The 68067-nt window shown below is 53.9% G+C and overlaps 2 protein-coding genes across 2 annotated transcripts in view; one reads left to right on the top strand and one right to left on the bottom strand.

Moving 5' to 3' along the window:
* Positions 1-29351: 29351 nt before the first annotated feature.
* TLX1 (T cell leukemia homeobox 1) lies at positions 29352-35591 on the top strand (the record flags this gene model as incomplete). Its single annotated transcript, XM_084264822.1, has 3 exons — positions 29352-29820; positions 31475-31676; positions 35369-35591. The coding sequence occupies 3 exons, from the start codon at positions 29352-29354 to the stop codon at positions 35589-35591; spliced, it is 894 nt and encodes a 297-aa protein (XP_084120948.1).
* A 32266-nt stretch (positions 35592-67857) lies between these two features.
* The window catches only part of LBX1 (ladybird homeobox 1), a gene marked incomplete at both ends in the record, with an annotated part of 1158 nt that continues 948 nt past the window's right edge, over positions 67858-68067 (bottom strand). Inside the window, one exon of the mRNA XM_084265187.1 lies at positions 67858-68067. This exon is cut by the window's right edge and continues 293 nt beyond it. Coding sequence (XP_084121313.1) covers positions 67858-68067 — 210 coding nt within the window.

Below are 68067 nucleotides of genomic sequence, written 5' to 3'. Positions count from 1 at the left end.
TGGGGCTTGGCTCTACCTGTACCGGGGGTGCAGATGGAAGGGGGCAGGACTGTCCAAGCAGCCCAGGTTGGGGATGGGGGTCACTCAGTGAGGGCTGCAATGTGGTCAAGGTGCCAGGGCATCTCTGGCAGCGTGGTGAGCCCTGCTGACATGATGCAGGCTTGGATGGGCTGTTTAATTAAATGTGAAGGGCTCTAGCACTTCACAAGCTGCAGCCCTCACTGCAGCCTGAGCGACTTTGGGAAAGAGGCCTTTTATTAAAAGAGAGAGAGATGCTGGCTCTGCCATGCAGCCGTCAAATGGCACATTTAATTGTCTCAGCTCATTTAGCTGTCGCGTAGGGAGGGATGTGCTCTGAGCTTTTCAGCTTTCCTATACATCCTCCTTGGCAGGCACACATGCTTGCCTGCACCTTGGGTACTCCCACTGCCCTCCAGGAAGGCTGGTGAGGAGAAGGTGGGAGATAAGCCTCCATCTAAGGGCAGCACTGGGGGTTTGCCAGGTGCTGGGCAGAGCCCTGGCTGGCTCAATGCACTGATGGTCCAGCCTGCCTGGGACTGAGCACTGGGGTGGGGTTCAAAAGGGCTTGGGAAAGCAGCTGGGGACATCAGAGTCTCCTGGGGTCGTGGGAGCTGTCTGGAAGGCACAGGGTAGCTAAATGGCAGCTTTAAAGTGTCTTCTCATTTATTCCCATGGTATAAATGAGACAGAACGTTTCTGGCTCTGGAGAGGCCATTCCATGCTGGCTGCAGTGTGATAACCTCAGTGTATAACCGATGGAGGGCAGGCTGGCAGCGGGTGAGGGTAACTCTTCTGCTCCTCTCCTCTAGGAACTTAAGTCCAAGGAAATAGCTTCTGGGCTCTGCACCCTGCCTGTTTTGGGACCTGGACTGTTCAGGGTATACAAGGACGAAGAAAGAACCCCTGATCAGTTTTGCTTTAAATCTGCTGTGCTGGCGCTGGGTCATACAGAGGGATTGAACCTGGGTTCAGCTGCTGGTACTGAGCCCATGATCCTGGGGATGAGGCTGTTTGGCTGAGTGAGGGGAGATGCCTGGTGGAGGGAGGGAGTTGCTGTGTGGGAGCAGCCATGCCAAAGCTCACCATTTGGAGAGGGGGAAGGAAATACAGGCTTTTATCAAGACCTCCTACTTCAAAGTTGTCCAGCTGAAGTGCTCCCCTTTGGTTTAATTTGAAGTGATGTTTCCTTCAGCAACTGCAGCTAAATGGCATCAAATGAGGCTGACAACAGCCGGAAAGCCTGGAAAGGAAAGGTACCATTTGGGAATGGCTGGAGGCAGATCTTCCTATTGGGGTCATCTGTGAAAGCCTTTCCACGGGGATGAAAACTGCTGATGCTGGTATTTCTCATCCCTCAGTTCATGGCATGGGATGAAATACAAACCATTTTGGGAAGTGGCAACAGAGGTAACTTCTCAGAGGGGTACCCCAGACACCCAGGATGAAATGGCGGTAGTGTCAGCACTCATAAAGGAAGAGGAAGGCTGAAGATGGAGACCTGGGTGCTGCTTGGCCCAGAGGAACCAGTGCATCTCCAAGTTCCTGTCCTGCAGCCTCCTAAAGCCAGGTGCTGAACACTTTTGGCAGCCCCTCCACACTGGTAAGAGCTAAACCAGATTGCAGGGAGTGTCAGAGGAAGGGGTGCAAATCCATCTTCCTGATGAACCCCTCCAAACCCTGCTGGAGTGGAAAAGGCCAGCCCTTGCTCCTGCTGCCCGGGGAATTCCTGCGTGGGGGAAAACCAGCACGTGTCCCCCTGTCACAGCATCCCTTAACTACCAAAAAACTGCCTGGGAGGCAAAGCAGCTGGCTTTTCCTGGGAAAGCCTGATGCACTCCTGCCTGCTGCGTAGGAACTGATTTTCTCCATCTGGCTGGAAAATGGGCAGAAGCTACTTTGAAGGCAGCGGTGTCCTGTCCTCACTGGGGTCAGTGGGGCTGGGTGCCTCCTGGGCAGTGGGTCTGGTCACTGGGAGGACAGAGCTGATCAGAACAGGCCAGTAAATCTGAAAGCTTCTCTGGAGAAAGGGGCATGTGTCCTGGGAAACAGAAAGAAAGGTCATGGTTACTTCTGTGACCTCCTGTGGTCAAATAACTGTTTTAATTACAATAATTATGCTAGTGTTAAACCACTGGACAGGAGTGAAAGCAAAAGACAAGTCATTTGGCACTGCACATGGAGGAGGGACTCCTGGGGACTGCTCATAACAGCACCTCCAAGCCTCCTTCTACCCAAACCTCTTGAGTGTTCCAGCCAGCAGCTGCTTTACTGAGCGGGACTTGAGAGACCTGTGATGGTGACAGAGCTGGGACTGTGATCCCAGGTTTTCCTGTGTTGAATCTCAAGGGGCAGATGTTTGAATACGTGTTTTGTGTTTGCAGCTATGGGAGCCCCATAGAGCATGGGGCTCTTTCTCGTGCTCAACCGAAGTACTTGATGGCTGGGGAAAGGTCTCTGCCGGTATGATGTGAAGCTATGAAGCTGCATGAAGAAGCAAGCAGGAAGAGAAAGATCCCTCTCCTGTAACAGTGAGGTGGAAGGAGCTGTAATTTCTCTTCTCCCAGCCCCACAACCCCACGTCCCCCACAGTATATCTGTTCCAGTGCTGGTAGGGTTGCTGCTTTCTCAACTCTCCCCCCGCCTCCTCTGCCTCCCCCCAGCTCCGCTCCACACGCTCCCAGCTGCTCTAGGATGATACAGGCGGGCGCAGAGTTCATGGGAGCCGTACCTGTGCTTTGTCTTCATCTGTCACCCCTCCTGACAGTCAGATCCATCTTAAACTGGGAGCGAGAGGGGAAGAGAGGGAAGCAATAATTAACCTCTGCGCAGGCGGCTCCCGAAATGCTGCAGTCTGGTGATGCACGAGGAGACATCCCTGACACTTTTATTGCTACTCCAGCACCGTGCTGCATCTGTAGGAGGTGATTTGGCCAGGCTGGGATACCTGAGACTTTCATTATGGTTGAAGAGCTGCTGGCACCCGCAGCCCTTCCCTGCTGGGTGCATGAGGAAGGGCTCCCCACCACCCTTGCTGGCGCAGCTAGGGGGGCAAAGCTCATTTGGGGTGTCTGCAGGCAGGCTGGGTTGGGGGGTTGTGGTACAGTCCCCAGGAGGAGGGGGTTTAGATTTAGGGGTTCAGGTTGTCGCTGATGGGGGTAGAATAGAGGTGTATGGGAACAGAGCTGATAACTTATCTATGGTGGGCAGTCCCAGCCCCAGGGTGAGCTGCAGGAGTGTGCCTGAGGTCTAGGGCAGGAACCTTGGTGTTATGGAGCTTGAGCTCCCATTACCTGTGGCAGATCCTTGGTGACAACCTCATCCTGTGCTGGACATGAAGCGGGTAGACGGGCTTTGGGGCTCTGTGCAGGACCATAATGCCATCTTGTCAAGGGTTGGTGCTGGACTTCCCCTTGGGTCCATGCAGACACCAGCCCTGCATGCCTGTTGGTCCTTGGCCCCACAGCCACCTCCCAGCAAGGCTGGCACAGCAATGACACTCCACAGCTGACAAACGCAGCCACATGCCCACCTGCTCAAGAACTAGTAGCAAAGGAGCCCGGCAATTAAAGAAGCATTAGTGGCCAAGCTCCATGAGGTGCTAAGACAGCAGTTGTTCTTCTGAACCCAGTGGAGCCCAGGGACCTGACCCAGCATGGAAACTGGGGGAAATCTGTCCAGAGGATGATGTCTGGATTAGTTGTCTGCTCCTTGGTTCTTCTGCAGGATTGCTGAGCTGTCAATCAGAGCAGCAACTGCATTTCATTACATGCCGATGCCCATTCAGCAGATGCTGCAGGTTTATCTCATACAAACGGGAGAGAAAATCAATGCCAGAAACACTTGGCAGCCAAACCCTGGGTTGTTCTGATCCATGGTAAAAGCAGCTCGTGGTAAGGCTGGTGATGTTTCAAATCCTGGACCTCTGTGTGTGTGTGTAGACTGGCGAAAGATGGAGCAGCACTGGCCAGAGCTGGGGACTGGATATAGGGCTGGAACCTGTTGTGGGATGTTGTGCTGGTTTTGGCTGGGGTGGAGTTAATTTTCTTCATAGTAGCTGGTATGGACCTGTGTGTTGGACCTGTGCTGCAAACAGTATTGACAACACAGGGATGCTTTTGTTACTGCTGAGCAGTGCTTACACAGAGCCAAGGCCTCTGATGCTGCTCACACCACCCCCCAGCATGTAGGCTGGGGTGCACAGGGAGCTGGGAGGGGCCACAGCCAGGACAGCTGACCCTGACTGACCAAGGGGCTATCCCACACCATATGACACCATGCTCAGCATGTGAAGCTGGGGGAAGAAGTGGGGCACGTACAGAGAGATGGTGTCTGTCTTCCCAGGTACCCACTACACATGATGGAGCCCTGCTTTCCTGATGATGGCTGAACACCTGCCCACCCATGGGAAGTGAGGAATGAATTCCTGCTTTGGTTTGCTTGCACACACAACTTCTGCTTTACTTGTTAAACTGTCTTTACCCCAACACAGGAGTTTTCTCACTTTTACCCTTCTGGTTCCCTGCCCCCATCTCATGGGGGGGAGTGAGCAACTGGCTGTGTGGGGCTTAGTTGTTGTCTGGGGTTAAAACATGGCAGATGTGCTGTTGTGTCTTGCAGAGCCCTGGACATGGAAGGTGCTGCCTCTGGGATGGGAATGGGAAGGGGTCCTTGGGATGTGTCCTTAGGACAGCACTGGCATGTCATGTTTGTGGCAGCTGTTTCTCCCCAGAAGTGGTCCCAAGCAACTCTGCCCTGGCAGGTTTCTTACTGCATGTCCTGGCACCCTGTCAGCCCCATTGGTGTCCCCAGGCTGTTTAGAAGGGTCTAGAAAAAGCCAGCAAGAAAAGCAGAGGTGATCTCTGCACTGGCCAGAATTTTGGGCGAATTCCTAGTGGGAGACAGTCTCTGCTTTAAAGAAAATGGTCTCTTTGTGTAAGAAGCTGTGGCTCATATCAGTTGGAGATGGAGAAACCGAGGCATGGCAGATTACACTGATTTTTTTCCCAGCTGAGGCAAGGATGTGGTAGCAAGTCTAGTGATGACTTAAAGTCCCATACAACTTTCCCACTTCTAGCTGCACAAGCATCTGCTGGGAAAAGCAGACTGAGGAAAACTGACCCCAAACTTTCCAGTTCAACCTTGAAGGGGTAGTTTGCTTGGGGATTGGGGTGGGACCAAAGCTCCTGCACACCTGAAATGTCCGAGCAGGCTGCAGATGAGGCTGCGTGTAAGTGCTGCCAGCTCCCTGGCTTTTGAGCAGCGAGGAAACTTGGCCTTTCCCTGCACAGATGGGGGTTTAATCAGGCACAGTTTAAGCACATGGGTGTTCAGCACTAATCCAATTTCCCTCCATTCATTAGGGTGGTTATTCATCACTCGGGAATGATGAAAGGCTGTGAATCAACGTGGATGCTGGAGAGAGGCAGCGCTGCTCCATGCCGGCTCTTCCCTGGCCACAGTGCCAGGCTGCTGGGGAGGATGGCAAGTGAGATGCTGGATGATCCCAAGCCCTTCACAGCTCCCAGTCACATGCTAGGTTTGCATGTCATTTTAGGCTTATCCAGCAGTCAGATGGGAAACTGGCTGAGCTGCCAGGTAATGCATGCAGATGGAGAGATGCTGGGTTGGGAGAGGACCTGAAGGTATGCAAACCTGTGGCCCCACTCTGTTCCATCAGACTCTGGTGTTGCTCCTGAGGGTTTAATTATATGGTTCAGGTTAGTGGGCAAAGCCAATCTCCCACTGCTCCCTGAGTTCACAAAGCACTTTGTTCAACAGGGTAGGCACAACCCTAGTGAGAAAGGCCATGCTCTGTGGGAGCAGAGTTATGGGGAGGTGGGTGCAGGGATGGCTGGTGCCCCAGGCTGTGGCAGAACCTGGGTATAACATTGACTGGAACAGCCACGGGTGAGGCTGCATGGGGAAGGCAGCTGCTTTGGGTGCATGTTTGCTTCTTCCAAGGGTTTGGCAGATGCACTCCCAGTTCTGCCACCCAGTGCATGGGCAGGTAGGTCAGGAGGCTGCCAGAGCAGGTCGTGGCTGTACCCTGGGACCAGAAAAGATGAGTTATGCTTTCCTCTGTCCCTTTCACCCGTAGCTGGAGCTCAAGAGACCTCAGTTTTCCACCGAAGTGGGCACAAATGTCTACAATGCTCACTCCAAACTCCCATCTCCAGTGTAAATGCTCTGGCCATTAAAGGCAAAAAAAGTAACCTATCCTCCACAGGTGGTGTAAATTCTGATGTGAGATGAATAAAAGGGGCTGTGACCATGGAACAGGAGGAATTGCTGGCTGTTGAGTGGATGTGAGTGTGAGCATTTCCCTGCTGTATTTATTCCCCCGCCACAGGCGCTGGTGTGGCTCAGGGGGATGGGAATTACTGCCCTGCCCTGGGGAGCTAAAGGGTAACTACCAATTAGCAGCTGGAGGGTTATTGGATAATTCTGATCATCATGAGATGTCTGGGGACCTCCGGGTCATTGCCACGGGGTACCTGGGCTGGGAGTATGTATTTAACTATGGTCTGGAGTGAACCAAAGTGGTTTCCACATCTTGGGCAGGGCTGGTCCTGGAGACCCCACTTGGGGGCCCTGGCACAGAGCCTGGGGGAGGTGGGGGGTAGGAGCTGCTTACCCCCCATGGAGCTGAGCTCCTTCCCAGTCTGTCTGTCTGTCCTGTGCCCTCCTTGCCTGGAATGTTGGGTACTAATGCATCCAAGACGCCCTTTCTCTGGACCTGGAAGCTGAACACACCTTTGGGGCCCTGAAATTGCCCCCAAGGTGTCTGCTAGCATGGGATCTTCTTTCCCTCCCTACTTTCCCTTTCCTCTCCTCCGCAGGACTCCTCCTCCAAAGCATCAAGCCCTCAGTCTCACCACCTGAATCCCTCATTCAGTCAGACTCCAGCTCATGGCATCTTCCAATGCCCCTTGGCATCTTCCCAGCCCCCTGCCCTCCCTGAGCCCCTCTCCCCTCCCTGCCCAGCACCCTGCTTCCCAGACTCTGGCCAAGCAGCGAGATGCTAACGTCGGAACCCCTCTACCTTCTGACAGGGGCTGGTGGTTGTGTTTGATGGGAGCAATCCATCTCCATCATTGTAATGACCGTTCCCATTAATCGGCCATAAACTAATAAAGTAAGCACTTTCCCCTCCATCCCCACACTCCCCCCCCCCAAACTTCATTAAGTCTTTAGTACATTAATATGTCTTACTTAGTGTCTGCTTTGGCCTTCATTTGGTTTTTGGTTTGGGTTTTTTTTTCCCGGGTTTTTTTTGGGGGGGAGGGTAGGGGGGTGGTGTTTGTTTGGTGTTTTGTTTTGCTGTGAGTAGCATGGCTTTACCTGCCCATGTTATTCCCTGCAGCCCCGAGGAGCCTTTGACAGCCCAGGTCATCCCTGTGGCTGCAGGAGCCTCGCGCTTGCTGGTGAGCTGAGAAAAAAGGGACAGGGACGGGGAGGGCGGAGGGAGGAAGGAATAAAAGATCCCGTACACCTCCAAATTAAATTTGTGATGCCTGGCATCAGATGGGCCCGCAGCCAGAGATTAATTCGACTGATCAAGTTATAAAGAGCGCTGAGGCGGGTAATCAATCTTAGAGCTGTCAGGCGAATCGGCAGCGGTATTAACCTGGCAGGACTCGCGCACACATACACACGCAGAAGCCTTTTTAATTCCTTTCACATTGGCTATTATTTCCCAGGCCTGTTTATTTTGGAAGGGCTGGGGGAGGCGGGGGGCAGTGGCGTTTTTCTTTCTCCTCCTCCGTCCCCAGCAGCGATAGCCCTCACGTGCCCGTCACCTCCATGTGTGAAGGGGGCAGCCCTTGGCCACAAAGTTGGGGACCTTTTGGGTCAGTTTTCCAAGAGGGGATACTGGATTTTCTGCCTGGTACTGAGAAGACTCAGGCTGGGTTTCCTCCTCTTCCCTGACCTGTGGTGGGGGCTTTACTCTTCCCTGCCAGTCCTGGAGCTGAGACTGGCCTCAGGCTTGCGGTGCTCACTGCAGGGCACACCTCCAGGCAGGCACAGTCCCCATGTGTCCTCAGAGCCACTGAGACACTGAGACACTCCAGGTCAGCTGCAAACTGGAGCTTCTTCGAGCTGAGTCTGCACAGCCCATAGTGGATGGAAGCCTGGAGCTCTCTGTGGAGGTCTTCCTTGGGAATGGGGTGCAAATGAAGCAGCTTAGAAGTGGTGAGAGTTGGCCTGCTCTCTCTTTTCTCTGAGCCTTGAGAGTGACAACCCCACAGCAGCAGAGAATAGCTCTGCCTGCATGGCCAGGTGCTATGCAGAGACCTCAGAGGTGGACAGGACAGGTCCTTCAGGCTCAGTGTTGGGCCTTTAGAAGAGTGATCACCCCCAGAGAGAAAGGAGGCTTGCAGGCAAGTCCAGCTGGAGACCTGGAAATCTGCTGTTCCAGGAAGGAGCTAGCTTAGTGCCACCTGGAAGGTGATAGAAAGACCAGGATCTTAGGGTCCTCAGCCAGCAGCCTGCACTCCAGTGTGTCTGGGAGAGCCCCTGGTGCCCTGTGGAATTGTTGGCTATAAATGTGGACACAGGTGCTGGATGTTCATAGCAAATCACCCATAATATTAGGAGGCAGTGGGACCTCCTTATGTGAAAGTGTGGGATTCCATCCCTTGCTAACTCCTCTCTTGTTGGAGACATCTCAGAGGATGTAGTCTAGGAGCAATGTCTCCATGCAGAAGTCACCATGAGCAGCCACCAAAAGCTGTTGTTTCTTTTTGCTGGTGCCCCATCTGACATACTCCAGGAGGTCCCAGCTTTGAACCCAAGGGCTGAGCATGGATGAAATGCATGGGGACTGGTGGCTGACTCTGCAGGGTCCTACTCCTGGTGGCTGGTGGCTACTCAGACCCTATCCAAGTGTGAATGGTTGTTTAATGAAAAGGCTCAAGACCTCCCAGTACTGCAACCCTTCTGGCTGCCCTGCTGGCCATGGGGCTGAGAGCCCATCCTGAGCCCCTGGGCTGGTAGCCCCTTGGCTCAGAGCTGTGCTGCCCTGTGGCTTTGGCAAGCCAGAGTCCTCTCCAGTGCCAAAGCTGCAAGCTATGAGCATGACACCATCAGGACACGTGGCTTGGGCTGCTGGGAACACTGTGGCCTTTCAGGGATGCTCAAGTGGTTCCTTTTGGGCTGGAACAAACTGCGTGGGCTGCCAAGAGATCTCTGAGAAACACTCTGGGGTGGGAGCCGGCATCCTTGCAAGAGGACCTTTCCAAGCAAGGTCCCCTGGTCAAACATTTCAAAATCCTTTCATTCCCACTGTTTCCCTGCCCATCCCCTTCAGGGGCTGTCAGTCAGGCTGCAATGGCCCCGCTGTGAACCAGGCCATCCTGCATAACTTGCAGCCAGCTCCCATATCTGTGCATCCGGCACTTGTGTTCATGCAAGGGCTGTGCTGAGGGGGACACTTGCCTTTGGGGTGCTTGGGACGGGTCCCCAAAGAGGGAAGAGGTTGGGAAAGGGTTGCTGGATGATGTGCTCAGCACCGGCACTCCTTCTCTACATACCTCATTCTCCAAAGGGTGTGCAGGGCTCCCCAGAGCCTTCTTGTGGTGGCTGGTGTGGGTGTCCCTGGGGTGATCCTGTTTTTCCCCTCGTGCCTCCCATACAGTGGAGCTGGGGCTGCTCTCACCCCCATTCTGGGCAGGTGTCCTCTCCCCTCTGCTCAGAGCCTGTGGCTGCAGCCGTTCCCCCATCTCTTATCCCCATGGCCCCATCCCTGCTATCCTGCAAAGCTCTGATTGATGCTGTGGCTGCTTCCCCCAGACCCACCAACAAACACCTGTATCCTCTGCCGGCTGCGCCGACCCCACCAGCTCGCAGGGCTGCAGGCAAGAGGGCTGCATCCCAGTGCCAAGCCGCTCCCACTCAGCTCACACTGGCGGATTTTGGAGCTGTTCAGTGCCAAAGTCTTCTCCAATTAATCTTCACCCTCCCTGGCTCTCTTCCTGCCTTGCTGTGCCACGTCTTTGGGAGGATCCACCGATCTCGGCAGTGCCCAACAAAGCAGCTGGAACTCAGGCTAGGCTGCGTTTCCCAGCACCTTTTCCAGGTTGCTGGGTATTGGTGAGAATGCTGTCTTCATATTTGATGGGATTATTAGCACAGGGGGAGGAGGAGGAGGGAAAAGAAGCACTAATTGATCTGGTAATAAAGTTAATAGAAGCACTTATGAGCTTGCCCATTAAGAATAATTAAGGGTGAGTGAGGGGAGAAGAGTAAACAGAAGTCCCCAGAGGCTGGGTCAGGCTGGCTTGGTGAAGGTTTGCAGAAGCATTGTCACCCCACACCCTCTGCACTTGGCCTTCACCCTCAAGCTCTCTCCTGTATCTGCTCCCGAGGTCCCAGGCGGGTCTGACTGGTCCAGCTGTCAGGAGCACAGGTCACTGTGGAACTGGAAGGGATAAGGCTAGAACCCTCCCCATTGGTACCCAGGCAAGGCTGGGGTCCTGTAGGAACTCGTGGGGGACGAGCACCAGAGAAGATGGGAGTCTTCTTCCAAAATTCTTCCAGCAAAAGGTGAACACCAGATTTTGCCAGGCTTTTGAGGGACGCCAGGAATGTGCTGGCTCACTGGCTGGCTTGGCAGGAGCAGTGTCCTTGAGTTGGACTGTGGTCGCCAGGGATCCTCCAAGCTGGAAAAGGCCAGGAAGCATCCCAGGCTGGAGACAGGATGGCTGAGCTCTGGCATGGAGAAAAAAGCCAACCTCTGAGCACTTGGTAAACACAATTGTTGAAAGAAGAAAAGAGCAGCTCAGTGGGGTCAGAGGTTAATACAGACAGGGCTACTAGTACAAACCACAGGGAAAACAGGTGGGATTTCAGTGACTGATAACAGGAGGCGGCGGGGATGGCATGCAGCAAGGCTACAGGCTGGCACAGAGGCGTGTCGGTGGGGCAGGGCACCTGGGTGCAGAGTCAGGGGGCAGAATTCCTGGGGGCAGAGTAAGGGGACAGGGCACCTGTGGGCAGAGTGAGTCCCCTGCTCCTTCCCTGCCCACAGGCTGCAGCTGGCATGACACAGGCTGACCACAGTGTGTCCTCCTCAGACTCCCACAAACCACGTCCCATCTGCTGCTTTCCCCACCTTGTGGGGCTCATTGTAGGCATGTTCCTGGCTTGGTGGTGCTGCCAGCTACCAGCACTGTCTTGGATTTCAGGGAGCTGGGCGGCACATTCCAAACAAACCCAGGAATCTGGGGGAAGAGCACGATGCTGGCAGCCAGTGAGAGTACCAGGGGACCCTTGGCAGTGCTGGCCCCAGCCACTGCCCAGCTTTGAGACGGGGCTGGTGATGGAAAGTATGGACCTGCCTTCCCTTGCAGCTCTGCCCCCACAGTGCATGCAGGCAGCCTGGGCTTGCTCTGCCTGCCAGCTGCCCCAAAGAGGGGCAAAGCCCCCCTGGCAGGCAGTTCTGCCTGTTCCTGGCCAGCTCCCAGCCCATCCGTTTGCAACCAGCCAGGACATGCAGCGGGGGCCAGGCTGTGGGGGCAGATGAATGTCAGGTTGCTTTGAGTGGCAGGTGGGTTTTGCTGTGGGCTCTGAAATGCAGACACCCAACAGTGGGACTGGACCGGCTCTGCCCGATGCTCTTCCCAGCCTGGACCCCTCCTCATTCCCTGCCCTTGACTTTGCATCTCGTCCCTGATTTCCCCTGCCCATCCCTCAGGCACCCTGCAGACGCAGTGCCATGCTCACAGGTCTCTGGGCAGCCCTGCTAACCAAACCCACACATGACATGCGCTTCTGTCCTGTGTATATGACACAAAGTTCCATCATCTTGGGAGTGGCATGGCAGCTCTGAGACCCCCTGCCACGAGGAGAAGCATGTTGGCTTCTCCCACTAGTGGGATGCAAGGAGGAGCTGGTGTCTCATCTGAGGAGTGGGATGTGGTGGGTGCAGTGTGGAGCACCCAACCCAGCCCTAGGCCAGCTGCGTGCAGCAGCTCTGGGAGGATGAAGCCTGCCTGCCTGCACCAGTGCCCCTGCTGCTGACACAGTGGGTGATGCTGTCTGTGTTTGCTTTGAGAAAGGGAGTGAAACCAGATCCAGCCACACTGCTGTTTGCAGCAAGGTCCCAACCCAAACACAGGGTACATGGTAAACAGAGGGAGGAGGCCAGCACTCACCAGAGAGACAGTCCTTCCAGTGAGTGCCTTGGCCACAGGGAACTGTCTTCATGCCTCTTTCCAGGGCATCCATATTTCCCCCTCCTATTCCCACACACAGCCTTTCTGTGTCCTGCCTGGAGCAGAAAATCCCATTTTCTGGAGATTTTGTAGCATTACTATGTGATGTGCAAGGCACCAGCATGGGTATGGGGACCAGGCTGGTGGTGTGATCCAGGAGAGGTCTCTGGACTCTCCCCACTGCTTCAGCCTACGTGACTGGCAGAGGGTCCCCATGAGGAGGTCAGTGACATCTTAAAAGCTGCTGCAACACTAGCTGATGTCTTGGGAACACACCCATATGGTCCACTGAGCCCTGGGGAGGGTAGCCAGGGACAGCAGGCTCCAAATATTGATCACAGTTGGGATGCTCACGGGGCGTCTTCCAAGTCTGGTCGTCACAGAGAGCCATGGCCAGATGTCACCACTTTAAACACCCTGCAGGTGGAAAGAAGCAGCTCCTGCTCCTGGAAGCCCAAATAGCCCGAATCACCCCCCTGTGTCTATCATCACCCATTGCCACAGCAGACAGGGTATGTCCTGGGTGACCATGAATCACCTCTGTGCAGGGGTGACACCCTTTCTCCCCTGTGAATACAGGCTGACTGATGGGGTTTGGGATCCTTTGTGGTAATCCTGAGCAATGATTTACATTTAATTAGCCAAATGAATATGAAAATAGACTCTGCCCAAGAGCCTCCTAATAACTTTCTGTGTTAATGGCTTGGGCTAATGTAGCTCCTCCCTGGCAGATCGCTGTGCCTTGCTGTGAGGAGCAAGAGCCTGGCCTGGCTGCAGAGGGAACTGGAGCTGCACATGCTGGTAAGCAGGGCAGGGGGCTTTGTCACCACAGGGCTGTGACCACAGCCTTTCCCCTTCCTTTCAGTGGGTGCTGTGGGTCTGGTGTGATCAAGGCTCTAAAATACGTAGCTATAGGCTGACCACTCAGAGATATCTCAACGATGGCTTTCCTGGTCCTAAATTTGGTGTGGCATTGATTAGCAAGATCTAGATCCAAATAAACAGGCATTTTGTTACCAAAGCCAGCAATACAAGAGGAAGGAATCTGGTGTAACTACAGCAGAGAGATCAAACAACAAAAAACCAGTCACTATTCAGAGCCAGCCCAGGAGATGGATTCAACCCACATCATATCTGGCACCTGCGAGCTTGGTACAGGCTCAGCTACAAACCCCAGAGCTTCCTATCTTTGAGCCTTCCAGCAGATGCAGGAACATTTCTGTAAGGCTGCTGGTCATCAGAAATAAATCAGTTGGTACCTGTGGGGTGCAGGAAGGATCCTGCCCCAAAAACCCGAAGCTCCCAGGCTAGCCTGGAAACATGCACATCACAAGAGACAGCCCTAGACAGGGTGAAAAAGAGCACCCAGAGTCAGCTTTTACCAAGGAATTAAAATAACATTCAGTTTGTTAATTAATGCTAATGATTCATTAATTAATTCTAATGATTTGTTAATTAATTAATGTTAATCAAGCCAGGATGTTGCGGGGTTTATATTTTATTTTTAAAGCAGGCTCTGCACCCCAGGCTAGTCTTCTCCCAGGGCATCAGAGGGCTGGCCTGATAAACCTGCAGACTTGCATGATGGACGTGACCTAAGAACCAGCTTTGATGGCTTTGCACTAAATCACAAGCGCTGGGGGATGTCAGAGCGTGCCTGATTTCTCTGTGTGTTTGGTTTCTTAACCTGTCTGGATGCCATTAAACCTGATTGAGGCTAATACGGGGTGGATCCACTCGAAATCTCTTAGAGTGGGATCTCCCCAGTCAGTCTCGTCTCTGTTTGATTTCTTGCTGCCTGGGAGCCCCCCAGCATCTGTAATTGAATGTAAGGGCTTCTGTCCTGGGGAGCAGCGCTGCATTAATCACTGCAACCTGGCAGAGTCAGGACGATAGATCTTCCCAGCACGTAAAATAACTCATGTTAATCATTGCTTGTGATTTATCCTCTTCTCTGTCTCGTACATGAATTATTCAGGGTGGTTCTGGGGGAAAGCCATGAGGTGGAAGGTGCAAGGAAAGCCACAAGAAAGTCCTGTGGCTGGCACAAGCGGCCCTGCTCTCCCAGCTGGGAGGGCAGAGCAGGATGTGGTGGGGCTCTCTCTCCAGCCCTGGGCATGTCCAGGCTGCAGGAGATGCTTGGACAGGGTCTTTGCTCTCACAGGGGCTGCTGGAAATTAATTGCACGTTTGACAGCCATGTGTTGAGCTCTCTGAGCATCTCCACCTAGGCTACTCAGGACAGGCTCTCCTCCCATCTGTCTTCGTGCTGGCTGCAGGGCTGTGTCCATCATTGGCGCCGCATTTGTTTTGCTGTGGGTATTTTTCTTTAGCCCCAATTACACTCAGGCTTACACCAAAACAAACAAGCCCTGGGATGTGGAGGTACCTGGCTGGCTCAGACAGGCTGGTGCCGCCGCTGGCCCCAGGGCTGATAAAGGACCCACAGTGTCGCTGCGCTGGAGTCTGGGCTTGCAAAATGTGACATGGTTTCTCCTGGCAATTAATCACTTGGGAGTAAGTGGCATCAATTAATGGGTAATTGGCCTCAGTTTAGGTCAGGGTTTCCGGTCTGGGCTCCTCATGGTTCTCTCCACTGCAAGGATGGGCATCTCTGTTGCAGCACCTGGTTGCAAAGCCCGGAGGGAGCTGGTGGACAGCGGTGTGGGCTGATCCCCCAGTGATGGCAGCCAAGGGGGTTACTTCCCTGGATAAGCAGAGATGTTAGCAGCAAACCTCAAGGTGGGGAATATGGACCCAGACAGAGTAAGGGCATGACCAGCCCTGCACCCCCACTGCTGTCTCTGCCCAGCCAGAGCCATGGGGTGCTTTGGGTCTGGATGCTTTCAGGAGTTTAGGTCCCTGGATGGCCCCATGTGGGGACAGAAGCAAGGGCTGCTGGCTTTGGATTTAAGGGTGAATTGACGTGCTTGTCATGCCAAGAAATGCAACTTGGTCTGGTCCATGCCTACTTTAGGAAAGGCAGCAAGGAGGTGTCTGCTCACAACACTTAGTGGGGAAACTGAGGCACTCAAACAGCTTTCTTATGACTGAAGCCCCCCGGTGAAGTGAGGCTCTCCCAAGCACTCTGGGTGGGAGAAGGAGCAGCAGGCTCAAAGGATGGAGATGCAGGGTTGCCTGCCCTTGGTGAGAGCCCTTCCCCCGCCAGTCCAAGGACCTCATCCCACTGCAGCTCCAAAACAGTTCAGCAGAGGAGTACAGGATGGGAGGGTAATTCGATGCTCTGAGTGTCCAGAAGAGATCCTGCTCGATATACCCATCTGACACGCTGCTTGAGATAAAGCAGGGGAGGCGGCTCTACTTTAGCTTATCGGACATATTTCCTCCAGAGAGATCTCCATCAGCTCGGGGAGGAAACTACTGGATTTTTGTGTTTTGGTGGCTTTTTCCTTTTTTTAATTTTTCAAGAGGAACAAAAGGGAAAAAGAAATGTTTCACTTGGTCCTTGTTTTGTTTGTGAGAAAGTCTTAAGCTGGGAAGTTATTCTCTCTGGTTTAGTACCAGAAATAGAAGATTTTTTTTTTTCCTCACAATTGAGATGAAGTAAAAAAATGCTGCCTGGAGAACAAGGTGGAAGAGAAATTTTTAAGTTGAAGAAGAACAAGTGACACTCTTGGAAAGCTATATTTTTCATAATTACCCAATGGAGACAAAGCGAAGTGCAAGCGCAACGTTGGAATTTCCCCCTTCAAAGCTGATTTAATGAAATTCCATTTTTCAGGGAAAGAAGCAGCTCGTTGGAAAGCATCTGCAGACATCCCCATCCCTGGGACCCAACCCCAGCCCTGGGAGCTGACCCCCTGCCTCCTCCCTGGACTCTGCATGTGGTGTGGAGGTGCAAAAGGACATTACAGATGGGCTTCTCTGTGAAGACCCACGGGAGCTTTGCTTGGCCTCGCCTGCATCTGCTGTCACCAGTCTTTGCTGGGCAGGTTTGGGGGTTTCAATGCCCCCTGTTCCTCCAGTCCCATGGCTGCAGGAGATCTCTCTACCAGCCTGCTCCTCTTCCCCAGGGCCACATCTGGGCACTGGGACTCTCAGCAGGGACCTCCCCTCCAGGGTATCTCGTCCTGGGGAGGTGGGAACCCCCATCTCCCCCACCCTCTAGCACCCCTCTGCCAACCCCAGATGTTCACAGTGGGGCATGTGAGCAGGACACTGTGGTGCCAGGCAGGGTGGCTGCTTGCCTGGCACGAGCCCAGGGAGCTGTCGTCTCACCACTGCTACGCTGCTAAGCATCAGCTGAATGGCATCAGTGCCCCAAAAACCATCAGCAGCTTCTGGGGGTCCACCTTGCAAGCTGTAAGCATGAGCCAGTGTGGCACAAGACACCAGTGGCTTGTAAAATCCTCTGCAAGGCTGTGAGCACATGAAATACTGGTTATGCTATGGCAGCACAGGGGGATCAGACCCTGGGGAGTGGAGCCAGTCCTGGAGAGCTGGAACTGCCTTCATCCATTTGACCTTCCAGCTCCTTTTATCATGCTTTCTGAAACCTGTTACCACTTGCTAGCATTTTGCAAGTGCCCCTTTGCACCTCGGGCTGGGAAATGCAGCCCTGGGACGATGTTCTCCCCACTGATGTATCCTAAAACAACTCTCATTCATTTTCCTTATTTTTTTTCCCCCAAATACCATCTCTGTTTCAGTGAGGAGGTACTTCTCCTGCCTCCCTGGTTTTCTGCTCTGATTTTCAGCTCCGTGTTAACCTGCCCCAGCCATCGCTGAACATGAGGTTTGAGTCTGCCAGTAGTCACAGGGCATTTCCCCATGGTCCTGGGACCATCATGGCTTAGAGACTCCTGTGGGCAGCAGCCAGGGGCAGAGGTCAGAGGCAGCTGAGTACCAGCTCTTCAATGAGCAGGAGAACCAGCCCTTGCTGGCTAAGGTTTGCTGCGACATAGACAGGGCTGGAGATGTGCTGGACCACCGGTGAACTGAGCCTCTTGCCAGCTTGGCAGCAGCATGAAGTCCTTGGAAAGTGAAGTTTCCAAGCTGTCATCACCCTTTGATGCCCAGCAGCACTGGGTATGTGGCCAGAGTGGGTAGTGTGTGAGGTAGCTGATTGGGGTGGTGATGGATGGGCAAGGTGTTTGGGGCTCATTAATTTCCTGGCAGGGGTGGGCTTGTCACATCCTATAACGCAATCAAAGTGGGAACACATCCCACTCAGGGAACACAAGGAGCACTCAGGCAGAAGGCAGCCTTGCAACCTCCTCCAGCTGATTAAAAGCTTCCCACTGCTGTGAGGGTTTAATCCTGCTGAATGCTGAGCACCTGGGGTATGGCTCAGCCTTGGCCCTATAGCCCTCAGCAGGCCACTGCTCCAATTTGGCTGATTTCTCCAGGCTGCCCAGGGAAAGGTGGATGTGTGGGGATGCTAGAGCTCAGCTTAGTGCTGCCTTAAATTGTCACCGTCCCTGAGGTGCGGGTCCTCAGGGAAGCTCCTGCCCTCAAGTGGAAATCTAGGTGGGCCTTTACTCCCCTCCTTTCCTCCCCTGAGCTTAGCTGCAGCGGGTTTGGGTCTGTCTGGACCCTTGGAGCAGGGGCTTGGTTCTTTAGCAGGAGCCATCCCCTAAGGCCAGATGTTGGCTTGGAGCATCCAGGCTCCCTGGAGTGTATGTTGGGTTACAGCTGGCACTGCTGCAGCTGGAGGATGCTGTGGGATGGGGCTGCAGTGGGCGGTCAGGGCAGATGATCTCATGCTCCCTCCCAGCCTGAAACTCCCCAAATCCCCAAGGTCCTCTCCAAGAAGCTGACATTTCCCGTCCTCTGAAGGAATAGGAGAGCACGGAAACGAAAAGATTTAAAAAAATAAAAAGGCCTTGTGGTGACAAACACAAGCAGCATGGCTATGAGCCAAGGTACCCTGGGGACAAGCTCAGGGAAGGGGGACACAACACATGCATGGCCCCTCCAACCACACTTGAGGGGTGTGTGTGGGTGTGTGTGTCTTTTTCCGGCTGGGGCATTGTTCTGTGGGACCTGAATAAACACCCGGCCAGGGACACCCAGGTGAAGGGCACGTTTCCCTCCCAGTGCCTGCAGCCTTCAAGGAAACCCCTTTTGTGTCTGTGTTTGGCCCCTGGAAACCGCCTCTGCTCCTTGCAGCCACCGGTGCCTGCAGCTGCACCATGGCTCCCTTGCTGTTAGCAGAGGGTGGGATGGGGCTGTCCTTTGCCTCCCGCAGAGCTGTCTGGTGCATGGTCTCCTCTGAGGGAGTCAAGATCCCTTATCTGCTTCTTCAGGGCCCAAGCCCTGCACAAGCAGGGGGTGCTTGAGAAGGTTTTATGACTCAATAGCAAGGATTTTATAATTACTTAGCTATTAATACTGCTTTTTTGCTTCTATTGATTGCTTTGGTTTGAAGTTACTCGTAGACATTGGGGGGCTGAGGGCAAGATCGGGCACCCCAGGGCAAGCTGCATCACCCTGAGTATGGTGGCTGTCCCCAGGTGAGACAGGACTGGAAAAATGCCACTCCCCAGGCTCATGCAAGCAGGCAGGGTTTGAAACCTGCTGGTTTTGTGGCCATCCCTGTCTGGATAGGGCTGTGGCTGCCCCATGGAGCTGCACCTCTGCTTTTGGGAGACCTTCTGTCTCTGAGCTCACCCACCAGCCACCCTGGGATAACCAGGGCTTGGCTGGGACCCACCAGGCTCTCACATCCTAGGAGAGGACTATGGAGAGGACACTGGGCTGGGGGAAGCCAGCTGACTGTGCTGGGCATGGAGGTTGGACCTGGCATGTTTCCCCTGCTCAGCACAGAGCTCTAGTTTGCTTGCTGAGGCTCACACAGGTGCAGCAGCATCTGTTGGGCCTCATGGCAGGACCTGGATTGTTCCAAAAGTGGGATGGCATAAAGATGCTGCAACGTTGAGGGGTGCTGCTGTTCCTCAGGGCAGTGAAGGACTCAGTGCACCAGCAAGAGGACCTGCTGGGTGATGTCAGGGATATCACTTTCCCCTACCATTCAGGATTTTTAACCTGAGCATGTCAGTGCTTAGAAGCCTCTGCATCCCTTGTTATGTTACATGCCAAATCAGACCTTGCTCCTGGGTAGGAAAGAGCTGCTGCCTGCCCAGCCTGATTTGCTGCGCTGCACTGGTATCATCCGGAGAGGAAACCGCTCTTCTACCTGCTACAGGAGCTGGGGAGCTCAGGATCCTGGCCAGGGAACAGGTTAGCAGCCCACTTTGTGTCTGGTATCCAAAGCACCGAAAGGCCTGCAGATGAACTAAGTGAGGGACTAAGTAAATAAAGGATTGACCTTCCACCCTGAGGGCCAGAGGGCAGCTACAAACTAGTGCTAATGTGAAATAGAGGGGCAAACTCTGCAGGCTCTGGAGGAATTTTCCCTGGAAGCATCAAAGAAGGCAAAGGGCTTGTGTATTATCCTGTTTGCATCAACATGGGGATGATTGCCCTGCCACCCAGAGCTACGAGCTCTGGCCAGCAGCTCAGGAGGGATGCTGTGCTGAGTCAAGGGCTGAAGCAGGCGTGCAGGAAAGGGGCTACAGGGAAAGGGGAAATCCCTGATTTGGAGGTCTGGGGCTGCTCATGCTTTCAGCGTGGTGCTCCACAGGCAGCTTGGCACAAGCAAGTTGACATGTTTCCCACAAAGTCTTGCCAAGTCATTGGTGGGCTGCTGTGAGCCCTGCAGATGGATGGACCTAGGAGCTGGTGTTTCTCTGTTAACCCTGTGGGCACTGGGAGCAAGGACTGCTGGAATACCTTGGGCTGTGCAGTACAGAATTTTCAAAGGCCTTTCTGAAAGGGAGCCACATCTGAATGTCTCGGGCTGGGCAAAAAACATACCCATTACTTTTCACCATACACAAAGGGGTAGGTACAGGGCTGATGGTTGTATGATAGAGGCAGAAGACCACAAGGGGTGGATGGGTCAATAGGAGGTGGCAGGTGGACGCTGCCACTGCAAAGAAGCAAAGACAAGTTGATAAAGCTTGGGGAGCTGGAGATTGGCAGAGAAGAGCTGCGATTTGATGGAGGTATTTTGTTGTGACTGAGGGAACTTAGACCCAAGGATGGGTTTTATTGTTGCTTTTCTTGGCCTTGTGTTAGCTAGGGAGAGGGGTGCAGCTCTGACTATTACTAATAGCTGAGGACGGGTGGGCTGGCACAAAGTACTTCTGATGAGCCCTCAAATACATAACACATGGCTGATAGCCCTGCAGTAATTCAGTCACAGGGTCATGATAGTGTGCACAAGCCTCCCTAAGCCTGTTGATTTATGAAGTGCTGTGGGTTTGCACCGTTAGCAGCTAACCCATGTGTGCATTACCTACAGCACGACCCGACCCTCTGGGCTACTTGAGGCTCTGCTCGCCGTTTCAGCTGATCCCTGGGAGTGGCCCTGCCTTCTCCCAGCCCATGCCATGGCACTGTGCTTGCCTTCCCCCGGTGTGCAAAAAAAAATAAAATCCCCAATCCCCCAAAGCACCCTGTTAAGAACTTCCACATCTCATTGAGCTGTTATTAATAGGGGGATTGTCTGGTGTCACAGCACAGGCATAAAATACATTAACATTATCACATAATCTTATTTAGCAAACACTTGTGTCGCTTCGCCCTTGGTAATTGCATTTGGGAGATGCAATATTTATGGAAGGGGAGAGGGAAATGTCTTGGCTCATCTCCTCCGAGCAGTAAAAGTCCTGGGGAAAAAGGGAAAAAAAAAAGATGGGGGGATTGCGGTAGCCTGGGAAGAGGATGCCTGAGCTGCGGCTTCACTCACAGCAAGTTCGGTGTTTGACAGGACTTTGTCTAAACTCGAGTTTCGCCGCTGAGCTGCTCCTGGAAGTGAGCAAGCCTGGGGTATGGACCCGGGTTTGGCAAAGCCTCTTCTTCCTACGCGACAGGGTGTCGGACCGCAGCGCTCTTCGGACATCGCCGCGATGCTGCTGCGAGCTCAGCTACTGCCTGCGTTAGCTCTCACTCCTAATTGTACCGGCGAGCCTCTCCGATGGGGCTGCACCCGCTGAGCACGGGGAGATGACTGGTTTGGATTTCTCCTAGGACTGAAACCCACCCAACCTGCGCTGCGGTTCTCCGTAGGACTTCACGGTCCGATAGCAGGGTCTGGAAAGCAGAGTTTTATCCCGGGGAGAGCATCCCCGACCCTGGGAACTCAGATCTGGGTACGCAGCTTTCCACCCTCACCTGAAGCTTCAACGCTTCCAATTTTGGGAATTTGCAGCTGGGTATGAGCTGCTGGACGTTGTCCCTGTGTCTCGGGGTGTGCTGTTCTGGGCTCAACTAGAGCAGGGGACAGAGAGCGGAAGATTAACTTATGCCTCGGACAGCTCCATTCTTTGGGAGCCTTCAAGCATTTGTCCCCAGAAATTAAAGCTCATTTCCACACCTCCAACCACCTACATCCCTTCGTGACCAGGCGGCGAGGCACTGCGTGCTCTGCTGGGGTCCCGCAAGCTCCGGCAAATCGCGTAGGGAGCAGTGACACGAAACAGCGACTGTACACAACCCCCCGGCTCTCTGCGCTGGCAACCGCAAGCTGCTGGCGCGGTGCGTGGCGCTGGAAAATCGGTGTCACCTGCTCTTCTCCCGACTTCTGTTTACACGCCCCGTTCAATGAGTTTGCGTTCCGCGGTGCTCCCTAAAGGCTGGTTCTCGGGATCCCACCCGAGGCGGCTGGAAGCAGCATCCGCAAAACCTTCGGGATGGTGACGGCTCTGCCTTCTCCCGGCGCTTGCTCGGTGATCCGGGAGGCTGGAGCGCTGGAAATTACAACTAATCACAGGTGGAAAACACAGTTAATAAAACAGTGGAAAACGCAATCAATTAATTAAATTTACACGTGTGGAAAATGCTATTTGCATAAATGGCCGATGGCGTTTTAATGCAGATAATCCCTTGCGCTCCCGGTCCCCGGGGCATCGGTCCCCGGGAAGGGCTCGCTTGGCGCTTCACTGCGGGAGGAGTGAGGTGCTGGGCGGGCTGTGCCAAGGAGGTTTGGAAAACCCGATGATGTCCAATTTTTAGGCCGTTTCCCCGCTGTTTTTTGTTTGTTTGGTTTGTTTTTTATCAGGGTTAATCTCAAACACCCTCTGTTCCTCCGCACCGCAAACGACGCGCAGCGAGTTTTGCAGGTGCCCTGCCAGATCTTGGATATATTTCTGCCGTTGAAGGAAAAGTGTCTGAACCCCCCGGGTTTCCCTAATTTCGGGGACGCAAGAGACCCCCGGGTAGGGCAAGGATTCGTCCCCGCAGCCTCCCACCTGTACAGCAGCTGGCTGGGGGAGGGCAGATGGGGAAGGCGGTGTGTGTGCTTCCCCTCCTGCCCGGTCCTCCTCTCCGAAGGCTAATGCAAACAGCAGCGAATTAGATTTAAGTTTACCCATTGGTTCTGCCATAATTTGTATTTGCTTTTTGAGAGCTAATTAACCTCGGGGAGGGGGAAAAATAAATAGAAGTGAGGATTTACCGAGGAGGGGTTTGAGGTTTTTACAGCTAAGCCCGTAACAATGTTTGCAATAATTAAGACCATTATTACTGGATCTTCTTGTTCATTAGTGAAAGCTACTTTGTTAGGGAAGCCGGCGGGGCGTGCCGGCTCCCTCCTGCACGGTGCTTGCGGAGCTGCCTGCGACCCTGCCCTTCAGGGCTGCTTTTAAGATGGGGAAGGACGTGGATTGGGGGGGAGAGAGACTCAGATCTGTTGGCAAAACAGGACTTTGTCTGGTGGGGAAAAGGCCTGCGGCTCAGAGCGGGCAGGAGACAAAAGCAGCCGCCGCTCCCCCGGCGAGCGAACAAACAAGGCAGCTGCCGGGGGCGGTGAGCAGCCCCCATGGGCGCGGGGGAGCCGCAGGATCGGGGAATCGCGACTGACACGCTCTACGTTGCGACAGGCCAGGTTGTTGCAGGGGTCAGCTCTTCTCAGGGCGGAGGAGACCCAAGAGGAGGAGGAGGCGGAAGGACTCGGGTGTGCAGCCCACCCGTCCTCCCTTACCGCGAGGCTATATTAACTGGCACGGAAGGTGTAATTAAGCCGGGAGTTAATAACGGGGCAGAGCCCCCGGTGTCCCCCGCTGCCGTCGGCGCCCTCGGGGATGGCGGCCAGACGCCGTTCATTAGCGGGCCGGTGCGGGGCGGGTGGCCAAGGGGACGGGGGTAATGGGATTACACGCATTTCTGCACGGTGGAGAGGGGCTGGTGCCGCAGGACCAATAACTTATTGGCAGATGCTCCTCCGGCAACCGGCAACGCTGAATATTCATAGGCTGCCGCCGGGCACTTCAGCCCCCATCGGCCACCCCCGTTCTCTTCCCTCTCGTGAGTGGCCCCAGACGCGGGGCCGGGGGGGATGCGAGCCCCCCGGCCTGTTGCGCGGAGCCGGGAAGTCCCGGAGCGGTGTCGGGCTGTAGGGAAGCAGCCGGTGGGTTGGTGGGCGCAGGCCGACCTGTCCTTCGGAGCTCTGCGGCTTCTGTGTGTACGTAGGTGCGATGAGTTGTGACCGTTCTCTTCCCTTTCCTGAACCCATTTTCTACAGGCAGCCTGGGACTATAAGGGGGTGAGAGGGGTAGTTTCTGGACTGCTCTAAACACTTATTTTTGGTAGATAACAACTGCTCCCGGGAGATGTCGTTGACAGAACGCGGATCCTGCCGCGCTCCGCGCCCGGGCCCTGCTGCGCTCTCCCGGCCCCGCCGCTCCTTCACCGCCGTATTAACTCGTAGCCCCTCGGTCGTTTGTAACCATAAAGGGGAGAAATATTGTTGCGGGCGAAGTTCTTGCGATGCTGCGGCTCACGCCCGCTCCCGCTGCGCCGGGCACTTTATACTCATTAAGTGCAGCGGCGCTAAGTCATTACTGTAATAAGGAGTTATGCTGAATACAAGGGGCCACGTTTCCAAAGCCATAAATTACAACTGTCAGTGCGTATTCGAGGGATCAACAGAGCTGGGAGTAATTATTTACAGCGTGCTTTATAGAGCAATTAAAAATTCCCCAAATGGTGTTAATTGCTTTTAATGCGCAGGAAGCGCGGCCCACCCTTCCCGCGGATGCGGAGCTGGGGAAAAGCCGCCGCCGGCGGGGTGGGGGGCTCTGAGGACCGGCCGTCCATCCATATGGGGTGGGTCTCGGTGGGATACGCGCAGGAAACGAGTTTCCGCGCTGTGAAGCTCACGTTGCTGCGGGGGTCCGGCTGGTTGGTGCGGGGGTCGCCCTGCTTCGGTATCGATGGCTGTCGCGACATTTGCGACCTAACTCAGTGAGGGTGGCAGCGCGGAAAGGCAGAGCCCCCACGGAAGCGGGGATCGCGTCTCCTTGCTCCGGGGGGGGGGGGCGGGAGGCGGGGGCTACCCGGCGGGGCCGCCCGGCAGAGCCCTCCGGCGAGCTCCTGTGTGCAGCCCGGGCCCACATGGCCCCGCACGGGCATCGGCTCCTCTGCCCTAATTGATTTCACAGGGGTCGGGGCGGGAGAGAAAGAACTGCGGGAGGTGATGGATGTACGAAAGGGTGAATAATCACCCAGCGAATTAAACGAATTAAGCAGCGAGGAAGGGAAGGAGTCGGGGTGCACCCTTCTGCCGTTGGGGTGCGGGTGTGCTGTCCCCACGCACCTGTCTGCGGTGGAATCACTCACTTTTCTTTCAGGGAAAAACGGGAGGTTTTTATAGGTTCCCGAAAGTGCTGTTTGAAGAGCAGGATTCAGAGCGAGTCCGGTGCGTTTCGCTGGGACTCTGCCAAGGTCCCAGACACGCCACTTTTGTCCCCGGTCCCTGCAGGAGGGCTTGCGTTGCGCAGCAGCTGTGAGGCGGGGAGGCAGCTTGCGATGCTGAGCTCACCCGAGCCCTGGGCTGTAGAGGAGCTGCGTGGACCAGGGGAGCCCTGGAAAGCCAGCGATGCAGATGAAAAGGGGAGTGGAGGGTGGGGGTCAGGCCCTGGCTGGGCTGCCCCTCTCTCCTAGCAGGAGGCAGATGCACCGGATCAATGAGAGAACCTGAGAAAGGATCCCAGGCTTTCATGGGGGGAGGGAGAGGGGACACTTAAGCATCACTCGTCTCCATTGCCATCCCTAGCATGAATATAACAAGCCCCCAACCCTCAGTTGGAGCAGGATTGAACCACCACATTGGAAAAGAGTCTGTCCCAACAGCTGCTCAAATGAGCGGGGACAAAAGTTTCAAGGCTGGCAGGATGTAAGTGGCCAGGGATGCTTGAAGGGGGTGAGACACTCTGGAGAAATAGACACCAGGTCTCCTCGGTGTACTTACTTGGTAGTAGCCTCTCAGCACCAGCCAGGCAGAACTTACTTGACTGGGGTGTCCCTGCTCCCCATTCCAGAGATCCATTTGTATAATCGGTGCATTGGATGCACCTAGAAGACAATGCTGACCTAGGTATATGCTCCCATTAAGATATGAACCTGAAAGCACCAAATCTGACCCTGATGTGTCCTGGGGTCACACACTTGCAGCACTGTATGTCCTCTTCGAGGACAAAGGTCCTCTTTAGCCCCAGAATTAGAGCTGGATGCAAAGGCTATAAATTTTGCTGCCAACTCGCATGAGACCAGGCATTAATGAAGCCTCAAGCTCTACATCACTGCTCAAGCCCCACGTATGGAGGGAGAACCTTAGGGGAAACTGAGGCTGAGAGTTATTTGAACTGGAGTGTCTGAACTGGGTGTTGTCCTGGAGCTTAGTTGCAGTGCTCAAACTTCCAATTCCAGGAGCTGTGAGGCTTTGCCAGGGCTGTAGGTGAGGTCTGCAGCTTGTGCAGAGATTAAATCCTGGGTCTGTGCATCATCCCAAAACTCATCAATAATTCCCATTGACTTGCAGTGTTCTTAAATCCCAGTTGGGACCTGGCCCTCCCTGCCCTTCTCCTTTGTCCTCACTGGGCACTGAGCAGAACCTGACTTACCTGTAGTCTGTCTCCTGGCAGGTTTTATTGCCCCAAACCCCCTGCCTTGGGTTCAGCAGCTGGGGGCTGTGACCCCCATTAGCCAGTCTAGCTCACTGGTGGTGACCTTGTGATTTCTCGGGGCTGGTCCCTCAGGGGCCCCCAGCATCTGCTCAGCCTGGGGGATCTCTCATGCCGAAGACTTCGCTCAGCATCAGCCCAGGTCTTCCACGTGCACAAAAACAGGGTGACAGCTGTGTTGTATACTAGAGAGAGGGCACCTCTCAGGTCTCAGCAGTGGAACTGGGTCCCTCTGGATGTCAGAGGGACACCCCCCACACACACACCCCGGCTGGCAGAGTATTCTGTGACACTGTGTGGGGTTGGCATTGTGCACTTTGCCACTTTCCTGTGGAGATGACCTGCTACGCTCAGGGCTGGCAAGCAGGCTCTGCCCAATGTCCCCTGTGCGGGAAGGGGTTGGAGGAGAACCCCAGGCTGATCCTAGAGAAGGAAAAAGGCAGCTGCAGCCCTGGGGAATGAGAAGACCCCCTGCCTGAGGGCAGCCTGATGGCCCCAGCCCTCACTCCCTCCCCTCTCAGCTCCCCCTAACCACAAGGACTTTGGTTGATGGAGCTGGCGCCAGCGAGTTCCCTAAAGAGTTCAGAAGTCAAGAACTGAGGCAGGTATGGGGGGTGGTGGTGGGGGAAACCTGACCCTGGCAGGCAGGGCTGGGTGGCGGGAGGGGGAACAGGCTGGCCAGCCACTGGGCACTGGCTGGGCATAGGGCTGGGGGACAGACGATTGTGAACTGCTGCTTCTTGCTGTGCCTCTGCAGCCTCCCTGGTGTGGGGCTGTGGTGGTGGGTGTTGTTGCGACAGTGGTGGGTTTTGGGGTGTCACAGCAGTGTTGTGGCCAGGGTGAGGGTGGCAAAAGCCCATGAGCACTGATGTCTCTGTGTGTGCGTGTGTCTGGGGGTGTCTGAATGCAGAGGTCTGGGGTGGGGGGTGGTGGTGAATGCATGTTGTAGGAGTGAGTGCGTGTGACTGCATACAGTTGTGAAGGTGTGAATGAGAACGTGTGGGTGCAGGGAGGGTTTGTCAGTGTCTGTGGGAATGGGGGGTGGGTGGGTGTGAATAATTGCACAAATGCAGGTGCATGTGCAAGTAAATGTATGGGGCTGTGTGGCAGCACGGGTGCCTGTGGTCTCATGAGGGTGTTTGTGAGCGTGTGTGGACTTTTGTGTGTGAGACGGGAGGATGTGGGTGGACAGAGTGACCGTGAGTGAGGACCTGTACCTGAGTGCACAGGTACGGGGTTCTGTGCCAGTGCATGGGGATGGCACTGAGCATCGGGTCCTGCAGGACCCCCGCGGTTCCCCATGGGCACGAAGCTACCGGCGCATTGAAGACACAGAGGGCAGCGATTGTCCCAGCCGGGGAGGCTGGTCCCAGCCAGGAGTGGGGTACCCGGTGCTGGCGGAGCACGATCCGATCGGGAAACTCTCGACACCGCGTCTGGGAGTGTCGGGCCGCGCTGGGCAGAGTCGGCCGGTAGCACCGGGGGAGTAGGGATGGGGGGCTAAGACCCGGCCGTGCCCCCGCCCCACCGGCAGCTCTGCCCCCCCGCACAGAGCGGGAGCACCGACGGGACAGGGCCAAAACAAGTTTTGCAACAAATCACGGCAGCGGCTTTTCATTATTTATTTAACTACAAGGCTCGTTCCCTCACGAGCAGGCGGAGGCGCAGCCGCTGCGGGGCCGACAGCAGCGGGTGCCCCGTTCTGCCTCGTCCCGCGTTGGTGTGTGCCGCTGCCCCGGGGGGAGCAGCTGGAGCCAGCCCTCGCCCCGGGAAAATGAGCTCCCCCCCAGGTTTTCTGGGGGGAGGTGTGGCCCCGGCCCCCATCGCCTCTTCTCTTGATAACCCCTCGACGGGCCTGGGGATCCTCCTGACCCGCCCTCGTTTACCCGTTCTGCGGCCAGGAGATGGGGGAGTCACCTCCTCCTCCGCGGCTTTTTGAAAGGTCCTGACTTTTGAAATTGAGAACACCCCTCCGAAGGAAAGGGGCACGGCGGGGCTGGGATTCTTCTAGCTTCAGCCCTCTCACGGGATCAGCTGGCGACCCGCGGGGACTGCTGCCCCGTGACATCCCCAGGGCCGGACACCCCCGCGGGCACTGGCAGCCAGGACCCCGCTCTCCAGCAGCCTACGGCCACAAACTCTGGGACAAAACGTCCCGCTCCACCTCCCGGTACCTGCCACTCCTTTACCCGTCCTGATGCCCAGCACACACCCAGCACTGACTTTATAAGGCCGAGCCGGGTGGTGATATTTTTTGGGGGGGGGGGGGGGAAGAGGAGGGGGGGAGGGAGCTTGGGGGGGAGATGGGGAAGAAGAAACTCCTTTTCTCGTGTGCTTTTCTCTGCTGTCATTCACTCGGCTCCTTTCAGCATCCAGCCAATGGAGAGTGAGGGCCCGGGAGCAGCAGGCCTGGGGTAGCGTGATTGATGGGCAAGCGGGGCGGCGGGGCGCTCGCACTCGCACTCTGCCGCGCTCCACTCCGCGCTGCTCCGCGGGGCTCTCGGTTCCCCACCGCCCGCGGCGGCGAGGGGTCCCGAGGGCATCTTCGCGTGTACGTGTATGTGTGGGTGGCTTGGGTGAGTGGCCCCTGGCTTGGGGTGATTGTGTCTCGGTGGCGTGCGGGTGCTGGATCTCACATCAGAGCGGGGGGCAGTGTGCGTGGGTGGGGGTGTCGCGTCTCTGTGCTCCTGGAGGCAGTTGGGTCCGGGGGGGAGGGGGGGGGCGGGGTGTGCGTGGAGCGGTTGTGTCTCGAGTGTGCAGCTCCTGTGCCTCGGCTGGGCACGGCTGTCGTGTGCTGGGCTGCGGGGTTGTTTAGCTCCGGCGCCTCGGTTGCGCATGGCTCTGCTGTTGTGTTTTCGGGCTGAGCGTGTGGCTGCCGTGTCCCTGTCCCGGTTGTGCGTGGCTCTCCTGGTGTGTCTCGGGGTGCGCGGGTGCTGTGCTATGGGACTGAGCGTGTAGCCGGCGTGCCCCGGCTGTGCGCGGCTCCGTCGCGTGGCGTTGCCGTGTTTCGGGGCGGTGCGGGGCTGTGCTGCCCTGCCCGGGGCGGAGGTCCGGCCCCGGTGCCCCGGGGCGTTGTGCGCGGCTCCGCTGCCGGGGCCGGGCGGCGGCGGCGGCTCCCGAGCGGAGGCATGGAGCACCTCGGGGCTCACCACCTGCACCAAGGCCAAGCCGAGCCCATCAGCTTCGGCATCGACCAGATCCTCAACACCTCGGAGCCGGGCAGCTGCATGGTGTCGCACCCGCGGCTGCAGGACTCGGCGGACTACGGGCTGGGCTGCATCGTGGGCAGCGCCTACAACACGGTCACGGGTGGCTACGGGGCGAGCGGCGGCGCGGCCGGCGCCTACACCGGCACCTCCTGCAGCATGGGCGGCCTGCCCGGCTCCTACAACGTGAACATGGCGGTGAGCATGAACGGCAACACCTTGAGCTCGGCCGGAGGGGTGATCCGCGTCCCGGCCCATCGCCCGGTGGCCGGCGGCGTGCACCAGCCCCTCTCCGCCGCCGTGCCCGCCGTGAACGGCATGAACAGTCTCACGGGGCTCACCTTCCCCTGGATGGAGAGCAACAGGCGGTACACAAAAGACAGGTTCACAGGTGAGTCGGGCCACCGGGGCCCTCCGTTTCTTCCCAGTTATCGCCGCCCCTCTCCCTTCCCCGCCGCCCGGCCTCGGCGCGGCAGCCAGTGCCCGCCGGGGAAAGCAGGATCTGGCCCCGGGTGGAGAGCGCGGCCCGAATCGCCCTGGGCCGTCGATCCTGGAGGAAGCCGGGAGCAAGAAGGGATGGAAAATCAAGAGCATTCCGGCCTCCGCCTCCCAAATGCTTGACTTCAGTTTTAATATTTTTTGAGGGGTTCTGTTTGCGGGTTTTTTTGTTGTTGTTGTTCTTTTTTTTTCTTGGCTTTTTGTTGTTTTTCTTCCTCGGATGCGGCCCGGGCAAGGCGGGGAGGGAGGAAACGGGATGGCAAACTCTGCACACCTTCCGCAAGTCCCAGGCGCGGCTGCCCACTTCTCGCCGCCCGATCCAACACCCCGGGAAAGTTTCCTTTAGAAGGGAAGGTTATTTCGGAGGCGCAGCGGGGGAACGGGGAGAAGAGAGCCCGGGCGCGCCGGTCCTCGCCTGCCCGGGAAGGCCGGCCTGTTGCCGGCCACTCGTAGGGCTGTTTCCCCCCCGTGTACCGTAATCGGGCTGTTTTTCCCTGCTGAGGGTTTCGGCTCAGCCTTTCCCTCGTCGAAAGGGACTTTTTGCAGCCTTGAGCCGGGCTCGGGCTTGACCATTTTCCCGACCCGCCGCCGCTTTCAGGTGTATACGGGTTCGTCTTTCGGCGCTAACAAAGCGAAAACTCGGAACAACGAAAATTCCAAACAAAACCAAACCCCCAACAACTAACCAACCGAACAAAAAAGGGCAACGAAATTACAACGGGGAAATATCGGCCCCAGTTTCTGCAGCTCTCGGACTGATTCCTCTTCCCGGGGGCAGAAACCCAGGCCCGATTTCTGCAAGTTCACGTTTAATTTCGACCTGGTGGCTCTTGGCTCGGGCACGGCCGCGGGCGAGTGAACGGGCCGTTCCCTTGGCAGGCGCAGGGCTGAATTTCACGGAGCCCCGTCCTGCCCCGGCGCGATTGAAACACCCCATGGCTTTTCAACAATTATTTTTTGAGGCGGAGGGAAAGCAATGGTATGGGGTGTGAGTGGGAGAAATAAAAGAAAAAAAAAAAGAAAAAAATGTATTCAACCCCCCCAAAAAAATGCATTCAATCCCCCACAACGAATCGGAACTCCCGTTTTCAGCCCAGGAAGTTATTTCCTGCATACGAAGCGCCGGGGCCGAGGATGGCGGGATTACTGCGGCGTCTGAACGAAATTAAACTGGGTCCCGTTTGCACGAAGCGCGAAGCCCCGTCCCGGCGCCGGGTCCGGCTGCCGCTACGGGCAGCCCCCGTCCCGGGCACTTCTTCGGGCAAGCGGCCGCCTGTCCCGTCGCCAAAGCCGAGCGATGCCAGGCGGGTGCCGGCAGCTCCCATGGAAGGCGCCGGGGCAGCCGCGGCTTTTTTTTGCAGCCGGTGCGCGGGTGTCAGCGGGCAAACGGCGGCTTCGCAGTGGGGGGTGTCCCCAGCCCAGCGCCCGGGAGCCGAAGCCCCTCTGCTGATGTGTCGCTGCTTGCTTCTTTGCCTCTCATCCCCCCCTCCCCCTTCCCGTGTCCCCCCCAGTGGCCCTCTCACCCTTCACTGTAACACGCCGTATAGGTCACCCCTACCAGAACCGCACGCCCCCCAAGAAGAAGAAGCCGCGCACCTCCTTCACCCGCCTGCAGATCTGCGAGCTGGAGAAGCGCTTCCACCGGCAGAAGTACCTGGCCTCGGCCGAGCGCGCTGCCCTGGCCAAGGCCCTCAAGATGACGGACGCCCAGGTGAAGACCTGGTTCCAGAACCGACGCACCAAGTGGAGGTGAGGGGCTGAGGAGGGAGGGTGTCTCAGCGGACACGGGTTGCAAGAATTGGGGATGCCCTAGGGGCAGCTGCTGCCAGCTCTGCCAAGGGCATTGGCGGCTCAGTGTGGGGTGGGGGTGAACCCTGCTAGTGCACACTTGGGGGGGGGGGGGGTGTCGTGTGTGTGTATGCGTGGGAAGGCATGTATGCACTCACCGCCGTGTGTGTGTGCATGTGCATGTGGGGGGGGGGGTGTAGGCCATGCTTGTGCGTGCATGCAGCGAGTGTGTGCACACCTGTGGGTGTGTGCACAAGCAGGGCATGCGTGTATAACTCTGTACAGTGCGAGTGAACGCTATTGTGTGCAGGCCTTGTGCGTGCGGGTGCGCGCACACGCAGTGTGTGTGTGTACGTGCCTGTGTGCGTGTGTGCAGCGTGGGTGCAGGCAGCGTGCATTGGGAGCGTGCATGCTGTGTGAGCACACTTGCGTGTGTATGCGAGTAGGCGTGCGTGCAGCGTGGCGGAATGTGTGTGCGCACACGCCTGCGTGCAGGCAGCGCGCTGTGCGGGGCTGCGTGCGGGGGCTGCGGGCGGTGTCACCGGGAGCCCGCTGGGTGCCAGCGGCTCCAGCGCTGGCAGCACCGTGTGGGAGCCCCGCTCTGCTCCGGTCCGGCGGGGTGCGCCCGGGGAGGCAGCGAGCCCTGGCGGGGTTGGTTCTCGCGGAGGGGAGCAGCGGAAGGACCGGATCCCTCAGTGTGCGGCGGCGGCGGCGGGGGTGCGGCGGGACCCTCTGGCGCCGGGCTGCACCCCGGCGAAGGAGCGGGGCGCGGGCCGCATCCTGCACCCGGTGCTGCCGGGATATCGGGTCCTGCATGACGAGAAGATTTTCACTCCCGCGGGGCTTAGGGCACATCCTTGCCAAAATGCCTTTATTTTTTTGCCTTCTGTTGGGCGTGCCGCTAAAGCTGGGCAGGAGGGGAGGAGGAGGTCGGGTTCGTGGGCTTTGCTGCCATGCCCCTGCTGCCTCTACCAGGCTGCAGCTTCTTGGGCTGGTCCCCAGAAGATGCACCCCACTCGGGGATGAATCTCTTGCCCTGTTCCAGGCAGGCACACTACGGGGGGGACATGGGATCTGGACAAGTCCATGGCAAGTCAGGGAAAGGGGGCATTGCTGGGTGCTGAGCGCTGGGTGCTTGGGCGCAGGCAGATAGCAGCTTCATCAACTTCTTTTCCCAGGGAAAAGATATTTTTCCCACTTTGGGCAGTGATTGCTTGGACATGGTGGGGTTAGATGAAAGATGGGGGGCAAGGAACTTGAATCCAAGGGTGTGGGTGAATCTCCCCCTCAGCAAGTCCTTTCCTGAGGGACCCATGGAAGAGCAGCTCCCCATGTCAGGAAGTCTCCATCTGGAGTGATCTCTGTTATCTGGGAGCAGAGCTCAGGAGGAAGAACAGTCCTGCTGTTCCCCACAGAACGGGTCGGCTATGTCTTCCAAGCTGGTTTCCTAAGGAAGTGAGGCAAATGTGGCTTGGCTGGCTCTCCATCTGTCTGTCAGTACTCTTTGCATCTGTTGGCTAAGTTCAGCCGCCTTTGGCAGAAGAGCAGAGGATACAAACCTATTCATACCTGTCACAAAAAAATAGCTGGGTAAAGAGAAACCAAATCCTGGTTCTGCCTAAGGGAAAGGCTGCAGCCTGACCTCAGCCAGAGATTTAGACATGGGAGAATCCTCACCGGGCTGAGCCAGAGGGACTCGGGTTTATAAACTCTGATTGTTTGCACCCATGCACGTTGGGCATTGCATTGGAGATGCAAGTGCCCCTGGCTGGCTGCCTTGGGTTGCTGTGCTGGGTGATGGGCTCTGAGCAGTGGGCTTGGAGTGCTGGGTACTGGAAGGAGTTGCTTGCAGGATCCGTCTGAGCCAGGCAGCAGGGAATATCTGAGATGAGAGAGCTGCTTTAAGCCCTCTGAGGCATTTAACTCTTAAATAAATGCAGGTTATGGGGAGAGAGTCGTTTCCTGGGTGTCTCTGCTGCAGTGAGGTGTCTATGTGATCCCCACCCAGATTTGGGCTCTTGCTTGAGACACGGGCCTTTGAGGTTCAAATCCTTCCAAGCAGATTCAAACCTGCAAATCCCAGGCTGACATGAGTGCTTGAATGGGCCAGCTGCTGGAATCAGGGAGATACTTGGGAGCTGAGTGTTCTCAGGTACTGTGCTTCTCACCACTCTGGATGTGGGTCTCTCTCCCTCCTCCCAGAGCATCTCTTCATTGTGCAGGGCGTCATTAAATATTCATTGAAGCAGAGACAGAGCTGCTCCTGGGCTGCCTGGGGAGGGCTGGTGCTGCTCCGAGCCCCCTCTCCCCAGGATGTCTGATGTGAGATGTTGACACAGTGATTAGAGCAGGGACTGAGCCCTGAGCTACCTGCTCCCTGGATGGGAGCCCTGCCCTCACTCCTGGAGGCTGAGGTGCCCCAGAGGCCCATTGCCTGTCCAACCCTCTCCTGCCTCCCCAGGGAGAAACCAGGGATGCCCGGCCCTGTGCTCTGAGATGTCACCACAGAGCTCAGAGCTGCCACTTCCAATCCCCACAGCCAAAGAAGATGAGACGTCTCACATCCCCCTGAGTTGCTAAATTAAAAAGCTGCCGTTTCCCCTGTCAGTGATCCACTGAAGCTGCCAGCAGAGCATCATCTGGGCCTGGGGGTGTAAGTGGGGTGGGGGGGGGTGGGGTGTGTGCTTTGGGGATAATTCCGGGACTGCCACTGTGAGCTGCCCCCAGGTTTACCCAGCAGTGTTGCTGGAGGTGCCTGGTGATGTTCGCCAGTAAAAGTGGAGCTGACCACAGGCTGCAGCTTCTTGACTAACCTGTTATCTCAGCAAGGGGCTGTGTTGGATTTTTCTTGTGGATTTAAGTGCATTTAAACAGTTTCTATGTATCCCATCCCCTCTCCCCAGACAACCCAGTGCTGGGACCCTACCAGTGCTGGAAAGGATTCCTGCAGGCCCCCTAATCCTTCCCCCTTGGCGGGATCAGCTCTGTTGGTGTTGTTCCAGACAGATGCGTGTCCAACCTTCTCTTAAAAATGTTCTCCTCCACCCTGACCAGACAGTTTATTTTGGGTTTTGAGTCCTCTCACTGCTAAAAATGTGTTTCTAGTATTTAGCTGACATTTTTCTGAGTTTTGGCTTAGCTGCCCTGGGGCTGTTGCCTTTACCCCAACTATCACCAGCTGCTCACTGCAGTGGAGGTGGCAGGCCCAGTTGCAGGGAAGGTGAAGCCCAGGTGTCGTTGCCCATCTCCCAGCCGTGTGGCACTGCCAATCCTTGCTGGGACTTTGAGTGCTTGGCTCTCGTTGGGCACAGTGCATGTTTGCAGGGAATTGCACCTTTTGCGACCCCACTGTGTGCCTGTTCAAGTGTTCTGACTCTGCTTGGATTTTTTTCCCTGTGCAGAAAATAAAGCAGAGCTGTGGGCTGCTCCTGGCTCTCTGATCAGAACAGGTTTTTTGGGGTTGGTAGGTTTGACGCCACCAGTCTCTGATTTATGGCATTACTGGCAGTTTATGTAGGGGATGTGGGACCACATTGTGGCTAGACACCCTCCTTTCCTACCTCCTAGCCCTAAGCATCCAGCTCACTGCTTTGTCTCCGGAGATACCTCTCCTTTGCTCCCCTAGGCCCCCCTAACTGCTCCCTCTCTCCTAGGAGGCAGACGGCGGAGGAGCGGGAGGCTGAGCGGCAGCAAGCGAACCGCATCCTCATGCAGCTGCAGCAGGAGGCCTTCCAAAAAACCATCAACCAGCCCATCCAAGCCGACCCCATCTGTGTCCACAACTCCTCTCTCTTCGCCCTCCAGAACCTCCAGCCTTGGTCTGACGACTCCACCAAGATCACCAGCGTCACCACCGTCGCCTCCGCTTGCGAATAAGACTGGCGTCTGCTGGTGGCACATGCACCTTCTGCCGGCAGGGCTGTCCCCAGGGGGACATGTGGCATCCCCAGTGGGACATGTGGCATCCCTCTTGTGTCTAAGGAAGGCTGACACCCTGTGGTCCTCCGGCCACACGTGCATCCCACACGTCCTGCCCAGGAAACTCTCGATGAGGACCAAAAGGAAGGGAAATCACCCCAAAAAGCCTCTTTGCCCATGGGGCTGCTGGAGCAGCGGTGGTGTCTTACCCCCCACACCCCAACCCAACCCTTTTGTTCTCTTGAAAGTCTCTGACGCTGACCGTGAACTTGCTGAGCGCTGCCAGACAAAAGCCGGGCTGTGACAGCCAGCCGCCAGCATCCACCCAGCCGGGGACAGAAAACTTCCGCTGGAGTCTGCTGGCGGTGACACAAAGCCTCAGGTCACCTCTATGTGTCCATATATATATATATATCTATATATAGAGTGTGTGTATATATATATATATGTATACTTTGGACTGATGGCTTGAAACAAAAGGAGGAGGCTCCCTGGAAAGCGCGTCTCTGCCGCGAGCCTCCTTGGGTCGTCTGCGCCGGAGACGTTCGGGGATGCAACAAATGGAGGAAGCGGCAGCAATTTCTGCTTGCGCCAGATGGGAACCCTTCGGATCTCACCTCCCCATCTCTCCTCCCCTTTTTCATTAATTTTTTCTTGTGAGGGGGGAATAAGAGAAGGATCTGACAGACTCCTGAGGACGGTAAATATGATATCTCAATTGTATGAAGAGCCCAAACTGTCCCCGGCTGCCACGGACTCCGTGCCCATCAGTGTGTGTTTTAATAATGAGAAGACCTCGGTGGCAGTTTGCGAGGGTAATGCAGTTTCTTTCTGTGGATTATTTCCATATCATTTGCAAAATGTTGTCCAATGTTTTATTTTACCTGTTTCCTTTTAGAAGGCGATTCCTGATGGCAAAATACCCCAGATTTCACTCTCAGCCGTTGAACTTAGTTGTTTCTTTAATTGTACCAAGGGAATGAGACACAATTAAACAAAGCACTTCTTATAGTAAATGCCAGGAGTATATAGATATATATATATACAGTATATATTTTTCAGTTACTTATAATCTAAAACAGCACTGCCAATTTAAGCAGCTAGTACAAACAAGCAATCAGAAAACCTATTTTCAGTGAGATTTTTAAAGACATTCATTCATTTGGGGTTTCATTTTGTTTTGGTTTTTTTAAGTTATGCACTTATAAGGTGGTTTATGTGTATTCATTTTACAAAGTGCTTGTGTAATTTATGTGGAAACGAAAAAGGAAATAAAAAAAAATAATCTCCAGGGTACTGAATAAATCATTTAAAGCCTTGATCTTCCCTGTCTATTAGTTCCCTGAGAGGAGACAGCACATCACAACTACTGCTGAAACCTCTTTTTTTTTTTTAATGAAAATAGAGTTAGCATTTCCATTTGACTTTGCTGAGGTCCACTTGGCTTTGGAAGCTCCAGAGATAATTTGCTGTATTTTAATCCCTGATCCTGTAACCATTTTTAGGCTCCTACCCGACAATGCATTTAGCAGCAGTTTTAATTGAAGCCCTCTGGGGGGGGGGGGGGGGGCTTGCTGGGAGTGGCAGGAATTGGCACCGGGGTTTAGCTATAAGCTCATGTTGAATAATTTCTTGAATGAGACTTGGGAGTGAGATCTCTCCTGGGCTGGGGCCGGGGCTGTGTGTGTGGGGTGTGTATGTCTTGAGATATTTGTGCCTGAAACTTTATAGAGAAAGTATCATTTGGATAAAAAAAAAAAATCTATGATACTTTAGAGAGAACCTCACAGGATTTTCCTAGGGACCCTGTTTTCTGTTCACCCTCAGCGTTGTTTGGGGACGTTGTTCCCAGCTAGGTAAGCCTTTCCTAGAGGAAAATCAAAGCGGTGGGAAAACTCCCCACCGGCTTCCTTGGTGGAGATTCCCAGCTTTACAGCCAGAGAAGCTGTGTGGATTTCAGCCTGGTATTTCCTTCCAGTACTGGGAACTACTGGGTAAAGGATGTTGGAGGAGAGGGCTGGAAAGAGTGGCCAGCCAGGATCTGCTGGCAGGGACCCCCGATGTGGCCCTGGGGGCTGGACTGCCTGTGGGATGTGGGCGATAGAAAACCCCAAGCCTTTGATATGTGAGGGTTGATAGCGCTCCTGGAAGCTGGGTCCTCTGGGTGCAGCACTGCTGGGGCTTGTTAAGGAAGCCTATGAATACCCTGCTTTATCCAAAACCTATTACTGCACGATCGGGCTGAAAATTTATGGTGCTGCAGGATTTTCCCATCCTGCGATCCAACACGCGAGCGAACACAGGGAAACATCTGCAGCAACGGAGAGACCAGAAAGAAAGAAGAAAAAAATTGGGAAAACACGGGGAAATAAGTAAATAAAGAGGAAACACCTTTTTTGAGATATCTTAAAAAGATACTGATTACACCCCCCCCCCCCCAAAAAAAAAGCTAAAACAAAATGCCTTGTATGTTTTCCCAAGAGAAATTGCACAGAATTCTTTTGTTTGAATTCTGTTTCATGCTACAGAGAGAATTTTAGGAGCTGGTTAAGCTCATTGTTTAATATGTGCCCAACTTTGACTCCAAAGATTATGCTGGGGTTGGGGTGTTCTCCTTCAGGAGGCATCCCTGGGTACAAATCTTTAATGGGTTACAGTTTGTTGCAGTGTACAGTTTTGTTTTCAAGGTTTCTGCGTAGGAAAAAAAGCACCAACCACAAAATAATAATAAGAAGGAGGAAAAAAGATGATAGACCTCACCGTTGATATTAAAAGTGTTTTCTATTTTATTATTATGACACATCAATATCGTAAAATTTAATTCCAGGACAGCCATTTTATAATATCCACATTATTCAGTTCATATTCCAAAACGTTCCCCAGCGAAGTTGAATGTATGATAATGCACATCCCAGGGCATGTTTTCAGATACAATATTTAGCCACACCTTGTTCCCAAAACTGTTGGTTTCCTCCTTTTCTTATCAATCTTTACTGTTTTCTTTTTTAAAAAAAAAAGAAATCTGGATATGGAATGACAATTTATGTAACATCAGCACCAGAAAAATAGTTGCCTGGTCTTTCTTGTCCCTGGAACAATTGCTTCTGGGAGGGGTTTCTCTTAAAATATTTCTCCTGGATTCATTTTAAAAATTGGTTTAGTGGCGGGAAGTGCTTTTGAGATCTGCATATGTTCTACTAGTTATTAATATGATGATCTGTACCTAGACAATAAAAGTTGCCTGAAATACGATGGAATTAAATCAATAAGCAATGACACAAAACAATGACACATAATGTTCTGTAGACTGACATCACCTCAGTCATATCCCAGGGCCATCCATACCATGTTGAAAGCTGATTTAATTTTTCCTATTCTACCTATTTGGGAATAAAATGAGGTTAAGATGCCTTAAAAGTAATTTCCCCCTTCCCTCTATCTCAAAATACAGCGAATCCCAAACGTGAGATGGGAGTTGGGAAGGAATGTTTTTCCACTGTTTGCCTGTATCTAGGAAATGCAGCTCAAGGTGGGATGGAGGGGGGAAGCCTGCATGATACCCACAGCCAAGGGCACAGGGGCATTGCAGGAGAGCACACTGTGGTCACACACATCTCCGTCACCCGCGATGCTCCCCAGACCAAGAGCGGTCGGTCGTGTTGGGTTGGCTATAGATATGCTGAGCTTTTGAAAGGAATATTGGGGCAGGAGGGGTAAGGTGGTGGGGGGGGGAAGCACAGTCTTTGCATGAGCAGGAGGAGCATTAAACATCTGTGTGGAGCTGGAGGAGACGAAGCCCAGCTGGACAGGCTGCGGTTGTCTGGGTTTGGTCCCAGCTCAGCAAACTATCTGGGCAGGAGGGAACCAGAGGTCTGGCCCCCATTTAGCCAATTAGTTAAGCACATGAGTCATCTAAATGAGGATCAGTTGGTTTATCTTTGTGGAGGGATGGGCCTAGGGAAGGTTTGAGGGGGTCTTTGCTGGGGCTTCCTGCCTTGAATGGAGCCTGCAGTTGTGTTTTTTACTGGGTAAAGGCCTGAGTCAACACATTTGGCCCCTCGTGGTACGAGTGCGCCCTGATTTCTACGTGAGTAAAGACCCTGTGTGGTTTTCTTGGGTGGCATTATCCCATTTATGGGGCAGTTGTTGTAGATTTAATGCTGATTTTTCCTGCAGCATCATCTGTGAGAGTCACCTGTGTTTGCTGGAGGAAAACCCAGGTGAGCGAGTGTGTCCTCTAACGCGATTTGTTTAATTGATAATAAACGGAGGCTCTGACCCCACAAATGCCCACGTACAGGATCGTTCTAATTACCTCACTGGGACTGTAAATGAGCATTTTTAAGATGTGCTCCTAATTAACCGACCCAGAAAAATAAAACCCTAAAAAAGGCCAAAAAAAAAAAGGCATAACCCTGGGGCTGCTGATTCAGCGTGGCGTCAGCAGGACCCCAGCCCCACGGGATGCAGCCCCCTCCTCTCCACAGGCTGGATGAGGAAGAAAACCCAAGCCGATTTACTGACAAAACTGAAAATGGCTTTGCTGAAAACTGTTTGGGTTATGGTACAGACCCAGACCCTTCTGGGGGTCTGGGACAGCTGGAACTTTTTGAATTAATCTTTCCTTTTTTTTCTTTTCTTTTTTTTTTGTTCTTTTTTCTTCCCCTCCCTCCCCCCTCCCCCAGAAGCAGGCTGACTGAGTGACACTGATTTCTTTGTGAAGCAGCGAGCTTTGGTGGCCACTCATTCAAAAAACATTTGTAAAATAAGATTTGGAGTTACCAAAACATATCAGATGGATGCTTTCTAAATGGAGAGATCTTAATTTGTGAAGGAAAAAATCAGATTAAAAATATTTTTTAGCAAATACTAAGTGGAGAATAGAAACACAGGAAGCTATAGATTATCACAACAAGCTTCTGCTGGAGTCAAACCAGATTGTCTCCTTTTTTGCACATCTTTTGTTTGTGAAGCTATCTGGGACTTTGATAATTTTCGTTGCTGTTGTTACCATTATTGCCTTCATTACAGCAGGAAATCTCCATTTGATGTGTCCGTGCTTGCCCAAGATTAGGTCAGAGGTTCTTTGCCCCTATTTCTTTCCATTGATTAAAACCTCCTTATCATTTTGGAAGCTTTAAATGGTTTTTATACATAGATTTAAGTCAAAATTAAATCTGTATTCAAAGAGATTTTTTTTTTTCCAAAGGCACTGAAAAATCTTGGGGTTTTTTCCAAGTCTAGAGAATAATTTTTTGTTTCCTTCTTTTTTTCCCCAGCTAGTTGTGGTAAGCATGGGGGTGTCTCCAATAGGAGCTGCACACTTAAAAGCTGATTACACACCAAACCTCCACCCGAAACTGCACTGAAGGTGTCCAAATCCCCTCTTGCAGAGAGCCACAAGCCCTGCCCTGCCCTTACTGGGGGCTGGAAATTCAGTACTTACCCTCCGCTCAGCAGCCCTTTGCCTCTCTGCTTCTGGAGCAAACACAAAATGAGCAGAAATAGATGGGGAGTCCCAGTCCCATTTTTGAGCAGGAATGAGCAAGGCTTGAGAAAACTCGTTTTCCTGTTGCCTGCAAAGAATGCAAACCCGCTGGTCTGAGAGCTGCGGTTAGCTGTCTGTCTTTCCTAGATTGCAGCTGCCTAAAAATAACAAAGCAGTGATTAAAAAATATCAATCAATATAGACCTTTAAAAAAAAAAACAAAACCCAAACTTACAGCTGGGAAGCAGCACAAAGATGGGGATAGATGAAAACATGAAGAAAAGTCCTGTTTCCCAGGGACTTTACTGTCTCAGCAAGAGGAATTTTTTGGGAAGTTGCTTCATGGAGTGATTGGTACCTGGGGATGCCAATGTTCACCCTTCAGCTGCATGTCAGGGCTGGCCAGACTCTTCCTCTCTGGGTTTGAACCTGGAAAGCATTGACCTTGTGATGGCAGTGGGCAGTGGGAGCAAGGCTGAGCGGGGGCTATCGGGATGTAAGTTTACAGGGCATAAGGGTGCTGACAGGCAGGACTCAACCGCTAGATCTCCTCAGGTAAAGTGGCAAAGGAAGGGGGGGAAAGAGGTGTAGGTAGGGAAGGGGCTTGCTCAGGGTTGTGTGGAAGTGGCCACAAGTGTGCTGAGTTCTGGCCAGGCTTCTGCACAGCTGTCCCTCTCCTGGGGTAAGCCCCAGATGATCTGGCTGTTTTCACAGAAGAGCTCTGAGAGCTTGGGGCAGAAGAGACGGTCCTCTGAGGCCAGTCTTGGGGGGGAGAAGAGGACAAATGCCAGCAGGTCCGTGGGAGCTGTGGTGTACCAGAAGGATGCTCTTTTGAATGTACCAAGAAAAGGCATCAAGTCTCTGCAGGCCCATGGGGTATTGGGGCAAGCAATGGGGGGCACCTGGAATTTAGGGTCATGGTCCAGTGGGAGCCTGGGTTGGCCAGAGGGGGGCTGTCCCCCAGCCCATCTGGCCTTGCTGCAGGTGGCATGTGCTGGAGGACCTCACAGTGTCCAGAGATATCACATCATGAGGCTTCAACTGAAATGCAGGTCCTGGCTGTCTCATCCCCTGGTGACACAGACGTGGAGTGTGGCAGTAGCTGTTGGGCTGTATCCAGGGCACTGCCCTCCTTCAGAGCAGGATGAATCTCCGGGAAGTTCTGTACACACTTACAACACTGCTGGATTTCTGCCACTGCCAGGCTGTGCTCTTTTGCTGTTGGAGGCACCCACACGACTGCAGAGGGATGTGTCCTCAGAGTCCTGCCCACCGACTTGGCCACTTGTATGCAAGGGAGGGATCTGTGGAGGGGGCATTCCCCACTGCCCCCCCATCCTCTCAAAAACACTTGAAGAGATCTGGCTTTCATTTCGGGATGGAGTGAAAACAAATGTTGAAACCTTATCGGTTGTTATGACAGGTCTAAAACCTGCCTTGGCTGTGGCTCATACCACCACATCCAGAGGCAGGAGCTGGGGTGTAGAATAGAGCATGTGCTCCAGGGAGCAATATAAGAAGATCATTGTGGTGGACCCACAACCATTCCCACAAGGTCTCCCTCCAGGCCTGGTCTTTTGAGGGTCTGGGTGTACATATACCCTTGAGGAGAGCTGTGCTGCACAGCAGTCAGACCATGTACCAGGACCTGTGTACCAGCCCCCAGGGAAGCACAAAAAAGCTGCAGCTGAGGAAGCCCAGGGACAGGCAAAGACACACCTGTAAGTTATCTGGTGGAAAGGGTTTCCTGAGAGAGCTTTCAGCCACAGGTGCTGTCACAAAGGGTGAGGAGTGAGGAACCAGGAGTGGTGTCCTGTTGCCGAACATCTGCATTTTGGGAGCTGGTTTCTCTCCTTTCACTGCTGCAGGAGGTAGGTCCTGGCTCCAGCCCTGCTCCTCTTCCTGAGGGAAACCCTAACTGTAGCTGATAGCCCTCCCCAAACTAGCCCTGGTGAGATGGAGGGAAGCAGAGATCCCCCCATATAAAAGGGGTGGTGGGAAGTGGGTGGGCAGTGCTACAGATGCTGCCTTGTATGGCTCTGACCTATGGTCTTTCTTTCCTCACCTGTGCCCCACCCTTTCCCTTCATTTCAGTCTCAGCGAGCCATCCACACCCCCCTTATTTGCCTTTATTTTAAGGACTTATGGGTGTTTTCTGGATGGGGGCCAGGGGACCTCGGGCCCCTCTGGAGCAGATGGAGAGGGCTGCCTGGTTTCCTCCAACGGAGAAAGTCTAGTGCGAGACACACCCCCGCTGAGACGCTAGAAAAGCAGGGGTCACAGCTATCAGTGTTGTCTCCAAAAGGTGTGACCACCACCCCTTCACGGGTGGTCCCGGGACACTGTGACCCATAGAACTGGCCAGAAGTGCAGGACGGCGCACACTAGCTGGAGTGAAACGCTGTCCCGGTGGCCCCTCTCCGGCCAGGCGTGAGCACCCACGGGTGTCTCAGGCACGCAGGACCGCGGGGACACCCTGCCTCCCTCCTCCCGGCTCTGCGCCGGGGATGAGGCTGCCGGGCAGCACCCGCCCCCGCCCCCGGCCAGCCAAACGGCGGGTACCGAGCTCCATCTAGGGGCCAGCGAGCGCCGCCGCTCCGCAGGCCCTGACCCTCCGCCCGCCCGCTCGGGTGGGGATGCTCAGGGGCAGCCGAGCTCCAGGCTGGGCAGGGGATGGCTCGGGAAGGAGGGCGACTTGGCCACGCTCCAAGCGTGGCGGTCAGGGCACAGCTTGTTCCCAAAGGGGTCTCGGAGAAAGGCGAAGTTCAGCGTATGGCTCCCCCTGATTCCCGCACTCCCCACGAGATGTAGAAGTCAGGCTCTGCACGGGATGTCGCCACCTCCTGATGCTTCGTGTGCCGTCTCAGGGATTGCAGCCACGCTGAGGACACAAAGCTGAGACCCCTGCGAGCCTCTGACTCCTTGAGCTCCAGTAAGGGATAGAGAAAGGGGTCTGGCTTCATCCCTCACGCCCCTGCCTCCTGGCTCACGGGGTGCAGTAAGTACTGGGGTCAAGCAGCTGGGACTTTTGAAGCACAGAGGGAAGAGTTTTGGTCAAAGCAGGAGGCTGCAGCAGCTCTCTGGGACAGGCGAGCAGCTGCTTGCATTAATTAAAAGATAAAATATATTAACCCAAGAAGTTCTAAAACAGGTAAACAAGGCAGCAATGGTTTTCACTTTGTGCCATAGGAAGTCAGTAAAATTCACCTGTATTTTATTGTCACATATCCATATATGTTTAATGCTATTACAACAAGACTCTGGGGTGAGCTGCAGGAAATCAAAGAACTTAATGGTGCAGATGCAAACCCTCGCTCCTCCTTCCCCAAACGTGATTCGAATCAGTTTAAGCAAAGTGTCTTTGTCTCTTCAAATAATTATGTGATTTAGAGACACTTCTCCCTGGCTCACATCAAATGACTTTAATGGGGTCTGCTCGTGTGTGTCTCTGCTTAACAAGTTATTGCTTTGAAAGCTGCATTTATTCCCCAGTATTTGCTAGACAAGTAATTCTCCCTGAGAAGGCTTATTAGGATGTTAGGGAGTGCTTTTATTGTTTAGTGGTTGATGATGGTGATCTACCATAGGGCAGAGTGTTTATGGGTAAGAATCATAGGGAAAGGTCAAAGAGGCAGGTATCGTGGTGGGATGCTCTTATAGACCACCCAACCAGGATGAGGAGGCCAAAGAAATATTCTATAAGCAGCTGGGAGAAGTCTCTCAATTGCTAGTCCTTGTTCTTGTGGGGGACTTCAGCCTGCCAGATGTCTGCTGGAAACACAGAGGAGAGAAAAAAGTCTAGGAGGTTCCTGAGGAGTGTGGAAGATCACTTCTTGACACAGCTGGTGAGTGAGCTAACTAGGGAATGTTCCCCACTGGACCTGTTGTTCATGAACAGATCTCTACAAAGGGATCTGGACAGGCTGGATTGATGAGCCAAAGCCAACTGTGTGAGGCTCAACAAGGCTGTCCTGCACTTGGGTCACAACAACCCCTGGCAGCTCTACAGGCTTGGGGAAGAGAGGTTGGAAAGCTGCCTTGTGGATAAGGACATGGGTGTGTTGGTCAACAGCCGGCTGAACATGAGCCAGCGGTGTGCCCAGGTAGCCAAGGTGGCCAACAGCATCCTGGCTTGTATTGGGAATAGTGTGGCCAGCAGAACCAGGGAAATGATGCCCTGTGGGTCCTCACAGGTGACCCTACTGTCCTTGTCCCGCAAAGACCTTTGGTCAGCACTGGGGAGAAAAGGGCTGTTTGGGGGCCAGATGGGCACGCAGGGGCACAGCAGGAGCATCTCCCAGACACATTTTCCCCCCTTAGTTTCAGACCATTCCTTCTTCTTGACTTGTAGCATGTCTCTTAGAAGGATGTCCACATTGGATTAAAGGGTCTCTGTGATTGAGAACCTACACTCCTACCCTAGCCCTACAAGGCTTCTCCCATGTTAAAAGTGGCCACTTTAACCCTGGACTGCCTTGTGTCAAGTCCTGAACTCGTTGAGCATTTTGTGAATCTTCAAGATTAAAGAAGCAGCTTCCAGCACAAAGTAGGTTTTGTTCTCAGGAGCTTAAATCTTTTCTGACAGAAGAAATTGGATCAGTTCTCCCACCCTTTGTGCCCACAATGGTTGTGACTGCAAACAGCTGCAGCCCTTCTCCTGACATAGACCCACCTAGAAGCCCGATAGTTCTCTGGTTTTTCACAACATCAGAAGGAGCTCCAGCTCCTTGTGAGTGGCCTCTCCTACTCTTGGCCTGCTGCCTTGCATCACCCAGCGCTCTGACCAGACCTTGCCATTGCCTTGTGTCCTTGGATGGTTACAAGGGAGCTGGAAGCTGTGGGTTTCCCAGGGGGAAGGAACCTCAGCTCCTTTGTGTTAGTCTATTGCTGGGGTTATTCACTGACAACGGACTAAGAAATGGAGCTGGATTCCACCCAGACACTCTCATGCCACTACACCAATGAAGAAATTGGGGACAGTTGGAGGTTTTTTGGGGACCAGGGGTTGTGGTCTGTGGTAGTACAATGATAGAAACATAAGTGTACTGAGCCAAGTATGGCAGTTGTACTGGCATGTGGCACTCCTGAAACTCAGCAGACTGGTTGCACTGGGAAGCACGTTAGCAGCCTGAGCCCATCCAGTCCTTTTCCACTCCCTCATAATCCTATTCCTCAGGTGCTTGTCCACTCACCTATTTCACAGTTTGAGATTAATTACAGGCTCTGCCTCAGACTGCTTGCCAAGGGACGTGGTGCTGCATCACCCATCCATCCCCCTGTCACCTGCAGTGGTGGGATGCAGGGCTGAAGGATGAACCCTTCCTGTGGAAGTGCTCAGCTCTGATGCCAGGTTGGAAATTAATTTTAAATGGTCTAAGGTGGTTTCTCTGAACCTGTCAGACTGGACCTGCCCTGCATTAACATAGGAACCTGAGCATCTTGAGGCATCACAGCGGATGGGACGTGGCATGAAACCTGGCCTTGATTTTTTTTTCCTCATGGAGATGGATGTTTGATCATCAGCCCAACAACCCACTCAGGAGTTTGATCTGAGGTGCCATGAATGTCTGCCTGAATAGGGTAAGTAGCCACACAGATCTGAGTCCCTTTGCCCATCTCCTGGCTGGAGGGAATGAACGCTGTAGGACTTATAGATGAGGAAGCAACACCTGGGCTGCAGCAATCCTGTGTGGGTCAGGCAACACCCACATTTAATGCAGAAAAATGCCCTTGTCATCAAACCTGTGTGGTGGCCTACGAGCTGCTTGTCATGCCAGGTTCCCAGGGCAATGCTACCACAGCTTTCCAGGAAAATGGGTGGTAACAGCCAAGGTTCAGCCCCTGTGCTCCAACCTGAGAGCTGCCCATGACAGGGAGGGACTGACCCTGTCCTTGGAATGCCAGTCTTGTCCCTTGCTCCTTCCCATTTGCAGCACATCCTCTCCTCTGCCTTTAAAACCCTGTGCAGGGGCAGGAGGCTTGGTGACATCTATGTGTTTAGAGACAGCAGGGATAAGGTAACTAATTTGGGAAATTACTCTGGCCATCAGTTCCCTGGGTGATTTGGTAGGAGAGGCTCTGAGTGATCAGCCGAGCCTCACGCAGGGTCCCTGCCATTCACTTGGGCTTGAATTACCCCTTTTATTTTACTTCCTCCTTGTTCTCATTGCCACACCACTCAAACTAAAGTTATTCGCCTACAACCACAAACGCGGGGATATATCACTGGGAGTGCTGTAGGGCTGTCGCCATATATAATGCTCTGAGCTCAATATTTATAGAGCTACATACGGCACAAATCATCCCCAGAAAGCGCGTGGAGCTGGAGAGCTAGGTATAAACTCCAGAAATATCGCAAGCCATCGCTCACAAGAGACTGCCCGGCAGCCCCGCCGGCCGTACATCACGCTGTAATGCCATCCGAGTCCACGCTCGGTGCTGCAGTGGATCAGAGGTCACTGCCAAGCTTTTCTTCCATAAATCCTGGGTGCTGGCTCTCAGCAAGTTTAGGGGCTGGGAGTGCTCTGAGAGTTGCTTCCTCCTGCTTGCTGCCACCGCCGCTGAGCTGTCCCAGCACCGCGTGTGGGCATTTATCTTTGGGGTCTTGTCCTCTGTTCTCCCTCACTGCTATAGGAACCAGAGGGGAAAGGGGGGAGAGATGTGATGGATCTCTCAGCTCAACTTTACAAGCTATGGGGAGCTGACATCTCATCTGAAATGTCCTTTTGCTGCAATCTGGGGTGGTCTGAGCCCCTCTTCTCACCCCTCTGGGTCATGTTCTCCTCTATTGCCCTGCCCTGTGCAGGAAGATAATTATTTTTTCAAATGTCATGTCAAACCCCATGTGGTTAAGGGTCCCCTGGAGCCTGATTGCACATGTAGCAAAGGTGCAGGCATTGACCCCAAGAAAGCCCATGTCCCTCTGCTGCTACTTTCCCTCCTCCTTGTCTCCTTTCCAAAGTTTCTCCTTGGCTTGGGTGGAGCTGATGCCTCCCCGGGGATGGGGAATGGTTCCTGACCAGGATGGACCCTGATGCTCTCCAGCGCTATTCTACTGCATTTAAAGTCAATTTAAAAAGCAAAGCACAGCAGAGTGCTCTGCAGGCAAACACTAATCCCAGGTCCCTGTCAGCTGAATCAGGGCACCTCGTGCAGCCAGAGATTGGCAGAAGTGGGCCTACAAGTGTCTGAAGCTAAAGAAATTAGGGGCTGTGGATGATAGCCATACCCACGTCGCAGAGAAGTGTTTGGGCTTTGTGAGCACCCGCACTCCCCGCTCCTGCTTGTGCAGATGACGCCTGCACATGCTTTCCATCTCACTTAAACTTGTCCTCAAGGTCACCGAGTTGCCTTCCATGCATCCAGCTCCCAGAGAAAAGAGCAGTGATGGAGGTGTTTCAGCTTCTGCTGTTGGCAGCCATCAGTGAACACAACTGTTCCCTTGACATGTGGGGACATTTCCCCACCTTTTCCCACACCATGAGCCCTGCAGTCTGGGAAGTCCCTCCCCAGTAATTCCTACCACTGGCAGCCCCCACTCTGAAGCACTGATGATCCAAACGGTACTGCAGCAGATGGAGAAGACTTAGGAGATAAGACCTGATGCAGTGAGCAGGTGAAACCTCTCTGAAGGAGAAGTAATCTGGTGCTTTCTGGAAGAATGATCGCTGGGGTTTTCCTAAGAAATCACCAGCCAGACAGTCACTTGTCTTTCTAAGCCGAGCATGATGGACTTGAGCTAACCAGTCTCTGACTCTCCTCTCTCCCCAGCAGTGTGGCAGGCAGACTCTGACATTAAGCAAAATAAAATCCAACCCTTAGCATTAAGTAAAACTCCCAGTGTGATGGGTTTGTGGCTTGCAGCAACAACTCAGCAGGGGCGTGTTAAAGCCGGTCTCCAGCAAGTGGAAGAATGAAGCTCTGCAAAACCCTGACAAGGCAAAGCTCCTAAAATAACAATTGAATTAAACTTAATTCATTTTCAGCTAATACCCTAATAGTGCCTGTAGCAAATGAGGCTATTATTATTTTGAGGAGGAAAATGGGGAGGTGCAGTCTGGATGCAACTCGCATCTCCTTACTGAAAGAAAGAAAGCAAACTTTGATGGAAATAGAAAAAAAGCCACGGGAAGAAATGCAGATGGTTCAGATTTTCCAGTTGGGAAGAAACACTCCCAACACCCAGCCAGTCTCATGTTCTCCAACATGTGTCTCACACTCCAGAGCGTGCAAAACCATCTCTTCTTTGTCAGGTGCTGGGGATTTGCTGGGTTTGCCAGAGTTAGACACACAGCTCAGAGTTAGATACATGTCCAGTGTCCACGGGTGGATGGCTTAGCCCTTTCTAACCCTCTCTTGTCCTGCAGCTTCTTCTGCATCTCCAAGCCATTTGAACTCCAGAAGCCCACTGCTCAGCAGCCCAGCAGGCATGGTTTGAAGCTCTGTGCTCACTTCGGTTTCTGTGAATGATCCGTCTGTGTGAGCCCTTCCCTTGGGAAAGCTGAGCTAACCCCCCTGCCACCTGCTGTGACTCAGCGGGATGCATAAGCCCAGGGTGGCTCCAACCACACGCTCACACCACTGGGTTCTTATTTCCAGCCTCTTGTTTACTTGTGCCCACCCCCATTTCTCCTGGGGTGGGATGTGGCAAGCCTCTCACTGCCAAGATTTTCTTTCTCTGTTGTTGCCACAGGTCAGCGTGTTGGAAATGCATCTCCCAGCTCTTCCCCTTGTCCTGCAAAGCAGCAATATCCCATGATCCCACACTCCAAAGAGGCAAGCACCAAATGGACCCAAGGAGCCATCCCAACCTTGTCTCCCAAACCTTCCTGCCCCGAGCAGGGAAAAGCAAAGCAGACAGAGCAAAGGCTACTCCAAAATAGCCATGTCCATGCTGAACTACACTTCCCAGTAGGCCACAGAGCAAGGACAGCGCTCCCCTCCTGGTATTAACAAACCTCTGTTTCACTTGCTCGTGCTCAATGGGGATGGGGACAGCCAGGGGATTTCAGGGCTAGAGGCAGCCACTGTTCATCGCTGCGTAAGCAACAGCAGGCGTTACAGCAAAATTAATTTCCTCCCTTAATGCAGGTCTCCTCTGTCACTACTGGCTTTGCAGCCTTTCTCCCAGAGCTCTAGAAAATAGCCCAGACAGGCTGTGCAAGGTCGCCTCGCCCTCTGTCTCGCTCGGAGGCAGGCTCTGCTCCAGCTAATCCTCTCCTCTGACAGACCTTTTTGTCTCTCTTGCTCACAGAAACCTTTCTCCACCTGCCCTGCAGCTTCTTAGCTCTAAGAAAAAGGAGAAGAAACACTCTCATTAAGATGCAGCTTTTCGAAACTCCTTGCTCTTCTCATCAGTTAGAACTGGTTAATTTTTGGGTTATTCTACCAAAATCCCATAAGAGACACCCTGCAACAACGAGCCCCCATCCTTCCCGGCTGCAGCCCTGCCCCTGCCAGCAGAAACCGCTGCCTCTCTCTCCTGCTGCCAGTATTTAGAGCCTGTGTCTGCAGCAGGGGTAAGAAGCAGGTGAGAAATAACTTCCCTGGGACTTTTTCCTGTGACCTGAAGAGTTAGCACATACCTATCTAACTATTCCTCCACACCTCTCTGCTGCTAGCAGCCACCTCTTGATCCTGATAGACTTTCAGAACTGTTCCAACTAAAATCCAGCTCTACTTTCAAAACCAAGGATTGATGGAAAAACAATTAGCAGACCTCTGGAGTATTCCATCAAAACCAGACCTTCAGAATTTTGAGTATTTTTAATTTGTTGGGGACAGAGAAGAATGTGAGATCTAGTGAGTGAACTCCAGCACCTCTGGGGCTGCCCTGAGCTATCTGCCTCCTGGATTGCTGTCTAAGAAATGGATTTTCGTGACCATTATTCCTTTGAAGGGAGATTCCTGCCTTGGGTGAGAGCCAAGGCATGTGAAAAACAGAGATCTAGGTAGTCATGTGCCAGAGCTTGTGGGTGGACTCTTACTCCCAGTGTGTGCCAGACCCCCTGGTCCTGTCCTGCTGAGGTGAGCAGCAGAGGTGCTGTGAGGCAGCACTCAGCCTACTCTGCATGTCGTGAAGCCCCTGGGCTCCCCCTCTGACTGAGTCCTGGGGGCTCTCAAGAGCAGCTAAGGCCACTGAGGACTCTCACAAGCAGCCCCTGCCAAGACACTGTGCACTCAGGCTCTAGCCGTGTTTGCAGGTAGCAGAATACGTGCTCCATTTCCATTGCCCAAAGTTTTCCTGTTCAACCCCTTTCTTTCAGACCCTTCTCTGGAAAATAATCCTCATTCTCCCTGCTGTAAAGGGAGCCTAGAAAGGCACCGAAGTTAAGGGCTGCAACACAGTGGCACGGAAGGCAGGAGGGGCTGGGAAGCCTTTCCCAGGGAGTCCTTCTTCACCGCTCCTTCAAATCTCTTATCACCAAACCCATTGCAAAAGGGTTTTGAGGGGGACACTCATCACCACTCTGAAGTGAGGTGCTTCAGGGCTCAGCCCAGGCCATCTCACTCCAGACACTGGCTACACGGTCCTGGTGGTAGCCCCACATTATCAGGTAATTATTATTCCTGCTCACTTTGGGGTCATTCTGCCTGTGTCTTCACATCTGGCAGCACTAACTATCCTTTTGCTTTCCCTTGAAGTGTTCATGGACCTAGTGGGACAATTCACTCCCTTCTTGGCCGCAGTGGCTGCACCCTGGGATGGGCAAGGCTCAAGGCATGAAGGCAGAGGTTGCTCTGCAGACTTGCTCGTGGGTGTCGCCGCTGATTCCCCTGCGGGGCAAAGGCAGAGAGAAGGAAGTGAGAGAAATGAAAGCTATTAGTATCAAACAATTAAGGGCTGTGGTTGAATTAGGTGAAAAACAAATGGGACTATTTGGGAAAAGCATTAGTGGATCATAAAATAATATGATTTTAAGAAATGAGAAATAGCAGCTGATTGCAGGCTGCGTGACACCAGCTTTGCTGTGCCGCTTGTGCTGATGGGCTTGGAAGTTGCTTGACTGCTCCAGTTTGTTTTGCTGTGCTGGAAAGCACTGATGGATGCAGGAGGATGCAGGAGCAGCAGCCAGGGGTTTGTTTGCCTCATCACTGACTCATAGCGTAATTCAGGTAGAGTGTGACCTCAGCAAGTCTCTGATTCAGCCCTCTCTCTACTGCTGCTAGGTCAGGTTGCTGAGTTCTGGCAACTTTTGAATGTCTCTAAGGTTGATGACCCCAAAGTCCGATTCCTGGACCAGTATTTGACTACCCTTCATGTGGAAAGTTTATTTTCCTAAGAGGTAGCTGGAGTTTTCTTTGATGCAACTTATGTCCATCCCTCCTTTGCCCATTGTCCCTTAGCCTTTTTGCTGTACTCTTTGGCTCCAGCTCCTCTAACACCCCACCAAGCATCCCTAGCAGGGATGCAGGTGCCTGTGCAAGGGTATGCACAGGCACAGGACACCTGGGGGAGCTGCCAGCATGAGCACAAAGGAAAGTGACTTGTGATAACCTCTACACTCGAGGCTTAAATACCTTATAAAAACAATAATAATAATGCTGCAGATCATGATATTTTCCTTCAAATGGGTATATTTCTGAAACACCCACACTGGAAGTAAAGTGGCAGTAACATTCTTGTGTGTGATCCAGGGGCAGAATCCCCTGCTCATACCTGTGCTTGCAACTGGTGCCCACATAACTGAGAGCAGCAGATAAGCCAGGGGCAGCGTGTCCCTTGGTCAGCTCTATGGTCAGCACATATGTAGCACTTCATGCTGGCAGCTCTGCCACTCTCTGAGCAGGGTGCAGAGGATCCCCTGATGGGTGAAGGGGGGGATACTGATGGTTTGTTTGACTTCAGACACTCTCATTTTGAGTGCCTTGCTGCATTTAGAATGGATTACAAAGAAGTGGGTTAAATTCTGGGAGGTGTTTGTGTCTCCAGCTCTGTGGATGGGATGGTCATGTGATGACATCACCACTATTGATAACTGAGACCCGTGCTGCTACCCAGCAAGCATTGTCTGCTACTGTTGGGAGAGCAGGGAGGTCATGAGCCAATGTCTTCATGTGATGGGTTCAGAGTTGCTCCTGGTGCCCTAAAAAAGCCCTTACTGCACATGAAATTGAGGACTGACAGTACCAAAGGAAGGACAAGACATTCAGGAAGGCAGCTTTGTGCCATGGGGCCAGGCAGGGCAGTGGCTTCATCCTGGTTCTGCATGTGGCTGTAACTGCATGGAAGTATGAAGCAGCCTCTGACGCTTGGGTGGCTGGCAGGCTTGGGGCAGGCCATAAACAGGGGAGTCACGGCCTTGTTCCAGGTGTGAAGTCTTGTTGGATGGCATGCAGTGATCCAGGGACCCTGAAACCCTCCCGGCTCTAGGGGTAAAGCAGGAGACAGGGGAGTTTCTGCTAGAGGTGCCTCTGGCTGCAAAGGATCTGTGTGCATGCCCCAGGGACCACACTGAGGTTCAGCTTCCGAGGGTGGCAGGATTTGGAGCATCCCAGGACTGAATTTTCCTGTACTTGCCATGTCTCTAGTCACATTGTGGCGGAAATTTAACAAGACATTTAAATTGGGAGAGGGAGGGGACACGACATTGGCAGAGGGGCATGCATGATGTGCACACAGGACACTAGGAGGACCTGCTTGTTGCTTCCCTGTTGCCCCCCTGTTTCTCAGAGTGCTCAGGTCTAATTCTGTGCCTGGCTTTGACCTTCCCTCCCATCCTTGAGACCTGTAGCACTGCTGTCACACTGCTGTTAGCACCAATCCTCTCTGAAGCCACTGTGAACTAAGGGATGGGTTTCACCCTTCAGCCAGCATTATCAGGTAGCACCCTGCTCCATCAGCTCCTGGCATGGAGCTTCATCACACAGTGTCTGCAATTAGTAGTGTCACAAACCCTGGGAAAACATGACTGGATTTCTCTGAGGGACTGCTCAGAGAAAGCAACAGCTCACCTAGCAGAGGGGATGCTACGGGATGTTTTGCTCACAGAACTTTCCCTTTAGAAAGGCTTTTCCCCATATCAACACCAAATCAAAACAAAACAACATGGCAGGAGGTGCCCTTAATGTATTGTAGAAAATCCAGCATGTAAATGATGGAGCCTAACCAAACCTGCTGCTGCCAGAACATCCCCAAGGTCTCACTCCTCCCTGCCCTACTCACTGGGATCACCTGCAGAAACGGACTTTGGCCACAGCGTGTGGAAACTAACTGTAACAGTGCTTTCTTTACATGAAAAGCGATACCCCCCAGTGTGGAATGGCTGCAGGCTGCATCAGGGGAGGTTCGGGTTAGAAATTAGGAGAAACTTCTCCTCGGGATGAGCGGTTGGGCATTGGGGCGGGTTGTCCGGAGAGATGGTGGAGCCGCCGTGCCTCGGGGCGTTGAGGGGAAGGCTGGATGAGGTGCTTAGGGACATGGTTTAGTGAGTAATGTAGGGGCAGGGCTGGACCGGCCGCTCTCGGAGGTCCTTCAGCACCCGAGTGACCCGGCACGGCGCGCTCGGCCCCAGCGCCGCGGCGTGAGCGGCGCACGGGGCGGCGCTGCCTGCAGAGGGCGCCCTCGCCTAAGCTTTGAGAGCCGGGCAGGGCGGCAGCGCCGCGCCGGGCAGCGGCACCGGGCGGGGGGCGACAGGGGCACAGGCACTCCCCTCGCATCCCCCCCCATCCCAGCTCCCTCCTCCGCTGTCCGGAGCAAAGCGGCGGTGGGATGCCCGCGGGGTGGTGGTAGGGGTGCGGGAGCTATGAAGCGGGATCCCGGTACGGCAGCCTGAGCTAATCAGCGGTGTAACGCGGGGCGGGAGGGGGGGGGGGGGGGGGGGGAGCAGGCTGATTCTGGGGTCTTGGCCGCTTGTCCTCCTGCCGAGGAGCAGGAGCTGGCCAAGGCCTGGAAAAAGACAGCAGCATTCCGGGTCATGGCAAGAGCAGAGTCCAGCGCTTAAGAGAAGCCGGGGGAGGAGGAGTGGGGCAGGACAGCCCGTTCCCGCTCCCCAGCTGCTCACGGGTCCAGCTTTTGCCCTTGTCTCCGCTGTGCGTCAGCTCTCCAGCTCAGGCTCATGCCAGCTCTGTAGCGACTCTGTCTTGGGCAGTGTGCAGGAATTTGGGGAGCAATGACTGGCCTCAGCTGCATTACAAGGGGGTGTCTGCTGGGAACACTCCAGAGGGGAAAAAAGGAGGACTATTCCTTGCCGTGCCCCGTGGCAGCTAAAAGCAGGGGTACCACAAGCATCTGGAAGGGCCCTGCAATATCTGGCGAAGGCTGTACCTCCTCACGGTGCATGCTGCGTCCTCCAGGCTTGCTGCAAAGCCAGGACAGGGGAAGTCAGGGGTGCACAGGGTGCCCCAGGCTCTGCTCATGACCTGGGTCCCCACCCCAGCTTTTCTGTGCCTGCTCACAGGCTTCCCCTCACCCTCAGGGCATGGGTGACGGTAACCCTGCCCTGACCGGCTGCCGGAGCACGTGGACTTGGTGTTTGGGGATAGGGACGGTGCTTTGTGCTCTTAATTCCCTGATTTAAACTAAAAACCAAACAGGGGGGCAAGATGATCCATCCACCCAATTGGCAGTACCTGCAATTTTTTACTGTGGGAGCTAGGACACGAGCTGCGACACCAGCAAACCCCTCCTGGGTCCCCTCCTGAGGGACAGGAGAGTAGCAGCCAGCTAATAGTGTAAAGAGAAGAAAACCCTGTGAGTGGGTTCTCCTCTGGGGAAATCGGCACGGGCTCTAAGTTCTGCAGCAACTTGCCCTGCACTGTCCTGGTCTCCCTGCTCTGTCCTCTGAGCATGGTGTGAGTCCCTTCCAAGGGGACTCCAAGTTATTTCCATAATAAATGGAGTGGGTGGAACTGAGAGGAGTATTGGCTTTGTCAGGAAAGGACAGATCAGAAGTGATTCATTTGGATGAATGTGACATCTTGGAAAACCCCAGTCTGTGATAATAATGTTTTTAAAGGTAAGGAGCGTTTGTGGAACAAGCTGGTCCTGGTTCAGCATGGTCTCAGCATTGTTATGGTCTATGAACTCATCATAGACCCTCTTCATCTGCTTGAGTGCCCTGAAATGTTTCCAACAGCAGGTTAGTGGTTCCATAAGAAAACGGGAAGTGGGACTGGTGTCAAGAGGAGGGTGGGCTTGCTGTGGGTGATGTGGAGGGGGCAGCTGGATCCCTGGCAGGGGGTGCATTTGTAGATTGGCACACTATTTAGAGCACTTGTAATCTTGGGAGCTATGGCCTGGGTGCAGTGAGACCTTCCCGTTGCCATGCTGCCCTGCCTGCTCCCCTTCCCTGGCTAGGCACCAGGAGGGGCTGGGAGGCTCCCAGCAAACCAGGGCAAGCACGATCCCTGAGGGGCACAGTGGGACGGGGCAGTGGTCGAGCTTTAACTGTGCCAGGGAAGGGGGTCAGAGGGGCTCCTCTGTTTATTGGGACTGCTGCACACTTTCACAGGGAGGCTGCGTCTGGATCAGTTGGGGGGCTGAGGCCGAGAGGGCTGTGGGTCAACAGCCCATCTCCCCAGCAGTCAGGACCGGGAGGGTTTCACTGCAGCCTCAAAGGGAGTTAAAGGGAGTTAAGTAGGGAGAAGCACACACACACCCCACCCCGAGTAATCTATGGCCCCGGTTATTCCATTGGGCTGCATTGCTGCATGGTGATGGCTCACATGTGAACTTCACTCACCTCCTTCACCCTCTTCCTCACCGTGGCCGCTCCGTTTCCCCCAGCCCCACTCGTGTTTCTGCCTGCGGAGTCGTCCTCCGTGAGGGGGAGCTGGTGGGGGGGCGGTGGGGGAGCGCCGCCTTGTTCGGGAAGTGGGAGACAGGGGTTGGGAAGGAGGGAGAAAGGCTTTTGCCAGAGGAAATCGATATCCCGTGAAAAGTAATTATTGAAGCATAAATTTATCATAAGGGTGATCACCAATAAAACATCTCTTGGCGACGTTTTAATTTAAAATCAAATTCGAAAAGGCCCCCCTCCCCCTTCCAAAAAAAAATCCTTAACAAGCAGAAAAATAACTGCAGCCCTTGGAACACTTCATTATACGTTCAAAGAGAGCTCCATCATCTTCGCACCGACGCCGGGCTCTGCTCTTCTGATGGATCCAATGCAGCTGATTTATGGAAATGACTTGCAAATCCATAAATGTAGTTTGCAGTGACAGCCGTGCATATCACTAGTAATTCCTTTAAAGTATGCAAAGAAAAATGATTCATATCTGGTTGGACCCTGCCTTTTCCAAGGGTCGCCACTCCTGAGTCTTGATGTGTTTGTCTGTATTGGTTTCCCTCTTGATTTTTTTCTTTTTTTAACTCGGTGATGGATGAAGCTGAGATCTGAGAGCTGAAACCCGAGACCCCGAGACCGATGGCGAGGAAAGGGTTAAGCCTCTGGGTAGCTGGTTTTGCCCCCCCGTCCCCGTCCCTGGGGACACGCGTGGGTCGGGTGCGACACACACTGCCGCACTCGGAGTCGTGGCCTCCCCCCCAAACCTCCCTCCCCCGCTTTTTTCTGTACACCTCCCCCCAGGTTTCAGCCCCGGGTACCGAAAGCTTAATTGTGATAATTAATTAGCCCTCCCTGTGTGATTGCTGTGTGACTCCGGGGCGGGTAGAGGGAGACCAGGGAGGTGCAGCCCGGAGGGATGTGTGTTCGTGCCTCAGTTTCCCCATATGCGAGCGGGCCAGCGCTCCAGGCGTGGCGGGGACACTAGGCCCACTGCGATGCAGCTGCAACCCCTCTCCGGGGGCATCCCGATCCTCCCCCAGGGCTCCAGGCTCTCTTCTTCTTGCCTCTTTGCAGACCCCAGCACGCAGGGATTGACCCGCACCCGTCGGACAGGGGCGAGCTTTCCCCGGGGGGGCACGAATGGTGCAAAATTAAAGGATCTCGGAATTTCTTTACTGTTTTTCGCAGTTATGCCAGGTACACCCCCTCCCCCTTTTGTCTCCCCAAAGATCGTCCTCCAGCAGTGTCTCTGCTAATGCATTTATTAGGCTTCATGATGCAATAACCAGAAGCAGCCAGAAAATGTAGCATATTTCCACATTATCATCCAATTTCCCTTCCTGAGTATTTAGTTCAACTCTTTAACACCAGCCACATAATTAGAATTTGGATTTCCATTAATTTTCCTTGGGCCTGCAACCATTTTAAGATCACACTGGTAATTAACGTGATACATCACTAATTTCACCAAGCACAATCTAAGTAGGCGCTCCCCCTCCCTCCCGGGGGGGCAGGACTAGGGGGCGGAAAGGGGGGGGGGGGTGGTGGTGGAGGGGGGCGCGGACGGCCGACACGGGACACGGGACACGACAGTCGGGGGTCGGGGCGGCCCGGAGCCCCCAGCCGGGAGGAGCGGGGTGGCTCTGCCCCCGCCCCGGCCCCTCCGAGGAGCGGAGCGTGTCGCGCTGCATCCCGGCCCCGCCGCATCCTCCACGTTTGCTACGGAAAATACACTTTTCTTTCCAGTAAATTTAACAATTAAAAATATTTATCGGTAGCAGATTTACGTTGTTGTGTCTCCAGTCTTGGGGCATATTGGTAGACTATTAAGACTAATTAGCATCCTTTCTGCATGCAGATTTACTAAGCTGATTGCAGTATAACTCATCCCTAAAAGCCCCTATCCCTTCACATTTGCAGAGTGTAGCTGAAGGCAAGGCCCTTTCGTCTCTCTCCGAGCTTGCAAGCAGCTCACGTTAGCCGGGCCTTTTGCTAAGTAAACTTTAAAAATGTGAAGCAATAACAATTTGAGTTAGAAGCTTGCAAAGTACTAAAAAGGAAATATTACCTCGGGAGCTTCCACAGGAATGATCTGGGAGGAAACAAGAAGCTTAAATGTATAGAAGCGCGCAGCAGATACAGGCTGTATATTCTCAGCATTAAACCCAGGGCTGTTATTTTCTTAAATATATTTGGAAATAAACAGAGGGATTTTGTACGTGCCTGGACGGCTGCGTGTTCCCGAAGCGCGGAGGAGAGTAGGGAGAGAGGGAGGGAAGGAGAGAGAAAACGAAGAAGAGTTCCAGAAAGTTTGCGAGATACGGTCGCAGGGAATAGTTGTTGGGTTTTTCCCCTGTATTTTAGGTCTGTTAAAAGCCGCAGAATCAGCACAGTGCTTTGCTGCGCGGCCCCTCCGATACAACGGGAGGGAGGATTGGTAGCAGCCCTTGTACCTTACTTTGCATTTAAAATATTTAAAATGCCGCAGAAGGCTCTGAGAGGCTCTTTCAAGGTATAGAAAGCATCAGCTATTATGCTTTTTTAAAGCATACACTGCTGGTTTATTATTAACACTCTGGGAAGTACATAAGCCCCACAACTTTATTCTCTTTAATGAGCCTGGAAAAGCACGTTGGCCCTGAAGGGTTTTGTTCATTAAAGATGTAAGCTGTAGGAATATTGTCTCATTAATTATCTGGTTTTAATTACACTGTTACCCTTTGAATCCATATATTTGGGGTGGTGGGGGGGGAAGTTTATACAGTTAGACCCTCACAATCTACAGCGAGGGAGTGTCAACGTTTAAGTAAATGCTTTAAGAAGAGGCAGAGGTTCGGACAGGGAGGTGACCCGGGGCACAGGGATGCTCCTGCTGGAAGGATGGACGCATGGACGGACGTGCGGACGGAGGGATAGAGAGGAAACGGAAGGTGGAAGGAAACTAAGTCTCCGGGAGTCCATAGCTGCGCGCAGACACCGGGAAATATGTATTTTTCCCCGCGTCCGCCCGCAGCCACCTCTCGGCTGCCTGTGGTCGGCCGAGCCGGGCCGGTACCGGGCGTGATGCCCGGCGGGGAGGGACCGAGGAGTTGGGTCGGTCCGGCGCAGGACGCATCCCCCGCCGTGCGAGATAACCCCCCAGACACCTCCTCAATTCCCAGACCGTTATCCTTCCTCAGCGCTTGGCCAGCCGGAGCCTCTCCAATTAATTTTATTTTCCTGTTAATTTGCTCGCCGTTTAGGAGCAGCGGCTCTGCAGACCTCTCCCTTCCACCGAGCAAGAAATACAGCGTCTCTCACCCCGCCGAGGCTGTGCGACTGCAGCCGGGGACGCTCCCGCCGGGCCGGGCATCACCCCGGGGAGGGGGTGAGGGCGTTACTGCCGTCCTAACTGCTGGGGGACTTTGTCATTAATTACCCAGCGCTAAATTGTGCCGTTTTCCCTTTAAATCCCAGACATGTTGACAGGACACATTAAAGTGCAGCCTTCTCAGGCTGAGAACATCATAAAAACCGGACAGGCAATTTCTGTTTTCACCAAATAGCCAGGGTAACGCGTTCTGCATCTTTGATTTTAATGCACTAACTGGCAGCTAAGCAGTGAGGGGAGCACAGAGGTGGGGAGAGAGGGGACTCGAGATGGAAAACCTGGGGAGGAAGCAGAGGTTAGCGATATATATATATATTTATCTCTCTCTCTTCTGAAAACCCCGGCCCTGGCTCGGCCCCCTCCCATCTTCAAATCCATCGCACCAACTGAATTATCAACTAGAATTTGATTAATATGCAAATCTGAGGCAAACAGCTCCATATAATTCTTTCAGTGGAGAGTAATTAATCAACAGTTAAAGCAAATTAATACATATATCAATTTTGTCAGGAACATGCTTAGTTCAATAGCCCGTAAAATTGAAGTTTGAAGTATTAAGGGGCTCTACAGAAACGTTATGACTAAAACTTTCAAATTGATCCTATTTAGTAATCAATCAGGCTCTCCCCTCGGGTTAATCTGTCTAATTTTTCATCTCAAATCATACACTTTAGTGACATGCCATCTAGCAAACAGTCGATAAAAAGTTAACAAAAATGATAACGACTCCAGCACACGGTGGTTCCTGCGTGTGAGCCGGTGGACGCGGGTGGGTGTGTGGCAGAACGGTGGCCCCACCACCCAGCCCGCCGCCGGTGCCATCCCGGGAAAACCTCCTTTTACCGAGCACCTCATTAAATATGCAATTATTTTCTCTCCTCTCCCCATTTGCTTCTCCCCTCCTCCAGCCCAAGTGGGCTGATTTAACGCCGGCCGAGCCCGCCGGTACGCGGCTCCGCGTAGTTCCCTCCCAGCAGCGCGGAGATGCCGCTCCCAGCCCGGGGAGCAGGGGGCCGATCCGGTACCCCGGTGCCACGGCCCTCCCCGCGCCGAGAGGGCAGCGCTGCCAAACTCTGCGGTGGCTACCGGGGGTGGGGGAAAACGACCCCACCCAAAAAGTGCGTTGAATGTGGGTAATTTGCAGCTGTGGGGGTATCGATACAGCCCTACACGTGTTACCGGTACGGCCTGTACATGTGTACACCCCCCCCCATGGCCCGGGTCCGGCTCCGCGTAGCGATGCGCACAGCGCGCAGACCTGCGGAGGGGGAGCGCCGGGACGCGCAAGCCGCGGCGGAACCGGGGGCAAGAGGGACCGAGGGCCAAGCTGGGGCCGGAGCGTTGCCGATAGAGGACACCCGGCAGCTGGCAGCCCGCGGGCATCCCTCCCGCATCCGTCGCCGCTCGCTGTCACGGCTTCACCTTGAGCGACCGGTGCCGGGGGCGACGGGGCATTGCCCGCCCCCCACCCCACCCCGCCTCCGCCTCCGCCACCGGCCCGCTTGGCTAGGAGCCGACGGCAACCCCCTCCTGCTTCAGCCAACTGCTCCGACGGCCACTTGACTTTACTGGGACGGGTGATGATGTCACCATGAGCGCTGATGACGTCATATCCCCAGCTAACGCCTCTACAGGACTACGGGCAATTTCCCTGGGTGCCTAGGCCCCCTTTCTCTAGCAGTAGGGACGTCCTGGGTGCGAGCCGGGGGGGACCCTCCCGCTGGGAGAGGCTTGGCCTCGCCGGGCAGGTCGGGGTGGTGACCTCGGGCTCTGCTAGCCTTCCGCTCGCCCCCGCCCTGGGCTCCACCGGACAGAGAGGGCGCAGGGCCCAGCCTCCGGTGTGCATGGAGAAAGTGTCGCTTCTCGTTGCTGAAGTGACACCCAAACCCCAAGGATACCCCAGGGGTGCCAGCAGAGCCAGAGGGAGCGTCTAAACCCGCCAGGCCCGCAGGGGGCAGGGGGGCAGGCGGTGGGGGCAGAAGCGGCCCGACGGGGCGTCCCCGCTTTGGCTCAGAGGAAAGGCCGAAGCTTTAAAAGGCTGAAAGATGTCTGGGTCGGGCGACGCGGAGACGGATGCTAACGCCGATGGGACTGACTGTAGCGAGCGTGGTCCCATCAATAACGCGGAGCCGGGAGCTTTCCCTTCCTCGCCCCTCCACACCCGCCTGTCCCTACCGGGCTGTCCCCGGGGGGCCTGCCCCTCACTAGGTGCACAGACGGAGGTGCAGTCCCGGCGCTTTGCATCCCCCGGGTGCCGCAGAGCCGAGAGGGTAAATACGGGTCCTGCCCCGGAGCCGGGGGCAGCGGCAGGAAAGATGCTGAAGACCTCCCCCTCTCCCCGCAGCCGGAGATATCGGGGCAGGGGTGGCCAGGAGCGCAGCCCCGGCGGCTCAGAGGGGCTGGAAAGGCCCGGCCTGGACGACCTCCAACGCCACCGGGGCGCGCGGCTCTTCCCGACAGCCTTTCCGCGTGTCGCGATATGAGTGGACGGTCGCGATGTGGCCGCGAGTGTGTCGTGCTCCCTGCGATAGGCAGGCGGGAAGGGCGGGGGGTGGGGGGGTGTGTGTGCGGAGGGAGCGCCCTGTGTCCTCCCGCAGTCCCTCGGCGTGGCGGTCGCCAGTGTGCTGGTCCCCGGTACGCCCGGGCCAGGGGCGAGAGGGCAGCAGCCCGGTACCGGGGCCTTTCCGGGGAGCGGGGGAGAGAGGCTGTGATTCCTGCCCCAACCCCAGAATCGGGAAGAAAAAGCCTTTCCTTTCAGCAGAGACTCATGCATCAAACTTCAATTTTCCGGACGATTGAATTAGTGATTTTTTTTCTCCTGAACTAAAATACACTTAAGTCTTTGGGATTAATTACCACGTTCTGGTCCCTCAGACTGTAGTATTAGTTATCGTTGCCATATTCGACATCAGCCCTGACACCTCATAAAATAAGGAACTGAATTTCACTGACTCAACCTGCTTTAGCCCTGTTGGATAATTCAGGAGGGGGCTTTATTCTCCGTCTGGGAGCCCTGTGTGAAGTGAACAAGATCAAATATGGATCTTCTCCACCCCCCCTCAGGAAAAAAAAAAAAAAAAAAAGCGCATTAAAAACCCCCAAGCCCCAAAGAGTAGCATTTCCAGGCAGACGACACCCCCCACCGCCCCCTCCCCTCCCGCTTCCCTCCTACCTCCACACGAAATCCAAGGCACTGTCAGGTTTGGGGATGAAGGATGGGGAGTGGGGACTGGGGGGGAAGGGGGGGACTCTGGCTCTTGCGCTTGAGAAATGGGGCTTCTGCCGGGAGAGAATAGCGTGGGTCGGGGTGCAGGTTTGGCCGAGACACACACACACCCCCCCTCGGAGGGCCGCTATGCCCGAGGCAGGAGTGCGGCCACCGCTCTGCAGCCTGCCCGCACCTGCCCGCGCTCGCCCCGACGGGGGGGGACGTGGGGCACGGCAACCCCCGACGGGGTGGGCGGCAGCGGGACTGCCAGGCCTCCAGCCCACTCCCGCAAAGGTCCCCCCACACTCCCGCACTTCCTTTTGCCGAACTGTGGGTTTTCACCTCCCCGAGCCAGGAGCTGTGGGAGACTTCGCAGCCCTCCTTACCGGGTTAACGCCTTTATTTTCCCCGTCGTGAATCCCGCATTCCCCGCTCAAATCCGGACCCTTTTCCTTCTGATTCGTTTGGGCAAGACCGGTGGGACGTGCGGAGGGAGCACCCTGTGTCCTCCTGAGGTCTCTCGGTGTGGCGGTCCCTATTGTGCTGGTCCCCGATAAGCCCCATACCCACCTTCCCATGGGAGGAATCGCGGGGAGCCAGTTGCCGGGGCAGGAAGCACTGGGCTGGGGGTGTGGAGTTCGGAAACCCTCCGCTTTTGCCCGGGTGTGGGAAAACGAGACCAGTTTTGCCGCCTTAGTGAACCCATGGGGGAAGCACCGGGGGCAGGGACAAGTCTAGGCAAAGGGGCCACCGCCCCGGGATCCAACAGCCAGCAAGTCCCGGGGGTCTCGGCCTAGCTCCCCCGTTTTCCAGGGCAGCACTGCCCCAGGAGCGAAGCGTCCGGCGGCGGCCGGGGCAGGTCTCCGGCCCGCAGGGCCATCTGCTTTAGGGGAGCTGAATTTGGGGTTTTGGGGCGTGCAGGGGGGGTTCCGCACGGGCCCTGCCTGCCCGGGGAACGGCCCCCGCAGCAGCGCTCCGAGCCGGCTGGGAAGGGCTGCGGCTGGGTCGGCCCCAAAGGGCTCGATGCCGCGTTGTCACCGCGCTCCTGCTCCTGCTGCGGGGGAAAAAGGACAATAAATAAATAAAAAATAAATAAAAATAAAGAAAAAACACAGAGAGAGAAAAGAAATTAAAAATAAGGGTGAAAAAAAAAGCCAATTCCTTATTGAATCTAAAATTCGAGGGAGAACAAACCCCGAGCAATAAATCTACTCAGATAGGTAATCCCAGGAAACGGCGCGTTTAAAAATGCATGACAAATGAGGGGCACAAGCCGGAGCTTCATTTTTAAGCTAAAAAAAAAAAAAATCCCAAAGCTTTCGTGTGGGTTTCTTTTTTGTGGTTTTGTTTTTTGGTGGTTTCTTTTTTTTTTTTTTGCCATTTCAATATGCAAATTAAATAACCAAAAATCCGGCTACTTGGAAATGGGGGCGAGCCAAATTAACACGCTGCAAATCTTCGAGAGGAGGCTTTATTTACTAACCCGTCCCAGCCACGTGTGGTAAACTTCTGCGGGTGCAAGGCGGCCCGGCATCTCTTCTCTTTGCACACAGGAGTCAATAGATCAGAAATCCAAATTAACTCCCAGCCTATTTTCCATACACCCAACCACCCCCCTCTTTTTTTTTTTTTATTTCTTGGTTATATTGAATTGTAGTGCTTGCAGCCTCATTAAATCCATTCCAAGACAAAAGAATAAAAGACTGGGGGGAGGGAGGGGACAGGAGAGGAGGGGGAAGAGGAGAGGGAATGGGGAGGAAAAAAAAAAAAGAACAGATAAAGAAAACAAATAAAGCCCTTTAACTAGATCTTCACATAAATGTCACAGTTTCTCAGCATTTACGATTTGCCTGTTTAGCATAAAAACACTTAAGGACAAGATTGAAGGCTTTCCGAGAGATCTGGACAGAAGTCAAAGCTATCACTCGGAGGTAAAAAAAAAAAAAAAAAAAGAAGAGGGGATGGCGGGGTGGGGGCGGGAGGTGGCGGAAAACAAGTGCTCTTCCAAATAATACTAAAGAAAAGTGGATTTCATTGTAATTCATAGGCTTGTTCCAAATACCAAGAGAGAAAGAGAGAAGAATAGAAGCGCACAGATGCCCCGACGAAGGGAGAACAGCTCTGCTCCCATTGTTGTGGAGTTAAACAGTGGAAGGGAGGGTTAACCTAATCCATCAAATTGTCTGGAAATTGTGAAGAAAATTCAAAAACCATATGGTCTCCAAGCGCTCGCCTTCTCTCTGCTGCGGAGGGGCACGCTTGTTTCAGCATGGCGAACCGCAGGAGGCTGTATATGCTCCATTGTCGCTTGTCACTTCAGAGAAGAGGGCTCATTTGTCCCCAGTTTTCATGCTTTACGCTAAAAATTACAACCCCATCCATTCTCAAAGAGGAGAAAGATTTATTTAGCCTCGGAGAAACTGGACCAAAAAAAAAAAAAAAAAAGGAAAAAAAAAAGAAAAAAAAAATCCAAGCCAGAGCCCAGCCCTGCCTGCTCTGGGCACTGCTCCGCAGAGCTCTGCCCTGCCACTGTACACCAGATTTGTCTTTCTCACATAAATTTTTGCAAAGAATAGGGGGAAACGCGCGTTGCTCCACTCCAAAGGCAGGTCACGCTGCCAAGAGAAAACACATTCACCACAGCCTTAATTTTTGGGGTGGGGGGGGTGGGGGGGGGGTGGGGAGGGAAAGGGGGGGGGAAGAAATAGAAGTGGGGGGAATAAAAGGGAAGGGGGAAAAGTTTCGTTTCCCCTCCCCGTGTTCCCGTAGGTACCCGAGAAGCAGCGGTTTTGCCCAGACGCGGGATGTTTGGCTGAGGGCAGCTCCCTCCAGCTCCCACACCCCGCTCCTTTTGTCCGGAGCGATGATAACTCCTTCCCCTCCGTTCGGAGTTGGTTATTTCATTTATTTCACAAACCCCCTTTCCTCTCTAATTTGGGGCTGGGAATACCGGGCAGGAGGCGGGAGGGATGGTGCGGGCGGGGGGTACCGGTGGACCCGCTCGCCCCGCCGCCACCGCGCATCCCCCGCGCCGGGGAAGCGGTCCCCGCACCTCCTGCCTTCCATTTAATCCACCGGGTTCTCCCTCTGCTAAACCTCTACCTGGAATTAACCTTTAAAAAACAAAATTGAATTTAAAAAGGAATACACGAAAAAAAGAAGAAAGTACTAAAGTTGTCTCTGGTGTGCTCCTTCCCCTTCGTTTCCTCACAGGTACCGCGGCTAAAGTAACTTTAAATGCAAACGGGATGGGAGATTCCTGCGGGGGAAAAGTCTCTCGTGATCTCGGACCAGCGGAGAGGTTTTTCGTTCACAAAGGAGGACGTTAAAAGTATATTAAAATGGTAAAGATTTTATTGTATCGGAAAAAAGAGCTATCTGTACAATTCTAAGAGACAGTAAATAAAGCGACATTGTCCCTATCGGAACTTAAATAGCAGGCCTTTTAAAATTTGTACAATTCAAACAAAAAACAGGTCTTAAATCTGTACAATTTTTTAATTTATAGCTTAATATTTAAATGTATTGATCTTGGGATTTGTCCTTTTTTATTTCCGTAGCATGCAAAAATTCTAAAAAGAGTAAAAAATAATTCTAGGATTTTTTTTTTCATTTTCGATTTTGTTACCACCTTCATATCAAAAATACGAAAGGCAGCTTTTTAATAAAAGCACAACAATAGCAGAAAATGGTAAAAATAGCTTTTAATTGGTAAAATGAGGCAGAAATTGCATTGGAGACAAATCTCTATGCTCTAGGAAAAAAAAAAAGTATATATTTTTCAACTTGCATTATAACCCATCCCCAAGTTCCCAAGATTGCGAAAGGAAAAAAAAAATATATTTTTAAAAGGAAAAAAAATTTACTTCGTGCACATCTGAAACATGCAAGGAAAGGAAAGTGGCTAATTTTCGCTGTTGCCTTTTTAAGCCTAACTTAAATCTCCTCTAAAGTGGTTCGTTTCGGAAGTCTTTGAAAACAACTGCCTACCCAAACATCTGTTGGAAGCCGGGTTTATTCCAAGGTTACGCGTCTTCCTTATTGACAAAACAATCGTCATGGAGAGCTATTAAAAAAAATAATAATCAAAACCTCAAAAAGAAGGGGGAAGGAAAAAAAATCCAATATATACGTTTAAATATTTATACAGAAGCCGTCCGTAATTGCACCATTCCGAAGATGTGGCAGGCGGAGGGATATCGACTCTACCCTAAATTAATTTGTGTGTGTGTGTATGTGTGTGTGTGGTGGGTTTCTATTGCTTATTGCTCCGACCGAGGGGTACAGCCGCTTTGCCGCGCTGCCGGGGCCGGGATGGGGGGCCGGGGGTGCCAATTTGGAGCTGTCGGGTTGGGGTGGTGGCGAGGGGGGGGGGGAGCGGGACGGGGCGGGGGTGGTGATGTTGGTGGAGGAGGCCCGCCGGCCGCCCCTCAGTCATCCACGTCGATCTCCACGTCCTCCTCCTCCTCCTCCTCCTCCTCCTCGCTGTCCCGGCGGCTGCGGGGCCGCTCCGTGGGGGGCGAGGCGGGGCGGGGCGGCGGCGGGGCGCCGGGCTCCCGGGCGGCGGAGGGGGGCGGCGGCGGGGAACCGGACCGCGCCTTGCCCCTTCCCTCGGCGCTGGGCTCCAGCTCGGCCAAGGC

This window comes from Gallinula chloropus (assembly GCF_964237585.1).
Source record: "Gallinula chloropus genome assembly, chromosome: 5".
Classification (NCBI taxonomy): Eukaryota; Metazoa; Chordata; class Aves; order Gruiformes; family Rallidae; genus Gallinula; species Gallinula chloropus.
Note: the sequence above shows the minus strand (reverse complement) of the source record. Positions and strands in the feature narration are given on the sequence as shown.